A 72,089-nucleotide genomic window follows, 5' to 3' on the forward strand; every position below is an offset into this window, starting at 1 on the left:
AGCAGATCGTCTGCATACAGCAGGTGTTTGATCTGTGAGGTGTGTAGGGAGATCGCTCCAGACTGCTCGTCAGTTCATTGATGTAAATGTTAAATAATGTTGGGCTTAAGCAGTAGCCCTGTCTCACGCCACGCTCCTGGGAAAGATACCTCGTACGTTTGGTGCTGATTTTTATGCCACATTTACTTTCAGTGTACATTGATTTGATAAGGTCATAGGTTTTACCTCCTATGCCGCTTTCAATAAGATCTCTCAATTCAATTCAATACGTGCTTTATTGGCTTGAAAATTGTTACAATGTATTGTCAAAGCATAGTGTTTACATTGAATCTAGAACAGATATTTATGCAACAAAAACATGCATGTATATACATTTAAAAAGTATAACAAATAACATTTTTAGAATTCTATGAACAATTTATAATTCAATGTGATGTGTGTGTGTGTGTTTGTGGGCGCATCACTGATTTGTTGACTCCTCCCTCTTTTGTGACAGTCATCAATGTATCTTGCTGCTAGTAAGAGACAATCTTGTTTTTCACCTAATAAATATTGAAGTTGTGTTTTCTTGTTTAATATTTTGAAGTCAGGGTAAAGTATTTCAAATTTGGGATAAAATTTCTTTCCAATTTCTTTATAGTTAGGGCAGCTGGTGACGAAGTGTTGCTCTGTCTCCACTTTCCCATGACTACAGTAAGGGCAGATGCGGCTCTCTTTGGGCAGTCTCAGTCTCTCTCTCTCTCTCTCTCTCAAACACACACACACACACACACACACACACACACACACACACACTCACACTATTAAAATTTTAAACCCTATTAAACATCGTATAGATTTTAAAATCTTGCTTATTACTTATTACTTATAAAGCCCTGAATGGTTTAGCACCTCAGTATTTGAACGAGCTCTTGTTACATTATAGTCCTCCACGTCCGCTCCGTTCTCAAAACTCTGGCAATTTGATAATACCTAGAATATCAAAGTCAACTGCGGGCGGCAGATCCTTCTCCTATTTAGCACCCGAACTCTGGAATAACCTACCATTGTTCGGGAGGCAGACACACTCTTGCAGTTTAAATCTAGATTAAAGACCCATCTCTTTAACCTGGCTTACACATAACATACTAATACACTTCTAATATCCAAATCCGTCAAAAGATTTTTAGGCTGCATTAATTAGGTAAACCGGAACCGGGAACACTTCCCATAACACCCGATGTACTTGTAACATCGTTAGAAGAATGGCATCTACGCTAATATTAGTCTGTTTCTCTCTTATTCCGAGGTCACCGTATCCACCAGATCCAGTCTGTATCCAGATCAGATGGTGGATCAGCACCTAGAAAGGACCTCTACAGCCCTGAAAGACAGCGGAGACCAGGACTAGAGCCCCAGAGACAGATCCCCTGTAAAGACCTTGTCTCAGACGACCACCGGGACAAGACCACAGGAAACAGATGATTCTTCTGCACAATCTGACTTTGCTGCAGCCTGGAATTGAACTGCTGGTTTCGTCTGGTCAGAGGAGAACTGGCCCCCCGACAGCCTGGTTTCTCCCAGGGTTTTTTCTCCATTCTGTCACCGATGGAGTTTTGGTTCCTTGCCGCTGTCGCCTCTGGCTTGCTTAGTTGGGGACACTTCATTTACAGCGATATCGTTGACTTGATTGCAAATTATTGCACAGATACAATTTAAACTGAACGGAGCTGCATGATGACATCACTGAATTCAATGATGAACTGCTTTAACTGTAAAGTGAGTGTTTACTATTGTCATTTTGCATTATTGACACACTATTTTCCCAATTAATACTGTAAAGTGCTTTGACACAATCTGTATTGTTAAAAGCACTATATAAATAAAGGAGCCACTGTCTCTCTCTCTCTCTCTCTCTCTCTCTTTCTCTCTCTCTCTCACTCACTCACTCACACACAAATTCAACAGCATTTTGTTTTAGTCAAAAAGCTTGCTTGTTTTAATCGTCTTTTACATGTAAAAACCAGGTTATATTTTTGTTGAACAGATAATTTGAGGCTGTGTACAGTGACTGTAAACATAACAAGGCTTAACATAACAAGGGGCAGCTGTGGCCTAATGGTTAGAGAAGTTGACTTGTAACCCGAAGGTTGCAGGTTTGAGTCTCAGTGCTGGCAGGACTTGTAGGTGGGAGGGAGTGAATGAACAGCGCTCTCTTCCACCCTCAATACTCATGACTGAAGTGCCCTTGAGCAAGGCACTGAACCCCAGTTGCTCCCCGGGCGCTGGATATAGCTGCCCACTGCTCCGGGTGTGTGTTCACGGTGTTTTCACTTCTCACTGCTGTGTGTGTGCACTTGGATGGGTTAAACGCAGAGCACCAATTCCAAGTATGGATTACCATACTTGGAAAAAGTCACGACTTTCACTTTCAACATAAATCACAGGTTATTTACTGTACAAAAAAAAAAAAAAAATACAATTGATTGGAAGTTTTATTTAGATTTAAGTGATACCGTTAAACATTATACTGAATGACAAAATATTTTACTGTTATACAAACAGTAAAAAAAAAAAAAAAAAAAAAGTATTAAGGTATCAGAATAAATATAAAACAAGGCCAAAATTTGGACAAAATTAAAAGTTGGTCAAAAAGTATAATCAGAATATTTTAAAATCATATTTATTATTGCTTTTGTTTATGAATGTGTTTTATTTCTCTTGTTTGTTAACTGTGAACTTTTCTGTTGATGCTCTTTAATGTTCTGTTTGAACAATTTAATTTTTGTTCCTTTAAAAAAAAAAAATCTATGAGACGCCTCGTGAAGCCGAACACACGTTTTGTGTTCAGTGTGTTTCTACAGCAGTAATGATGCAGAAACTGAGCTTTCTGAAAAACTCAATCAACAGAACCAGGCTAGTGAAGACCAGTCCTCATAAATCAGAGCTGAATGAATGAATGGAGTGTTTGAAAGCCGGGCTGAATTTGGAGGTCTTTCATTCATCTCACACGGAGGGCCGTGACCTGCTCTGTGGGACGGTCAGAAGTCAGCGGAGGTGTCAGGGCCGCGGTCAGTGAATGAAAGGCCTGGGGCTCCTCAGAGGACAAAGAGACATGGTCAGATATTGAGCTCGACTTGCTTTCCCAGCAGGCTTTGCATACTAAAGCATGAGAGAGGAGCTTCATCGCTTTCCAGATCATGGGACAATTGCCACACCAGCCTTACTGAGGAAAACCTCCTCCATGTCAACATCCATCGTTTAGCTGTCCTGTCCTGTCCTGTCCTGCTGGATTTCATTCACAGAGGAGATGGTCTAGGATCACACGGCTCGCACTTCTTTCATCTCTTAACGACGTTTGTGCAGTTGCTTGTGTTCATAAACCCCCGACGCCTGCCGAGCACAGGACAGACCAGCGGCTCTCAGTCCGGCGTCTGGACGTCTCACTCATGCGGCTCTCTGGATCTCCTCTCAGACTCCTCTGCTCTCTGCTCCTCATGTGGCTCTGGCCCGTCGATGCGGATCATCCGGGAGTCTGTCCGAATCACCTGAACTTGAATCTGTGGGTGGACGCGCAGAGCACCTGTGAGAGGGAATGCCAGACCGACCAGGTGAACAGACCCTCACTCAGTCACTGCCTCTGACAACATTAACCACTAGTACTGGCTGTAATAGAAATAGAGCGCACAGTTACAGTTCTTTTGAAAGACAAGCAGAGTTTCCTTGGACTTTCCTTTTTAGTAGCTAATTAGGATTTCAGTGACCTGTGTCATGTTAAAGTAAATTTTTATCCAATTTCTTTGTTTTTTCTTTCTTTCTTTCTTTCTTTTTTTTTTTGTAGTTTTAATTTTGGGATATGAATATACTGTTAAAAAAAAAATGCAGTAAATGAGATTGAGTCATGTTTGTGAAAGAAGTCTCCTGCTCAGCAAGGCTGCATTTATTTGATCAGAAATATATTATAATATATTATTCCAATGTAAAACAGCTGTTTTCTGTGTGAATCTCTGTTAAAGTGTAATGTATTTCTGTGATGCGCAGCTGTATTTTCAGCATCATTACTCCAGTCTGCAGTGTCACATGATCTTCAGAAATCATTCTAATATGATGATCGTCTGCTCAAGAAACATTTCTGATTATTATCAATGTTGAACACAGTTGAGCTGCTTCATGAAGTGTGGAAACCACAATACAGTGTCTGTTTGTCAGGATTCACAGATGAACAGAGAGTTTGAAGAACAGTATTTATTTCATTTTTTTCATAGCAAGCCCAGTTTTTGCTGAGAGCTGCAGGGGGTTTTGTAGCTGTTCTCCTGAATTCACACCCTGCAGTCTCAACCCTCGAACATGCTGCACTTTTACTTGTAGATTCACACATAGACAGGAAGTCGCTTGCAATTTCGACTCAGTTTAAAATGAGGTTTGCAGTTTGAGACCATATGCTGTGTCTGTGTGCGTTTGTGTTGTTCACAGGCTCGTTATCAGGTGTGTGTGTGTGTGTGTGTGTGTGTGTGTGTGTGTGTGTGTGATCACAGACCAAAATAATATACGTGTGGGTGTGTTGCATTTGAGCAGAGCTAAATCTCTCAGAGGGTTTGAAGCACTGTGAAAGCATGTCTATACTAAAACAGTTGTCAGTGACAAGTACAGAACTCCAGTGCAGTGTTACCTATTGTTTATTAGTGTTATCCTGAAGAATTTAGAACACTCTGACAATTTGAGCTGTTCTGTCACAGTGATCCATCATGGCCACAGTGACTCTTTCTGTCCTCCTCTATTTAATCAAAGCGATAGTTCACCAGTTGATGTCATCAGTTACTCATTTTACTGCAAACCCATGTGACTTTCCTTCCTCTTTAAAATAAGATGTATGATTTTATCTGGGTCATCACTGCGATCAAAAGATGGCATAAGTTTCATTTTCGGGTGAACTAACCCTTCAGTGTCACACACAGACACCAGCTCCACGCTCATTGCTGCTGTATGCAGCTGTAGCTCGGTAACTGCACAGTTTAACATTGTGTAGCTCTCTACAGTATGTGTGTGTGTTTCCATCTACAGTATTTCTTTATTCCACAACCCTTGGATGACTGGCATATAAAAAATGAATTGCACTGCTAAAAGCTAAAGTCTTGGTTTTATTTGTATAGTTCTTTCCACAATATACATTGTTTCAAACCAGCTTTACAGAATATCATGATGTTAATGTTTATAATATCTTCATACATTTACAGATTAGAGCTGGACGATAATATGCGTAGTTTAATATAGTTTACAACCAGATGAGATGCTATATTTTATGCTATAGAGTTGCTACTTAGTATGTATATGGGTAAAGTTGGATAAATATGTACAAATAGTTGTAACACTTTATTTTGATGGTCCACTTTAGACACACTGCTGACTGTAAGTAACTCTGCAACTTAGGTCTGCGTGATTATGACAAAAATTATTATTGGCAATCATTCCATTGAAACTGTAATTGCGATTATTAATTACGATTATCACAATTTACATTGAATGATGTTTTGAATAACTTTATACCATTGTTTGAAGCAACTGCAAGCCATATTTTTATATGAAAATAAACAAACTGAAAACACTCTTCCTGAAAAAATTTATTGCTTTTCTATAGCATTAAGCCTCAAATGTCAACTATACATTGGTTTGGATTCTTCTTTTAAAAAAAAAAAAAAAAAGTAAAAATATGCATGGTATTTTAATGTTATGCTAAAGCTAAAATTAAAACAATGTAGAAAACCCTTAAGATAACCTGTAGAAAGAAAAAAGTAAACACAGAATAATGTAAGTGGACTTTTTGAGAGTATTAATAGACTGTTAATCTCTGCTATCACTTTATTTTGATGGTCTCCCAAGTTCATGTCAACTTATTTTACTAACTCTAACTCTAATATTCTAATGAGAGTTAGTTGACATATAGTTGTAAAGTTACTTATAGTTAGTAGAATGTCTACAGTGGACAATCAAAACAGAGTGCAACCAAAATTGAAACGTGATGCAGGATTGTGGAAAACTAACAGGTTTTTATGTGTGTTTCTACAGGATTGCGCTGCCTTTGAGAAGTGCTGTACTAATGTGTGTGGCCTGCTGAGCTGCGTGGCGTCCCGTATCTCTGACGGCTCCTCCGATGACGGTCAGTCGGGGGCGGGAGTTTCGGCGGGGGGTGTGGCTAGCTGTGATGGGTTTGTGTGCAGCCAGCAGGGGGCGGTGTGTGACGTGTGGGAGGGGCAGCCGGTGTGTAAATGTCAGGACCACTGTGAGAGCGAGCCCATCTTCACCTGCGCCTCCGACGGCCTCACATACTTCAACCGCTGCTACATGGATGCAGAGGCCTGCGTTCAGGGCGTCACGCTCACCGTGGTCACCTGCCGTTATCACCTGTCAGGCCCAAACACCAGCCCTCTGCCGCAGGACACCACGGCTCAACCCACGTCCGCCGTTGACGACTCCGAGCCCTTCCCGCCGACACTCCACTCCAACCCTCAGCAGCAGGTGATTTATCAGGGCGGGACGGTGAGCTTCCACTGCGACGTGACCGGACACCCACAGCCGGACATCACCTGGGAGAAGCAGTCCGAGGGAGGAGAGAGAATCGTCATGCGGCCGGATCAGATGTATGGGAACGTCGTCATAACCAACATCGGTCAGCTGGTGGTGTATAACGCCCAGGTGTGGGACACAGGAATCTACACCTGCATCGCGCGAAACACCGCCGGAGCACTGCAGGCCGATTACCCGCTTTCTGTCGTGAGGCACAACAGCGAAGACTTCTTCGACGACCCAGAGGCGGGTTTGCCGTTGGGACAGCCGTTCTCGCCAGCCGACTGCTTGGCTGCCGTGGAGCGGGGTGAGTGTGGGGAGAAGCGGGTGGACTGGTACTATGATGCGGCCCGGGGCGAGTGCCATGCGTTTGCGCACGGAGGCTGCGAGGGCAGCCGCAACCGCTTCGAGACATACGAGGAGTGCCGGGCGTCATGTCAGCGCGAGGGGCTGGGCGTGTGCTCGCTGCCGGCCGTGCAGGGCCCCTGTAAGCTCTGGGAGGCACGCTGGGCCTACAACAGCCTCATGAAGCAGTGCCTGGCCTTCGTCTACGGCGGCTGCCACGGCAACAAGAACAACTTCCGCACGCGTAAAGAATGCGAAGCCACCTGCCCGCAGCCCAAGCAGCGTCAGTGTAAAAGCTGCCGGCCGAGAGGAAAGATCGTGGCGAGTCTTTGCCGCAGTGACTTTGCCATCGTGGGAAGGCTCACAGAACTAATCGAGGAGCTGGACTCGGGAATTGCGCGATTCCACCTGGAGCAGGTGCTGCGTGATGAGAAGATGGGCCTGCAGCTCTTTGAAACGCAACATCTGGAGGTGCTGCTGGCGCGCATGGACTGGAGCTGCCCATGTCCTAACATCACGCAGCACCACGAGCTCCCCCTGCTTGTGATGGGCGAGGTGCAGGACGGCACGGCCGTGATCCTGCCGGACAGTTACGTCAGACCCATATCTGATCGACGCCTCAAGAAGATCCACGAGGTTCTGGGCAAGAAGACTTGTGAGATGCTGCACAGGTTCCAGGACTGATCTGGCATGGATCTGGTGGTGTGGGCATGACCCATGTATCAACTCTGATACATGTGGTTTGTAAAAACTTTTAAGCTATTTATGGAGAAGCATGACACCCGCTGAGTTGATGAATTTATTGATATGTATAAAAACAATGACAATAGGAAACTTTTTTTTTCAAAATTATATTCAGCTACCCAGTCCACTCAGAAACATTCAACAAATAAGGTTGGGTTAAATGGAGAAAGAATCTGGTCTAGGAATATCAAAGGAAGACAGGCTGAATATTTGTTCCATACAGACTTCTTCTACCAGTCCTGGTCCGTGGAGAGATTTCTGCTGGTAGTCTTATCAGATAGTTTGTATCCCCCGCACTGGTGAAATTGGAAGGGGTCTTTGCTGGAGGAACTGTGTGGGGAACAGCTGGCAGATCATATACAGATTCATGTATTTTGGAGCTGCACAGCCATTCAGTCGTACTGGCTGGAGGTAACAGAAGTAATACATAATTTATCTGCTGATGGAATTGACTGCTCTTTCTCAACAATTTGTAGCTCATTTGATGATGAAAAATAAGTACCTTTTAAAGATATTATTAGCAGCTGGAAAGAAATTGGACATTGAGACCAGTGTCCAAACGTGGAGAGAATGACTGTTTCATTAAATTTACAGATGGACAAATATTTGCAATACTGGGAAACATGGACTGTGTTAATGCCTTTGTCAAGTCAAGTCATCTTTATTTATACAGCGCTTTAAACAAAAAAGATTGCGTCAAAGCAACTGAACAACATTAATTAGGAAAACAGTGTGTCAATAATGCAAAATGACAGTTTTGTGACATGTTTATTGACTAATGTATAATCTGACATATTTCCATCAAGGTGACTAATGTAATGATGCATAGGTAACCAAGCAATTGTTCAGTTCTAATGTTATAGCATTTTTTTCTTCTTCACTTTTTCCCCCAAAAATATGTTTAAAAAATACAGGACTGTTATGATACTTTCATTGTGCTTATATGAGCTTTAGGAGCTTGACGGTCACAGCGAACATTTCTCATCACTCATCCATCTGCATTTGTGTGAGAAATAGAATCATACGGAGAGTAAATGATGACAGAACTTTTTTTTTTTCTTAAATATTGTTCCTGCTGGAGGCATTGCTTTTTATTTATTTGTTTATTTTCTATTTCATATTTCCTGTTAGTAGTTTATTTGATTTCTATAATTAATAATTGTTTATATAATTCTCATTATTCCTAAGAACATAGATCTAGATAACAATATAAAACTCCATAGTCACGGGAAGAAGGAGGCGGGAACCGGCGAACACTCAAATCAAACTTTAATAATAAAATAAACACAAAACAGCGCGACAGCCCCTCACGGGCGACTGCCGCGCACAAACAAAAACCAAACACAAAATAAAGCCCAGGCCTGGTCCTCTCTCGTCCTTCACTGTCGTCGCTCCTCTTTTGTATCCTCCCGATCTCCTCCGTGGGACTCGAGACCGGTGAGTGGAGCAGGTGTCGCTCATTTCCCAATCACTCCACCGGCCTCGCTCCGTTCCCACGGCTCTCGGCCCCGCCCCACTCGTCACAATAGAAAATGTTATTTTACGCAGAAAGTAACAGCCAAAGGAAGGAAAAATGTTTGTGTATTTTCTTCACATGTTTTTTCAATTAAAATGATTAATGTAACCTCATCTTTAATATTTTGGCTTTTTTATGTTACATTGCTTCTGTATTTCCTCACTTTTATGTCAGTTTACACAAAAGCATCTGCTAAACACTTACTGTACGTGATTTACAAAAAATAGGCAGCATCAGCATCACACTGACCGATGATCAGAATACAAGGGGCACAAACATTTTTAAAGTTTCAGAAGGAAATGTGGAGAAAATAAGACCAAAAGCACAGCTCTGTTTCTGGGGGTAAACAGCTCACTCAGCCTTTTCATTGAAAGCATTATTACCACAATGCTTTTGTTCCCTTTTTCTGATGCAGTGTGTGTGTGTGTGTGTGTGTGTTAAGGTTTGTGTGGATCTGTGTTGCACAATACCCAAGTTTGAGACAAGTGAAACTTGCAAAGAAACATCTGTGTGTGTTTTAAATCCACCCTTCCTGTGATGTACACTGATTTTTAGGTCAGATGTGTGCTTCTCAGTGTTCATTACAAACATCATGATCTAATGCATGGACACTGCTGCTGTTAGATCTGTGAGAAACACACATACACACACACACACACACAGCCTGCGAGGGTGAGAAACACCATGTTAAGGAGGAAATGAGTTTGTCATGAAGAAATGAACAGGAAGATGTTTGTCACACAGACGAGCAGCAGCGGGATGGAGACTCATGGCTTGATTCTCTTCATGTGGGGTAAGAGATGCACTCAAACATTCACACGACTCAGAAAGTACTTCATTTTGTTCATCTTCATTGTAGTTTTTGCATTAGTTTGAAATAATTATTACTTTTTTATAAAACAGAAGACTGATGTGTTCATTTAGATCTGTGTGTGTGTGTCTGTGTGTGTGTGTGTGTGTGTGTGTGTGTGAGAGAGAGAGAGAGAGAGAGAGACTTACATTCTAAATTTACAATAATATTTAGGTTAATTTGAGGTGCTGGAGCTCAGTATGATGTGTGTGTGTGTGTGTGTGTGTGTGTGTGTGTGTGGTAGGTTAGTGGTTATATGTGACAGGAACTCGCTCAACACACACACACACACACACACACACACACACACACACACACTGCTCTTTTCTCTTGATGTAGCAGCATGGTGTTGTGATAGTTTCATTAGTTTAATGTCAGCCTGCAGATGAATGATGCTGGTGTCTGTCTGTCTGCCCTTACCAAAAAGTAGTATACTTCAAGTTTATTTTATTAAGTATACTTAAGTATAGTTCAAGTATATTTAGACTTTTTGTAAGTATAAGTCAAGTATACTTAAATGTCATTTTACGTATATTTCTGAGAAGTACATAAAAAGCAAACTAAAAGCATACTTTCCTATTTTTAGTTTAAAAGAAGTATACTAATAGCACACTTGAATAAACTTCTATTTCGTTAGGGTGTGCACATCTAGGTAGAAACACACACACAGTTCGGTTGTTCCAGTACGGCAGGTTGAATCCTGATGGACACCAGTGTCAGACATTTGCTTTAGTTTCAGCATCTTACAAAATGCTGACAAACAGGAAGAGAAACCAGAAAGAATCATTTAGAAAAAAGTCTCACAAAGGTCTCCTGATGTCTCAACAGTCTCTCTCTCACTTCTCCAGCGTCTCTTTCAGAGGCCTTCAACATCGACACTGAACATCCACTGAGATTTAACGGCACGCCAGAAGATTTCTTTGGTTACAGTGTTTATCAGACCGAGTTTGGAAACAGGAAGCAGTGAGTCAGACACACACTGGTTGCTAGGGTGTTCTGTGTGGTTGTTAGGTGTTTCCAGACGGTCTTGAGTGTCTGATTGGTTGTGCGGGTGTGTTTCTCAGAATCATTGTTGGAGCTCCATTAGAAGGAAACTTAGCAGGGGAGATGTACAGCTGCACAGCAGATCTGCAGTCCTGCCAGCGGCTGCAGCGGCCAGGTATCAGCATCACAGACATCTATCAGTGACTGCTGTGGACTTTCACTGCTTTATACTGAGCTGATGACTCTCTCTCTCTCTCTCTCTCTTTCTCTCTCTCTCTCTCTCTCTCTCTGCTGGGGTTTGACAGGTTCAGAGAGCGTCCGCTTCTTCGGCATGTCTGCTGCTGTGTCTTCCGCTGCTCTCACTGTAAGTTCAGAGTCTCTGACAGACAAACCTCCTTCATGAGATGTTAATGTTCACAGAATGCTCAGGTACCATTAAATATGGTATACGGCAAATACAAACACAGGATTGTGAAATATTACAGAGAAACCAGTAGTAAGCTGAGTATGTTAAGGTCATTACTGAACATTATAAAAATGCAAGCTGAACCATAACTAAGAGTATAATTTTTATATTTTTTATACATGTGTGACGCCATTTTCTAGAACTAGTTTCAGCTGATTTTGTGATCTGCTGAGGCTCCTGACGTGTCTCTTTCTCAGAGCTGCAGTCCGTATTTTGCTCATGAGTGTGATGGAAACTCGTATCTGAACGGCGTTTGCTACCAGTTCAACAGCAGCTTACAGGCCGTCTCCAACTTCACCGCTGCTTACCAAGGTCTGATGAGTCTCACACAAACCAAGACTTCAAGCAGTTTAAACATTTTAGACATTTTAAACATTGTTTTATGGTATATTTATATGTGATTGTTTATCGTATGTTATCTCATCCTGCCCAGGGACTACAGATGAAATTTAGCTTGTAGCTAATTCTGGTATGGCTGAGTGCCATACACTGTCCCTGTTAAATAAACAAACAAATAAATAAATAAAACATGTGGTGCTTTATTTAATTTCATTTGGAGGTATTTTTATTGACAAATCAAATCAAATCAAAATCCAAAATATGATACTACGTTATATTTGTGAGTTTTTTGATTTGTTTTTTTGGTTTGATGGATTTATGGAGTAGCAGCAGAGTTTGTGTATGTTGTGGTGTTTCTGCAGAAAGAGAGAAGTCAATCTGGTGTTTCTCTTTGATGGATCCAGCAGTATGAAAGCAGTCGAGTTTGATATGAACAAAAACTTCATTAAAGATGTTATGAAAAAACTTTCAAACTCATCCATAAAGGTAAAACAATCCATCAGCTGTGAATCTGGAAATATCGACATACAATAGCTCATAGGATAAATGTGGTTCTGTAAACCATATCTGGTACTGTACGTGGCGTTTAATGATGATAATGTTGTTGTCTGTTGTTTTTCTGTGTGTCAGTTCGCTGCTGTCCAGTTTTCAACAGATATACGAACTGTGTTTGACTTCAACGATTATCAGAACGGCTCCGCTGAAGAGAAACTCATGAAAGAGAGACACATGAAATCTCTCACAAACACATACAAGGCAATCAACTACGTTCTGTGAGTGATGATTATGATTATGAACATTCACTGAATTTACTCTTTGGTAGTTTTGAGTCTTGAGATGATTAAATGAAAATTAATTATGGTTCATGCTGTAGTTGTGCTCTCTTTTTCTGGATTGTTAAAAACACTGTTGCTGAAGTTGGACTTTTGTCATTCTATAAATTAGGAGTTAAATGATGTTTTATTAATAAAGTTTGGCAGAAGCACATTCAGATAATCAGCTCAGTTAGCACAAAAGTATTTATACAGCCAACCTACCTCAGTCCCACGAGTTTTCCAGCATCCCTCCTCAACCCCAACACCTCACTGCTAACTGTTCCTGTCCCAGCGTGGGATATGAGGGAGTTCTCTGACTGTATTCTGAGCTCAGAGCCTCCCCTCGGACAGATATACACCAAATATACTCACTATTCACTCAGTCACTTATTATATCTGAGTGTGAACTCCTGAAAAACATATTGGCCTAGAAATGACAGAAGCACTTTGACGCTGATTCTGAAAGGTGTTCATGTGTCGTAATTTATGATTTATTATATCATCAGAAAGAATGTGCTGAATAGCGTGTCGTCTGGAGCCGATCCCAACGCTCAGAAAGCTCTAGTGATCATCACAGATGGAGACCCCAGTGATAACGATGATTATAATATCCTCAACATATGTGATGAGCAGAATATCCTCCGCTACATCATCGGGGTGAGTTTGCTTGTCATCTAATGTCTTTTTTCAGCTAGTTCAGTTCACTGGTCAGAGTCACTGTAAGTCAGTCATTGGTGGTGTGACTTGTTAACAGTGAAACGCCTTTCACAACGTTCATCTGTTGGTTTGAGCAGCCGGAGATGTTGACTTCTGACTCAACCAATCACATGAGTTTGGGGAGGGACTATCTGTTTTGTCTGACTGTCTCATGTGTTTGGTGTTTTGAATATATGTTTTCTTTATTTGTGCAATTTTATTTTTGTCACTAGTGATGCAGAAATGACACACTTCAGCTTTAAGTGAGATATACAACATTTTGTTGTTGTATTTTATCACAGATCAGGGGTATGTGTCACGTTTATGTTCTGTTCTGCCGGCACCTCCTGATCCGCCCTGGAGGCCTCCCTGCTCTCTGCCGTGTTCCTGCCCTGCACTAGCCTCCAGGGCGCCTTCCTTGTCTTTCTTGGGGGATTGTGGGTTCCTTGACCTAGTTTTCCTTGATTAGTTCATTCTGTTCACCTGTTTTGGATCATTACTCCACCTGTTTCAGTTCTCCCTGATTACATTCCCTGTTTATAAGCCCTGTGGTTTCCTCAGTTCCCCCGTCTTGTGTTGATGTTATTTGGTGGTAATGCAATCCTGTGTTCTCCAGTGTCTCCTTTTGAATTATTGATTAAAGACCCTATTTTGGATTGTACTCCTTCGCTGTGTGCTTCATCGTAACCGACCCGTGTCAGTATGTTACTAACCAATACTGACAGTATGTCACATAATTGAGTGGAAAACACTTTTTTGATGTCATCAGTTGCACTGAGGAAAATACAGTTTTCAGTTCGTTATTCATTTTAATAAATGTTTTCACATTAAGCTGTGTTTTAATTCACATTTTTGTTACAAGTGCTTTTGCACAGTCAGATGTAATGAGACTTTTGTTTTTCAGGTGGGAAAGGTTGATTTAACCACACTCACTCAGCTGGCATCAGAACCAAAACTAAACAACACCTTCTACATTCAAGAGTACAATGGACTCAAAGGACTTCTTGACAACCTGCAAAAAAAGATCTACAACATTGAAGGTAATATGCAAACATAAAGGAAATTGACACTTACTATGAGTTTACAATAAAAGCAGCTAATGAAGAATCCACAGATGATTGTAAGAGTTTTCCTTCTGTGTTTCAGGGTCAAAGGAAGCTCACGGTAGAGACAGACAGAAAGAGTTATCGCAGAGTGGATTCAGTGTTGTCTACCAGGAGGTGAGAGAAATGTCATATAAAGTAATAAATAATAATTTCTATTAAGGAATAGTTCATGTCATTCCATAAAAGTAGTTCATGCAATTTGTGCGCTACAATCCAAGTCTTCTGAAGTCCTATGAAAATCTTCCCCTTTCAAAATCTCAGAAATTCTCAAATTGTCTATAGGCAACTATGCTCCCTGGTTTTTGTATTTTGCATTATGGTAATGTTTGGGGAGTGAATATCAGTGCACTGGAATGATTTCAATGCTGTGTCAGATGTTGAAAAGGCAGAAGCACTGAACTAGCCAGATGAATCAGGAATGCTCATGGTTTATTATAAATGCAATAAGAATTATGGAAATCTATGAAATATGATAATATAATAAAGTAAACTTGTTAATTTTCCTATTCAGGCTATGTCATGTTAATAATTTAGCATGTTGTTGTGTCTATGAAATTTATGGAAATATAAATGACACATTTAAATGTTTATGGTTTTGGGGAAGTCGTGGCCTAATGGTTAGAGAGTCAGACCCGTAACCCAAAAGGTTGTGGGTTCGAGTCTCGGGCCGGCAGGAATTGTAGGTGGGGGGGAGTGAATGTACAGTGCTCTCTCCTTCAATACCACGACTGAGGTGCCCTTGAGCAAGGCATCGAACCCCCAACTGCTCCCTGGGCACCGCAGCATAAATGATACCCACTGCTCCGGGTGTGTGTTCATGGTGTGTGTGTTTTCCCTGCTGTGTGCACTTTGGAAGGGTTAATGCAGAGCACGAAATCAGAGTATGGGTTACCAATCACGTCACTTTGACTTTTTTCACTTTCACTTTATTGAAGGACATTTTTGTTTATGATACTGTCCAGTAATCAATGCTGTGTCACCACTTGATGTAAAATCTGGGACCTGAAGTAAACCCAGAGCAACACAGATCTGGATTATTTGCTGCTAAAAATCAAAAACTAAAACTCTGAACATCTTTCAAAGATTTAGTGTGACTAACCTCATTAGACTAACCCCAGACGCTGGATATAGCTGCCCACTGCTCCGGGTGTGTGTTCACGGTGTGTTCACTTCTCACTGCTGTGTGTGTGCACTTTGATGGGTTAAATGCAGAGCACCAATTCCGAGTATGGGTTACCATACTTGGCAAATGTCACGACTTTCACTTTCACTTTTCACTTTTAGTTAAGAGATCCAGGGTCTAGGGATGTCCCGAGTCGATCTCAAGGATTGGGATCAGGGCCGTTTTTTTTAACTGATTGGTATGGACTATTTTAAACTCAATCCTTATTTTATGTCAACTGGTGTTGTGCAGTAGGTGGCAGTATGTGCCTTCCTGTAGGTTTGCCAACCACCATTACAAGTGAAAAATTAAACCTCAAATGTGCATGCGTGATGTGTGAGAACTAAAGGGGTCCATTCTACCGCATCACACACACGTTTGAGCTGACGCATTTAACAGATCTGATGCGCACTTTAGTAACAAATCACTGGAAAGTCATTTATTTTCTGTTTTCTTTTATCTGCTGTCAGACCATCTAAGATGTTACTGTCGCCATGTGTTGGGTTGCGTCTTGTTTTGGACTTGAAAGCTTCATGCTTTCTAACTTTATCCTTTATGTTGCAATTATTCTGCTTAATTTCAGTAGTCCCATATTCATAATTGTGATCACACAGTGTGTACAATGTCTACTATTGTAAAATGTTTACATCTACCTATATATATATATATATATATATATATATATATATATATATATATATACACATACACACAGTGTTGGTAACTAGTTACATGCAATGGAATTATGAAAAAGTGTAATTAAAGTAGTTACTGAAACGTTAAAGATTACTGTTGTGGCAATTTTCTATTTCAAAAAAGGTATGAGATAAAAGTCTTTTGAAGATTTATTTTCTTGCAAGAAAAGGTAGGTCAGCAGTCATACAGAATATGACCAAGAGGCAACACCCTGACTCAACATTTATACCTTCATCAAATCCGGATGCTTTGATTTCTTCCAATCATAATGCATATTCAACATATATGTCCATTTAAGGTGCCTAAATATGTGTTTCTAAGAAGACAGGACGTCTAAAAAGCTGACATTATATTTTCTTGTCTCACACTTGTCATGCACTTACAGTCATGGCCAAAAGTTTTGGCAGTGACATAAATTTGTGTTTTGCAAAATTTGCTGCCTCAGCTGTTCTGGTGTTCATTCACATTATTTCTATATTATTGTGTGAGCAGATTCATTTTAAATAATTTAATAACTGCATTTTAAAAGCTCTATTGGCCAAAAATTAACTTTTCAGAAAAAAACTAATTTCACTGTTTTTGATCCTGACACATAATGACCAGCTAACATTAACTGAGTAATCATATCAGCAGCTCATGTGAAAGTGTGAATGATAACTAGTCAGGTGAAATCACTATCATACTAATTAGATTTTAAGAGCTATCTGATTGCTATAAAAGAAGGAAAGAAGCACTTCCAATCATTGTGTTCTTGTTAGCGATGGTTCCTCCAAAGAAACACTTGCAGCCATCATCGCTTTGCATCAAAATGGCCTCACATGCAAGGAAATTGCTTCAAAGAATATTGCACCTGAAAGAACCATTTACAGGACCCTCAAGAACTTCAAGGAGAGAAGTTCGACTGCAGTGAAGAAGTCTTCAGGACATCCCAGAGTGTCCAGCAAGAGCCAGGACATCTCCTCCTGAGAACTCAGCTACAGGACAGGACCATCTCCTCCTGAGGAGTCCACTACAGAACAGGACCATCCTCTCCTGAGGAGTCCACTACAGGACAGGACCATCTCCTCCTGAGGAGTCCACTACAGGACAGGACCATCTCCTCCTGAGGTGTAAGCTAAAGAACAGGACCATCTCCTCCTGAGGTGTAAGCTAAAGAACAGGACTATCTCCTCCTGAGGTGTAAGCTAAAGAACAGGACTATCTCCTCCTGTGGAGTCCGCTACAGCACGGGACCATCTCCTCTTGAGGATTCAGCTCCAGAACAGGACCGTCTCCTCCTGAGGACTCAGCTACATCACTGGACCGTCTCCTCCTGAGGAGTCAGCTACAGCACAGGACCGTCTCCTCCTGAGGAGTCCGCTACAGAACAGGACCGTCTCCTCCCGAGGACTCAGCTAAAGTACAGGACTGTCTCCTCCTGAGGACTCAGCTACAGCACAGGACCGTCTCCTCCTGAGGAGTCAGCTACAGCACAGGACCGTCTCCTCCTGAGGAGTCCGCTACAGCACAGGACCGTCTCCTCCGGGAGGAATCAGCTACAGCACAGGACCGTCTCCTCCTGAGGAATCAGCTACAGCACAGGACCGTCTCCTCCTGAGGAGTCCGCTACAGCACAGGACCGTCTCCTCCTGAGGAATCAGCTACAGAACAGGACCGCCTCCTCCTGAGGAATCAGCTACAGAACAGGACCGCCTCCTCCTGAGGAGTCCGCTACAGCACAGGACCCTCTCCTCCTGAGGAGTCCGCTACAGCACAGGACCGTCTCCTCCTGAGGACTCAGCTACATCACTGGACCGTATCCTCCTGAGGAGTCAGCTACAGAACAGGACCGTCACCTCCTGAGGAGTCAGCTACAGCACAGGACCGTCTCCTCCTGAGGAGTCCGCTACAGCACATGACCGTCTCCTCCTGAGGAATCAGCTACAGCACAGGACCATCTCCTCCTGAGGAGTCCACTACAGAACAGGACCATCCTCTCCTGAGGAGTCCACTACAGGACAGGACCATCTCCTCCTGAGGTGTAAGCTAAAGAACAGGACCATCTCCTCCTGAGGTGTAAGCTAAAGAACAGGACTATCTCCTCCTGAGGTGTAAGCTAAAGAACAGGACTATCTCCTCCTGTGGAGTCCGCTACAGCACGGGACCATCTCCTCTTGAGGATTCAGCTCCAGAACAGGACCGTCTCCTCCTGAGGAGTCAGCTCCAGAACAGGACCGTCTCCTCCTGAGGAGTCCGCTACAGCACAGGACCGTCTCCTCTTGAGGAGTCCGCTACAGCACAGGACCGTCTCCTCCTGAGGAATCAGCTACAGCACAGGACCGTCTCCTCCTGAGGAATCAGCTACAGCACAGGACCGTCTCCTCCTGAGGAATCAGCTACAGCACAGGACCCTCTCCTCCTGAGGAGTCCGCTACAGCACAGGACCGTCTCCTCCGGAGGAATCAGCTACAGCACAGGACCGTCTCCTCCTGAGGAATCAGCTACAGCACAGGACCCTCTCCTCCTGAGGAGTCCGCTACAGCACAGGACCGTCTCCTCCTGAGGAATCAGCTACAGAACAGGACCGCCTCCTCCTGAGGAGTCCGCTACAGAACAGGACCATCTCCTCCTGAGGAGTCCGCTACAGAACAGGACCGTCTCCTCCTGAGGAGTCCGCTACAGCACAGGACCGTCTCCTCCTGAGGAATCAGCTACAGCACAGGACCCTCTCCTCCTGAGGAGTCCGCTACAGCACAGGACCGTCTCCTCCTGAGGAGTCCGCTACAGCACAGGACCGTCTCCTCCTGAGGAGTCCGCTACAGAATTGTGTCTCCAGCAGTGCAGGGCTTGCTCAGGAATGGCAGCAGGTTGGTGTGAGAGCATCTGCACACACAGTGAGGACAAGACTTTTGGACAACGGCCTGGTGTCAATAAGGGCAACAAAAAGGTTACTTCTCTCCAAGATAAACATCAAGGAATTAAATTCTGCAGGAAGTACAAGGATTGGACAGCAAAAGACTGGTGCAAAGTTATTTTCTCTGATGAAGCTCCCTTCCAGTTGTTTGGGACATCTGGAAAATCGATTGTTCAGAGAAGAAAAGGTGAACGCTACCATGAGTCCTGTGTTGTGCCAACAGTGAAGCATCCTGAGATCATCCATGTGTGGGGTTGCTTTTCAACCAAGGGAGTGGGCTCTCTCATAATTCTGCCCAAAAACACTGCCATGAATAAAGAATGGTATCAAAACGTCCTTCTTCCAACAATCCATGAGCAAATTGGTGATGATCTGTGCATTTTCCAGCATGATGGAGCCCCATGTCACAAAGCAAGAGAGATAAAGAAGTGGCTCGAAGATCATTACATTGAAATTTTGCATTCGTTGCCAGGCAACTCCCTGGATCTCAATCCAATAGAGAACCTTTGGTCAGTCCTCAAAAGGCGAGTGGACAAGCAGAAGCCCACAAACTGTGATCAACTCTGAGAACTAATAAGACAAGAATGGATCACCATCAGTCAGGATTTGGCCCAGAAGCTAATATCCAGCATACCAGAGCGAACTGCAGAGGTTATGAAGAACAAGGGTCAACACTGTAAATATTGACTCATATTATTTTGCCAATAAAAGCCTTTAAAACGTGTGGTATGTTTATCATTGTTTTTCAGTAGTCATAGAAACGTGGAAAAATAATCTACAAAAATTGAAGCAGCAAACTTTGCAAAACACAAAATTTGTCACTGCCAAAACTTTTGGCCACGACTATAAATTTCCTGTTATGTCTCATATCTCATGACAAACATAAGCATATTCATTTGACATTCAATAAAGAAAGAACACTCCTTAGTAGAGTAAAGCAAATAAAAATTTGAATAGAAAATTACATTTTCCTCCACAATTACAAAGGGAGTTACATCTGAATATTTTCACACAAAATGTTCTAATTAAATTATTATAATCTTAATTCAAGTGAAGAAGGATTTTGAAAGTCTGACAGTAATCAGTGCTCAGTACTACTGTAAGGTTAACCCTGCCTGCTTTAAATGTTTCAAAATTATTAGCAGTTGAAAACTTTGGTTAGAAATTTAAAAAAGTAATCAAATGTAATTAGTTACATTACTTGAGTTGGACTTGTAACCCAAAGGTTGCAGGGTTCGAGTCTCGGCACCAGCAGGGATTGTCGGTGGGGGGAGTGAATGACCAGCACTCTCTTCCACCCTCAATACCACGACTGAGAAGAGACCCTTGAGCAAGCACTGAACCCCAACTGCTCCCCAGGCGCTGCAGTAAAAATGGCTGCCCACTGCTCTGGGTGTGTGTGCACCTTGATGGGTTATATTATTTTTTTTTACATTTTAACTTTTTTTTTTTTTACATTTTTACATTTACATACCCTATCCCTGAGAAACTCTCTGCACATCCTTGTGTAAAATGGATTGATCTGAATAACTTTGTAACTTTAATGTACTTGAAGTGTGCACCAAGTACTAAGAAATACAAGTATCAGATTTGGACTCGGTATCAGCAGATACTCAATATTTAATGACTCCGATCAGATGAGGGACAAAAAAAAAAACTGATTGGAACATCCTTACTAGTGACTGTTTCTCAGCTGACAGGAAGAGTGGTTTTAGTAATATCCATTATTAAGCATATGTTACTACTGAGACTGAAGCTGAGTCTGCAGTGTTTGTTTCAGGAGTCTGTGATCGTGGGTTCGGTTGGATCGAATGACTGGCGTGGAGCTCTGTATGAGGTGATGGGATCAGGATCTAAATTCAGACAGACAGAGATCATCGATCCAGCTGTAAATAAAGACTCGTACATGGGTATGTAGGACTTTTTGTTTGTTCTTGTGTGTTGTGAAGAGTGTGTGTGTGTTTTAATGAAGCTGATGGTGTTCAGGTTACTCTACTGTGCTGGGAATGAGACACGGTTTCTCTCTTCTGTTCTCTGGGGCACCGCGGGCCGAACACACGGGTCTGGTGACCCTCTTCACCAAGAATGAAAGCACATGGACCGTGATGAGGAACATCAACGGAGAACAAGTCAGTGAAAAACCCTCAGACACAATATTATCTCTCTCCACCGGTGAGACCAGGGGCTCCCAAACCTACAGTCCACCGAGAAGATCAGCAGACCCTTCAAACACACACACTCTCATGAGACTTATTATTTCACCAAAAACAAACAAGCATTCCACTTACAATAGAGACTCTGCAATGCCATATCCAACAGAGAAAAGGAGTAAAACAAGTTCACAAAGATCTCTTCGATTTCTAGCCAGTATTGTGTGACATTGTGTTTGTGAAGCAGAAGAATATGTCATTTTTATATTTTATCTGTGAACACCAGGCTATAAAAGCATGTGCTAAAATGCAGTACCATTCATTTTGATTGATTTCTGGCATCAGATTGGCTCATACTTCGGGGCGTCTCTGAGTCTGTTGGATGTGGACTCTGATGGAGACTCAGATTTCCTGCTGGTCGGAGCTCCATTATTTTACCAGTCTCAGCCGAGGGCTGAAGGGAGGCTGTACGTCTACACTTTATCAGAGCAGGTACGCACAGATTCACTATTATTTCACTACTGTCTTGAGGGTCTTTGACTGGAAGGCTGCTAGTCATCACCATTGTGTTACTCCATTGGGATTGCTGTTGTAATAGGTTCTCATGATGTGAAAGTCATGGAAATTGTTCTGGTGCTCGATGTTCGATTGTTCTGGTGTTCTGGTGCCATTCCTGGTGATGTATCGATGAATAAAGATTCTGTTTTCTTCTCTTTCTCTCTCCATAGTATTCTCAGAAGACACTGCAATCAACCACAGGTAGATTTGCTACATCTTTGGCTTCACTAAAGGACCTGAATGGAGACGGTCTGTCAGATGTGGCGGTCGGGGCGCCGCTGGAGAATGAAGGAGTTGTCTACATCTACCTGGGTGATGGGACGCATGGCATAAACCCTGAACACGCTCCTCAGGTGAGAGTTTGCTGTGCTTCCATCAATACCTAAAGCTTTGTTTGTGCTCACATTTAACCCAGAAACCCAGACAAGCCGAATGTTCACAGATTAACAGACAGACACTGCAGGGTAAATGACAAACCACACAATGATGAACTTTGTTTGGCAGAGTAGATTTCTTTGGCTTTTTTCCACTACCAGTTGTAAATAACCATTAATAACCACCCTGAGGACAAGTGATGATGAGTGTGACTCAGATGTTCAGACTCACCTGTTCATTTAAAGTATAAATTATACTTTAGTTTTGATGTAAATTCTTAGTGCATTCACCATGTCAAGTCACCTTCATTTGTATAAAACTTTATACAATACAGATTGTGTCAAAGCAGCTTGACAGAGAAAAATAGGAAAATAGCAGAATCAGTTATGTAAACTCAGCTTAGTGTATGTTCAGTTCAGATCAATAACAGTGTGAAATTCATTTCAGCTATAAGCAGTTCTACAAAAGGCAGCAATGTCATATTCAGCTTGAGTCAGTGCAGTGTTGATTCAGTTCAGTTTAATACCAGTGTCTATGCTGCAAGATGTGACTCCGCTGTAAAGCAGCTCTACAGAAAACAATGGAGTCATCATCTAGCTTAGTTCAGCTCTAGTTCATATTAATTTTTCAAAAGTTAAGTATCTTTCAGACCCCTACTAAGCAGACCAGAAGGCAGCAGTGGCAAGGAACCCAAACACCAAGTTAATGAAAGGGAAAAAAAAATTGTATGACTGAACATGCAGACTTTCAAAGAAAACTCCATTTAATAGCATGCATGAATGCTGGAAAGTTTCATGTTTGTCCAGTGTCTGCACTATTTCTCTCCAGAAGTTATGAGCAATAAAAACATCTTTGCACTCTTTTGGACTAGAGCTGCGTGAATTTCGGAACTGCCTCACAAAAGTGCTTTTCAGCATGGCTCTGTTGCTGTTGTGTCTCTTCTGTTTCTTTTTCGACTGTGAAATAATGGCATGTGTTAGTGTCACTACCTTGCGGACAAACTATTAGCCCCCCAAAATTCTAGATGCATATGTGAACTAATTGTAAAGAGCACATGTGGTTAAAAAAATAAATAATTAAAAAATAAATAGAAAGAACCTGGACCATGCATGTACTTACACTTATGATGGAATATTTGTCACATGCACTGTATGGATACGTACTTGTAAAAACTAAAGTATACTTTGGGATTAAGCCTGAATGCATTATATATATATATATATGTAATTGTTACGGTTGGTGATGTGAAGGAGACGTTGCAATGGAGATCAAAGAAAAAGTATTTTAATAAGGTAAATCCAACATATACGGGAACACTTGCCAACTAAACATAAACAAGAGCAAACAAAAGGACCTGAAAGGATAATCAAACAGAGGTCAACAGAATGACAATTAGGAGACAAAGTAAAACTAGGTCACAGGGGAACAAGTGAACTGAAAACACAATGAAAACAGGACAAAAACTAAACCTAACCCTGACACACACACACACACACACTCACACTCACACAAAAACATACAGTATATATGTGTGTGTGTGTGTGTGTGTGTGTGTGTGTGTGTGTGTGTGTGTGTGTTTTTGTGACATATCAGGACACAACTTTGTATAATGTCATGGGTATGTCACAGGTATTACAAGGAGAGGGTGACTTATGAGGACATAACCCATGTCCCCATTGTTCAAAATGCTTATAAACCATACAGAATGAGTTTTTTTTTTTGAGAAAGTAAAAATGCACAAAGTTTCCTGTAAGGGGTAGGGTTAGGTGTAGGGTTGGTGTAGGGCGATAGCACATACAGTTTGTAAAGTATAAAAACCATTATGCCAATGGGATATGTCCACAATTCACAAAAACAAATGTGTGTGTGTGTGTGTGTGTGTGTGTTTAGCGGATCCCAGCACGGTCGGTTCTGCCTGGTCTGCAGCAGTTTGGAGTGTCTCTCTCTGGTCAGATGGATATGAATGATGATAATCTGCCAGATATCGTGATTGGAACACAAGGAGGGATCGTCCTGCTCAAGTAGGTCATTCTTTAGTCTGGAGAATAAATTTAATGAGCAAAACCTACAAGGTGCCAAACTGTGAGATTTATCACACTATTAATTAGACCAGGGGCAGGCAAGTTCGGTCTTAGAGAGTCAGAGTCCTGCAGAGTTCAGCTTCAACCCTAATCAAGCACACCTGAACAAGCTCATCCATGTATTCAGGACTACTAAGGCTACAGGCAGGTGAGGTGTTTTTTTTTTTTTTCTTCCAGGGTTGGAGCTAAACTCTGCAGGACTCTGGCTCTCTAGGACCAAACTTTCCTAACCCTGAACTAGACAAAAATGTTTGTCAAGACAAACTTTAGGTTGGCTTGAGAAAGCCTAGCCTGAAAGATTGAAGTAGTTGTAAAAGCTTGAAGTTTGAAACAATTTTAAAGATTGATTTATATAGCACTTTTCCTGAGCTCAAAGCACTTTCCAGTCAATATTATATGACGTAAATACATATAACAAGACAAATACAATAAACAATTACAATATAAAAAGTCAAATACAATAAAGAATACAGTAAACACAACAATCTAAACAAAAAAATCATAAAAGCTGAGGCAAAGGTATAATCAAGAGTGTAAACACACATTTGTCCGAGCCAGCAGTCCAAACAGAATGAGCAGTAGCGTGATATGTAGGGATGCAACGATACCATTTTTTCAGAACCGATCCGATACAGAAAATTCTGAATATCTGTTGATACCGATCCAATCCGATACCGGCACAGTTTTTTTTAATCAATGTAGAATTTCTATACTTCTCTGTGTTGACCTGATCGTCACTCTTTTGTGTGAAACACAATCTACTACATATAGACAACTTCATTTTAATGAAAAATAACAAATGAAAAAACATATAATCATAATCTATGACAAAAATACAATTATAAACTATAATGCAAAAAAAAAAAAAAACTCTAGAAAAATCATGGGTGCACAATAATTTTATAAAATCTAGTGAAATATTTTATTTACAAATAACAGTGAATAAGTCTAAAATCTGGTAAAATGTAACACGCTGCTCTTTGTATTGTTGTAAAATACATTAATGTAAAAACAAGTATATACATTTAAATAGAAATATAAAAGACTTTTCTTTTAAATGTATAGAACAGTAATAAAGGCAGCAACATATGATAGATAGAAGAACAGAACAAGAAAGACTATTAATAATCTTTGATTGTGCAGAAAAGTATTATAATACTAAAGGCGTCAGTATAGAGCGGAGTCCCAGTGCACAGACTGCGCAGCCCTGAGTCTGCATAGACAACACACAAGCTGCTCTGCTCCAGTTCATCTTCAGTTCTCTCCTCACAGCACTTCAGTCAGTGTACTGTGTGAGTAAATGAATTACTCCGGGATATTGGTTTATTTCGACTCAGCCACGTTAAAAAAGTGAATAATTTAAGTAATTTCTGGATTAATGCTTAGGAGATGCGAACCATTTCAAACGATTCAGTCCGATTTGGTGAACTGGTTCAATCGGTTCACTAAAAGGAACTGGTTAAATCAAACTAATTGTTCGCGAACCGGACATCACTAGTACAAAGGGAAGAGATATTGATACGTAGTGTATTAAATCTGTGCGTTAGTTTATTGAGCCTTTTCTTTGAACAGTTTTAAACCTCAGTTACTGTGCGCTCTTGAAGAGAGTTTGATGGTTTTGGCTGTAGTAACTGAACAATACACACAGTTTGATTGCTGAATGGAGGATGATAGACAGCCGCAGCGGAGAGAAGAGTTTATGTGAACTGAATTTAATGAGTTCATTATTAATCTGTACCCTGTTCCATTGAACTATGGAATAGCTTCTGAACACTTGAAATATAGTGCACGAAAACGTTTTGGTGCTTTATAATGGTTTTGTGACTTTTGTGGGGCTCAACAATAACACAGAATAGTAAATGCATAATACTGGATTTGGGCCGGTCTCGTCTGACCGATACCCAAACCACAGAAAATGCCAGTATTGGAGCCTATACCGATCCTAAGTATCGGATCAATGCATCCCTCATGATATGTAAACCAGAGCTGGCCCAATGGTGTAGACATGCCAACAGACCCATATCGAACCACATCTGGAGTCCCACAGAGCCCAAACAAATACAAAACTCCAGGACTCCAAACAGAAAACGGGAACACTCAACGACAGCAGCCACTGCCACTAAATCCTCCCATCAAAGACACAGCCACTCCGGCAGCAAACGCTGTACAGCAGGCAGTCAGGAGTCCGTTTAGGCCGTATGAGGCCCCACAGTAAGTGGCAGAGTGGAACACACCACCTCCACACACCCGCTGGAGTCACAAAACATAGATCATTGTATTTTTTAATGTGTGAGATGATGGTAGTCCATTTTTGAAACCAGGAGAACATACATTTTAACAAAAACAACAAGACAAAACTATACAGCCCCAGTGAATGTGCACAGCATACTCACACCGGAAGTAACCATAGGTAGATAGATGTTGAATGTTTCTAACATGTTTTAACACTTTGTTTCACAGTTTAATGCTTTGCTAGCATGTTTCTAACATGATTTAACACTTAAGAGTAAAAAAAATAATAATAATGTGACATACAGCGAAGTATGGTGACTCATACTCAGAATTGGTGCTCTGCTTTTAACCCATCCAAAGTGCACACACACAGCAGTGAACACACACACACACACACACACACCGTGAACACACACCCGGAGCAGTGGGTATCATTTATGCTGCGTAAATAACGTAAATCATTAATAACATAAATAACATTATTTATCACATTACTAGCATGTTTCTAACGAGAATAATCAATAATCAAGTTGTTAACATGTTTAGTACATGGCTAGCATGAATAATAGATAGATAGATAGATAGATAGATTAAAGAAATATTAGAAATACTACATAGATTGGAAGCTTAAATTAGTCTAGATGACTATCATGTAAACCGTGTCCCAATTGGAAAGCTGCATCCTTTGAATGATGCATTTTGAACACCGTGAAGGTTGGACCTAGCATTGTTAAACGGGACGGTCTCTAGCCTATGAAGGATTGACCTTGTCGCCTAGCAACTGTGACAGCTGCTGTCGATGAGTGGAGGTGACCTTGATACTAGACTTTTTTTTAAAGTGATCATCAAACTAAACAGGGTTCACAACCTGTCTAAATATGTTCAACTTCTACACCATCTATAAAATCACATCTTGGTAAGATGTCAACATTTAAACCAGTTTTTTTTCACAGAGTTTTTTTCACATTTGTACATTTATATTGTTAGATATTTGAGAAAGCCGAAACCCAATACTTACATTTAAAAGCATAATCTGGCAGTCTCTCAAAAAATCCTGTTGTCATTAGCACGTGATGAATTTGGGATAGCCTGGGCCTTGAAGGATCCATTAGTTCTATCTTTCATTGTCCAGAAAACAAAGGGTGCATTTTGAGAGCACATTTGAAGGAGCCATCGAATTAGGACAGCCTTCGTTGCGCTGGCCTCAAATGCAGCCTTCGAAGGATGCAGCTAATGAAGGGAAGGCTGAATGCGTCTCAAGGGATTCTGGGAGTTTAGATTTGAATTTTGACACTTGCAGTTTGAATATTCTTTGCTCATTTGAACATTCCCTTAATGTAAGCCTATGAGATTGTTCTCAAGCCAACCTATTAATAATAATGATAAGAAGCATTTTAGTAGGTTTGCTTTCTCAGGCCAGCATAATAAACAAACTATTTTCTCTTTTCTCTCTCTTCTCAGGGCTCGGCCTGTGATGTCTGTATCTGCGCAGCTCAGTTTCAATCCAAAGGAAATCAGTCTGAACTACTTTGAATGTCCGGGTAGCAACGCATTTAATGCATTTAATCTCACGTCATGTTTCACGGTGACCGAGAGGACCAGCAGCACAGGTAACATCAGTGAATTTCCAGAGAGCCTCTCTGTCACATGAAGAATATGTCTCAGCTCCTCATGTCTCTCAGGATCTCTGGAGAAGAAGCTGAATGTTTCTCTGAATCTGAATTTGGATGTGGTACGAGGAATGAGTCGAGGATTCTTCGATCCGATGGATTCGTCGTCCAGGACTCTGCAGCAGTCCGTCCTGCTGGATTCTGGGTCCTCCTGTTCTAACTTCTCCATCTTCATGCTGGTACGTGTGGTCTCTCACAGCTTCAGCCAATCACAGCAGCTTCGGTCTGACGGTGAACGTTGTGTTTGTTTCAGCGCTGTGTTGCAGACACAGTATCTCCTCTGAAGATACGAATGAATTTCTCACAAACTCAGATGTTGTCTGGAAACTCCTTGGCTGTTCTTGACATCCAGAGCAGGACAGAGGAGTATGTCGAGGTGAGTCTACAAATCACATTTTATTCTGATATTCAGTGTCAGTCAACTCTTAAGTATCTAAGATTCTTCAGCTTTATTCAATAAAAATTCTATGACATTCAAAAGCTCAGTAAAAGTTTGTCTTTTTCATGCAACCAGGTGCTGTTTCAAAGGAACTGTAATTCAAATAGCTGTGTGGCTGATCTGAAGCTGAACTTCAGTTTTACGTGAGAAACATTAGATAAATAAATCAGACCTATTATTAATGTGAGATATGATTGTAAATGCTTATTGCCATTAAATATTGCCATTCTTCAGGTTTTGGTTTTCTGTTGAAATGACGGTTTGTTCTGCAGGAATGACACGTTAGTGGTGGAGAATCAAGCTCATTTCACGGTCCTCGTATCGCTGGCAAACCCAGGCGACGACTCCTACAACACCAGCATAGTGCTGCATTACCCAGAAGGCCTCTCGCTCTCTAAATTTGATGCTATTAAGGTACTGCTGTCTGCCTGTCAAACTAAAGACTGTTAAAAACTTCATGAAACCTCCTCAAAATGATTTTAGCTAAACATCCATCAGATGACAATTGACCAGATTTCATTCTGCTACTTTAATAATAACTCTGTTCATTTTTTAATAGATGTACATGTGACCTGTATCTACTACAAAATAAGGTTTTTTAATTTATTTCCAGTAAAACACTGCTCTTAAATGGAGCATTCAGAATTTGACATGAGAATACCTTTTAAATTCCAGTTCTCTTCCTGAATTTGAGTTTTGGTATCAAACAGGAGATTTGCACAAATGAAGAATTCCAATTTCACTGTAAGGAAGTAAAATTAAAGCTAACTAGAAAAGTTAATGTTGGATTGAATGTTTTGTTTGAAAGTTCTTTAAGTTTATAATACAAACCCGATTCCAAAAAAGTTGGGACACTGTACAAATTGTAAATAAAAACAGAATGCAATGATGTGGAAGTTTCAAATTTCAATATTTTATTCAGAATACAACATAGATGACATATCAAATGTTTAAACTGAGAAAATGTAACATTTTAAGGGAAAAAAGTTGATTTTAAATTTCATGGCATCAACACATCTCAAAAAAGTTGGGACAAGGCCATGTTTACCACTGTGTGGCATCTCCTCTTCTTTTTATAACAGTCTGCAAACGTCTGGGGACTGAGGAGACAAGTTGCTCAAGTTTAGGAATAGGAATGTTGTCCCATTCTTGTCTAATACAGGCTTCTAGTTGCTCAACTGTCTTAGGTCTTCTTTGTCACATCTTCCTCTTTATGATGCGCCAAATGTTTTCTATGGTGAAAGATCTGGACTGCAGTCTGGCCATTTCAGGACCCGGATCCTTCTTCTACGCAGCCATGATGTTGTAATTGATGCAGTATGTGGTCTGGCATTGTCATGTTGGAAAATGCAAGGTCTTCCCTGAAAGAGACGACGTCTGGATGGGAGCATATGTTGTTCTAGAACTTGGATATACCTTTCAGCATTGATGGTGCCTTTCCAGATGTGTAAGCTGCCCATGCCACACGCACTCATGCAACTCCATACCATCAGAGATGCAGGCTTCTGAACTGAGCACTGATAACAACTTGGGTTGTCCTTGTCCTCTTTAGTCCCGGATTGACATGGCGTCCCAGTTTTCCAAAAAGAACTTCAAATTTTGATTCGTCTGACCACAGAACAGTTTTCCACTTTGCCACAGTCCATTTTAAATGAGCCTTGGCCCAGAGAAAACGCCTGCGCTTCTGGATCATGTTTAGATATGGCTTCTTTTTGGCCTATAGAGTTTTAGCTGGCAACGGTGAATGGCACGGTGGATTGTGTTCACCGACAATGTTTTCTGGAAGTATTCCTGAGCCCATGTTGTGATTTCCATTACAGTAGCATTCCTGTATGTGATGCAGTGCCGTCTAAGGGCCCGAAGATCACGGGCATCCAGTATGGTTTTCCGGCCTTGACCCTTACGCACAGAGATTGTTCCAGATTCTCTGAATCTCTGGATGATTTTATTATGCACTGTAGATGATGATAACTTCAAACTCTTTGCAATTTTTCTCAGAGAAACTCCTTTCTGATATTGCTCCACTATTTTTCGCTGCAGCATTGGGGGAATTGGTGATCCTCTGCCCATCTTGACTTCTGAGAGACACTGCCACTCTGAGACACTCTTTTTATACCCAATCATGTTGCCAATTGACCTAATAAGTTGCAAATTGGTCCTCCAGCTGTTCCTTATATGTACATTTAACTTTTCCAGCCTCTTATTGCTACCTGTCCCAACTTTTTTGGACTGTGTAGCTCTCATGAAATCCAAAATGAGACAATATTTGGCATGACATTTCAAAATGTCTCACTTTCAACATTTGATATATTATCTATATTCTATTGTGAATAAAATATAAGTTCATGAGATCTGTAAATTATTCCATTCCTTTTTTACTCACAATTTGTACAGTGTCCCAACTTTTTTGGAATTGGGTTTGTAGATGGATGGATAGGTTCACTTCGAATGCCACCTATAGAAAATTGTGTTTAGTTATACATTTCATCATATTTAAGAAATTAACTTTTGTGGACCAGGGTAGAATAAATCATTTTCCAGAATGATATCAATATTGAATTTTTTTCATTAAAATTCCTATTCCTGTCATTCTGATTCAACTTCCTGTGGGTGTGGCTTTGAACTGAAAGGGAGCCAATTCTTCAGTTCTAAATTTTGCCCTACTCTGCTATATTACAGATTTATAGACTACTTTCTCTGAATGTCTGTTACGATTTACAATATTTAAAGAAATAAAAGATCAAATAAATTTATTCTCTGCTGTGATAAATGTGTGTGCATGTTTTGAACAAACAGCCGAGTCGGACTCGAAGCAGCTGTGGTGATCGAGACAGCGGTGCTACAAACAGAACAACCTGCAGTATCAATCTACCGGTGTACCGCAGCGGCACCACAGTAAGACAGAATCACACACACACACACACACACACACACACACACACACACTCTCTCTTACACACACACAAACAGAGAGACAGACAGACACAAACAAACACACACTCTCTCACACTCACAAACAGAGACACACACACACACACACACACACACACACACACACTTGTGTTAAAAGAGAAACTACTTTGTTTGGTCTTCCAAAAGAGGATGATATCCGCTTCGTCATGCCTGGAGCTGATCCGTGCTGGTCGCTGAGGAAATACATCAACTTTGCACTGTGGATTTTATTTGACTGTTCAATATCACATTAGCAATCGTGCTGATATTCAGGAAATCTTCCACATGTGATGTTATATGTTATAAATCTAAAACACAAGAACTCATGAGGACTCACAAGAACTTTTCATCTGTTTAAAATGAAGAAATGTATCTTTAAATTACATGAATATGTGTGTAAATTACCTGTGAATGGGTAGATCCTGGCCTGATGCGTGCAGAGAATTATCTCACAACAAGAACTTCATATTCGCAGCTGTTTCATGGGAGCGCACCCACTCTTCGGTCTGCTCGCGCATCTTGAAGAAACAACCTCCTTTGTATAATATACTTGTGTCAAACTCACCACCACTAACATTCAAACCTACACAACTCTACTATAGCAGGCAGCTACAACTGAACAGAATTGAGATGTTATTTCTATTAGCTTTGTTTCTTCATTTTTTAGTTATATTTTATCAAGGGATCAACTGTACTCTTATTTGAACAGTTGATATACAGGCTTTTCACATGACCTAAAGCCATGAACAATTCTGTTCTTCAGACAGTGACACTAAACAGCCACAGACAGTTTTTGAGCATTTGCATTCAGCAGACACAAAGTCAGGTTTTTCATTTTGAATTTGAGTTTTTCATTCTGTCAGTTCAATCATTCCCTCTGCATTGCTGCCAACATCTTTCTACTGTTTATATTTTCTACGGTCTCTACTGTTTTCTAGACTCAATTTCTGGGGACTTTCCGCGTGACGAAATGGGATTATGACTGGTCCGACAGGATGGAGATGACAATAACTGCCAACAGGTGAGGCTGAAAGAGCGACAGATTCGGTTGTTTTCATTTTAGCATAGACAATAACAATAATCGGAGATCTGGGCTTACGATCAGCGCTTAATTTGTAAATTGTGAGGTCCCGGAACAAAGCGGGGTAACGAACCCGGCATGTGATTACAGAAGGGTAACGGAGCATTCACGCAATCCCATTGGTGGACCAGTTTAAGTGATTGAAGGGATGCTCCATCCCAAAATGAGAATTTTGTCAATGTTCACTTGTCCCCATGATGTTCGTTGCTTTTAGTGTCTGTAAGGTCATGAATAACGTGGAAATTCCATGCAATTTTAAAACATCAATTACCAGCCCTAAAAAAAAGTTGTGGAATTTTATTTTACAAATCTCTGTATAATAGAGTTATATTTAATCAGGTCCTAAATTTCAGTGGGGGACTGTGTGTAGCTTTAGCGCATGGTTTTAATAATTCTCGCAGCTTTCAGGTTCATAATGAGGGAATTCCTGCATTTATTCAACATAGCATGTAGGTTTGAATAATAAAATAAATTCACACAAACTATAAGATTAAATCAGTCCTTTGAAACCAGGCTTCGAATCCATAAACTCTCTCAGAGCGCGCTTCACATCAGTGCTTCTTATCTGCACTACAGCGACCTGCTGCACACTGCGATACAAGACTTAAGTCAATAATTAAACAACACTGCGTTGTCAGTATCAGACACTTGCACTCAACATTAGGCTATATGAAAAACAAGCTCAAATGCAGTTAACAAGGTTTTTGCCGGCGAATGAGGAGATCTGTGTTTTGTCTGTCAATAGAACGGCCGCATCTGAGGCAAGTGCATCGCATTATACTCTTTCATCAACTTTTACAGGTTATTTAACGTTTATTGTTGCTATATGGGCGCTTAGTTTTTCTAGTTGTTTAATTCATTGGCCAAAATCTCATGATATAAACGATTAAGCACTTATGCACAGGATTTATAACGTACCAAAGTATATTGGCTAGATGGCAAAAAACCTACTTCTCCGGTCTTCAAACACACAAAAACATTAGCCTTTACAGACATAGTGTTTGAGTAAAGAAATGTTGTACTATTCAAACAGTTATTTGTCTGCCCTTAAGCGGAGATCTGTCTCCTCCAGGCTGTGCGCGGCACGTCAATCTGAATGGAGGTGGGTTGATGTTATGAGGTTTCGCTGAGAGCTTGAGGATCCAATGGCGTTATGTGTTGTTTAAACCAGCACGGCAACCTTTTTTTTTTTTATCACTAATTGATGGATGGATGTCTAAAATATTAAAATAAGGAAAAGCCTAAAACAGGCCCGACCCGCGTCTGAACTATGAAGCCGGCCCGAGGGGCGTAAACAAGTCAGGGCCCATCAGGCCGGGCTGAAATACAGGGCTCTACTCTGCCATACGGAAACGCTGCCCCTGAAGGAGGGGGATCCGCAAAAATTTTGACCCCCTGCCAAGTTATTACCCCCCTCGTTCAAATCCCTACCTGATTGTCTAATCCTAACCCCCTACTCCAAACCTACTCCTAAACCTACCAATACTAGGGGGGTAATAATCTAGCAGGGGGTCAGAATTGGGCACAACACCGGATCAGATTTCGGAGGTGCCTGATCTGGATCCGGCTTGTTCCTGCACAAATTAAGCCCTGCTTACGATCCATGTTATCAAGTTTAAGATGAATGACTTTACTGCATTTTAAAACACAATGAGTGACATGTTTATCCGTGAGTAAATTCTCTATGTTTGTTCACAGTGATAATAACGGAAACATGAGCGATATGTCGGTGAGGAGGAGCATCCCGGTGCAGTTCGCCGTTGAACTGGCGATCAGTCTGTGAGTCACATTTATTGAACTCTTCTGTTTATCTGTTTCAGTTTGATCTGCTCTTCAGCTCTGAATGTTTCAAATAAAATCTAACACATGTCTAGAAAACAACATTGCTTTGGTTTCATCAGCAGTTTCAGCTACAGTATGATCAAAGGCAGTAATATATATATATATATATATATATATATATATATATATATATATATATATATATATATACACACATATACATGCATACATATCTAAAACAATAATACAACTATGACTAAACAAAATGTTACTGTTTGTCAGAGTGGCTGAAGACTCTGTGACGTATCTGAACTTCTCTCTGGAGGACAGAGGTCCAAAACCTCTCAACATCATCTACAAGGTCAGGGAGTCAAACAAACATGTTCAGTTAACCTCAAGTACAGCATTTATTTCATGTTACATTACAATTATTTTTCTGAGAAGTAAAGTACAGATGTGACACAAGGTGAATCAGATTACTGTGTATCACTGTATCTGTGTGTGTGTTTGCAGGTGGTGAATCTGGGTCTTAAAGGTCTGCCGGTGTCGGTCACGCTCAGCCTGCCCTGTCAAACTACACATGTGACTTTAACACCTCACAACTTCAGCATGCAGGAGGTGCATCACTCGTTCATCAGCTCATACCACCAAATCATCATGTGTTTGTTGAATAAACATCTTTTCTTCTCTCCAGAACTCAGAGCTGTGCAAACCAGAACCACGGGTAAGAGATCATAGACCACTTTTACAACTGGTATTCGTTCAAAGAAAAATTATTTTTCAGTCATAATTTGTCTCACCCTCATGCTGTTACAAACCACTGACTAACAAACACTGAAAAATTTCGTAAAATATCTTTTGTAATGTGAAGATATTTTCTAAAGAAAGAAACTCATACAAGGTTTTGAACGACATGAGGATGAATAAATGATGACAGAATTATCAATTTTAGGTGAATATTCCTATTAAGATCAGATCGCATGATATTTTCTCTGGTTTATTGCTCTCAGTGTCTCAGTATTTTCTTGATGTTTCAGGACGGTCACTGTGGGTTTGTGTGTCATCAATTTCCACTGGAGAAATTTTCAGAAGTTCAGTTTAATTTGATGGCAGAAGCAGTTCTCCAAAACGTGAAGGAATACGAGAGTGTGAGTGATGAACACACACCTGAACTACAGCACTGCACAATCACAAACAGACACACAAATTATTTTATTCAGCCAACAGTAACTGTCCCAAATGTAAAGTATTTAATATGAACTTCATTGTTAACTTTAAAAACATTTCTTCTGCTGTAGAAATATTCCTTCTATGAGTTCAGAAGAGATCATGTGTTCAACATCAGCGCTGAGCTCAACTTCAACACAAGCCGCTACAACCAGTCAACCGGACTAAAGGTGAATCCACATTAGACATGAACCAATAATTAGTAGCTGTTTTATGTTAAAGGGGTGGTTCATTGCGAATTCACTTCTTTAACGTTAGTTATTGTGTAATGTTGCTGTTTGAGCATAAACAAAGTTCAGTGCAAACGGAGATATCGTCTTTTAAAATTCTGGCAGTTTAATGCCTTCAAAAATGGCTGGTAAGGGACTACAATGAGTTACTTCCCGGCAGATAAACCCCGCCCTCGGCAAAAGGCAGCAAAGGGGGCGGGGCCATGCTGCACTACTTTAGAGAAGAGGAAGAGAAAACAAGAGGTGCAAGTAAAAATCTGTTCATATATGAACCGCGATTCTGTTGATGAATGATTCTAATGGATTCACAAGTTTCAAAATCAATGTTCTAAACCAGTGGTTCTTAATACTGTTCCTCATGTCCCCCTGCTCTGCATATCTCTCTCTCTCACTCACTGACTCTCTCTCTCTCTCTCTCATTCAGCTCAGCTCCAGCAATGAACTGTTCTAATTATACACTTATTTTCACATAGCTATGTGAAGAGTTAAAAATGGACGCGTGTGCGGTTGCCGTATTGTATTAAAGCTTTAATCAGGATAAAACCGTATATTAAAAGCTAACATGAGCAGTAGCATTTACAAATAACAGCGTATCTAAAAGTATGAGACAACAACAAACAAAAAACATAGGCCTACCATTAAAAGTTGTGCGTGCACAGGTTCTGCACGATCCTCTTCAATAATATCCTCTGCTTCTCAACTGGGCTCAAATTGATAAGCGATATTAACGAGCACATGCCACTGAGGTGAGGGGTGGGACATTTAAAGGCGGTTTAGCCAAACACAACATACTGGGCTAGCTAACCAATCAGAGCCCATCGCCTATTTCTGAGGGAGGGGCTTCATAAATAAGGAAATGATCAGCGTGTTTCTCAGAGAAGGGACAGAGCAGTGTGGAATAAAGGTAAATTATGTGAAAAATAATGTATTTTTTAAAAAACGAAGCATTAACACATCTTAGACTGCACCCCACAAACAAAAAAAAAAACACTGAACCACCCCTTTAAGACAAATCTGAGCTCTACAGGCAGGGTAGTCCACCGTTCTGTATAATGCGGGTTTGTCCTGTATTTAAGGAATCAAAGAAGCATTCCTTATAGCTTTCATACGGAACGCTTCTTTGATTCCTGTTTTGTCCCATATTCGCTTACACCAAATGATCATCTAGATCACACAAATATCAAATTAACCATTCATTTTGCACAAATCATTGTGAGAATTGTGTACATAGCCACTCAAGTAAGGCTTTAAGACCTTGCAGAATCCTCTGCCGCCTGGTCACTCGCCCTAAAGGCAATTCCCTTTACCATCTGTGTTTCGATTTCGCCAATTCAGTATGGGTGAATGCAAATAACGTGATTGTTGATCTTAAGTACAACATCCAGCTTGGCAAGAAAATGGGTAGATTGCATAACCCAATGCAATCTACCTGAGGGAAGACGTCTTTCAGTATTGTAAGTTAATGTTGTTAAATAGATAAACAAAATTACACATTTTTTAAAAAATTGTAACTTCTAGCATATTCCTAAACCTGGACCTCATTTATATTGAATTATTAATAATATAACAAACTGAAGCACCAAAAGCAGCATGCAAACTCCATGTTATCTTTATTTGAAAAAAAAATATGAATTTTAATGAATTCATGGGCTACATAGTTGCAATAACATTTTAGTTCAAAATTTTAAATGTCATTGTTTAAAAAAAAAAATTATTGGTTGAAGTTTCATAGTTCAGTTGTTATACTTTCAAATGTTATGTCATATTGTATGTAATTTCATAATATATTCACCTCCTAAATTACTACACCACGTGAGCAGTCACAATTCTATAGTGGTAAAATTTACTCAGGCCGATGCTTTGTGTATAAATTGTGTGACATTTTTTGTATGACATTAAGCTTTATTTTTAGAATAATTGTACATAGGTTAAGCAAAACAAATGTGATTCTTCCTGAGAACCTTTTATACACATACTTAATATATTTTACTTAAATATTTTATTTATTCTGTCCCTTATTTTCCTATAAAGAATCACAGTTGTCCCTTATTTTCATTTTCTGAAGTTGGCAACTCTATCTACAGGTGTACAACACATTCAGTCCATTTCACACTTTCCGATACTTTAAAAAGAATCAGACACCGGTGAAGCTTCTACTATAACATAATGAAATCTTTAGCATTGGGGAAGATGATTTTTGCAGCTATGATTGATGTTGTGCTTGCTGCCCTCTACAGACGAGCAGCTGCAGCACAGACTGTGTGTGATTATCAGTGTGAGTCTGAACTCACAGCACACACCTGCAGCTCATGAGCTCGTCTGACTGTATTAGAGAGGCAGACTGTTCTATCACATATTTTAACTAGAAAATATTGCTTCTTCTTTCTGCAGTACAATCCCCACAGATCTCAGGTACCCACCATCTCATTTCTTCAGTAATTAATTAATTCATTCCTTCATTCATTTAAAGACGATCAACATCTTCAGTGTAAATTTGAACCGTTATATCTCTGTACTAGTAGAGGTGTTCTGATAAATGAAAATGTGATTTTGTTTTTTTCTACTTAACATTTAAATAATATATTTCTATCACTGTTTCTATACATTTTATTTATACACTCTATGTATTTTATGTGTTTATGTATTTAAAGTATAAAAACCTTACTAGTCTCAGTGGTTGTGATGATTTTTCTCAGACTGAGGTGAAGGTGGAGTTTGTCATTCCTCCCAGTCGAATGCTGATTGTCTGCACTGGTGCAGTGGGCGGGTTCTTCTTCCTCATTATCATATTGATCCTTCTGCTGAAGGTAAGAACCAATCAAGTCACCTTACAGTTGATCCATCATTCACCTCTTAAATTCTTATCTGTGTTTGTGTGTGTGTGTGTGTTTAGTGTGGGTTTTTTAAGCGAAATCGCCCTGATGAGTTTTTTCCAGAGGATGAAAATGTAACTGTGGTTGAAGACTCTCCTCTCGTGAACATGAATGCTAAAGAAAACCAAATCAGCGAGAGCAACAGCACGGAGAAAGAGAAAGGATCGAGAGAGATGAGCACCAGTCTTGAGCCTCCAAAGACAGAAGAATAAAATCTCACTTTATTCCAACACAACAAAAGTGTTTTTACTAAAATTTTTACTAAGTAGTCTATTATTAATGAACACCAGTGTTATTGATACTGACAGCTGTATTAAATGCATTTTCCCTCAATTTCAGCCATTAAATATGCATTCAACATTACAGTGTAATTGAAAGCTATTATTTTTAACATTTTATAGTCTCTGAAAAATATAACAGCTTTTAAATCAAGCGAACTTAAAACAATCTTTACATAAACTATAAACTGTATATGCATAATCTATGTAGATGAATCTTTATTCGAGTTACAAAAGTGAATCGGCGAGCAGAGCAGTGAGTGATTCCTCTTTTTCTTCTGTTCTGTGATTTCCATCATTGACACATTCTGCAGCAGGTTTCACTTTAAAAGCAGCACTGTCTCTTTAAATCCTGATGCACATGACACGGATCGACACAAATCCAGTTTTCTCCCAACTCTTTACAATCATTTAGGACTTTTGAACTCATTTCAGATTGTGTTTAGAGGTCCACAACTGTGCATTTTGACATGATTGTGTGTGTTTTTGTCGGCTGAAGCACTACTGGCACTCTGTCTGAAGCAGCTCAGAGTCTGCCGAACACGCAGACTTTCAAACTACACTCCATTTGATAATCATAAGTAATGATCTCACAACCCCTCACACAAGCGCTCATCAGCGCTGCCGTCTGTTGTGATGTTGTGATGTTGTGGCCTCCGGTAGATTGTTGTTGAGTCTCTTCCTTTTCTTTTTCAGCTATGAAACAACGGCCCGGGCCAGTGTTGCCAGATAATCCATGTATCATTCGTTCAATCGTTATTTGATTTAATACTGAAAGTAGAAAAATTAGTTTTTTTTTCCATAAAACAGAAAACAAGAATTCAGCTTAATTTTTAGTTTTTCATTCAGGAGTAGAAAAATTTATAAACAGCTCGAATATTCGATTTCTACATGTGGGCAGGAATGAAACGCCCCTTTCTGATGATTGGTCAACTGAAGATCAAACCAGAGCCCGTCTACGGAGAGCCTTCCCACTCTTTATTAAGTCCTATTGTACCGAATTTTGGTTGCAGTTCCACCAGAGTTCCACTGGGGGTGATCGCCATGAATGCAAAATGAATGGGAGTCTATGGGGCTAAACGGCTAAATTTGTCCCTTTCACCCGATTGCCGTTGAGAAATCTCAGATCTGATTGTAGGTTTTGCAAGTTCAACATGGGTTATATATCGAAAGTTGAATGAACGAGTACTTATGTCCTTTCGATTTCTTACAGGTTGAGTTGTTGTTGCCCATAACACGCTAGCATTCTGCTAATGAACGCATAACGTATGACGTCATTGACATTTTAAAAGACTTTTTAAAGCAAATAAGTGACTCTAAAAAATCTAACACCCAGCAATGTGTAATTTCTTTGCATCTCCTTTCGAATACAACATTCAAATTATTAGACAAAAAATTATATCCTGAGAAAAGTGGATTTTGAGGGGGTATACCGCCATTGACCTCCATTCATTCTGCACTCGTCCTGTGAGCGCCCTCATATGGAATCAGAGTGGAACTGCAACCAGTTCAGAAGCCAGAAGTGTAGTGAGAGTGAAACTTCTCGCCATATTAGACATTCTCTGATCAAACCGTGCCATCATCAGTTCTTCCTCAGTTCCACGCAGCAGAATAAAAGTCCTCTGTTTTGGCAATTATATGGATTCTTAACGCATTTATTGCAACTAAATTTTATCCTCTTGTCATCAAACAACCAGACTAAAGAATAGCTTGACACAATCTGTACCGGTGCAGAGCCTAGACAGGGCTTTCTTCTGTGTAGACTAGAGGTTCTCAAAGTGCAAGTGGGGTCTGTGAAATAATTTGCTATAGCCCACCATATTTTCCATACTGTAAAGTCACGTTTTCTTTTTTTTACATGCTGTGATTTTTTTCAATGTGACATATATAATGCATTTAATATCAAATAATCTAAATGTAGACTTTTAAAAGTAGGCACATCAAGTATTCACTGCATTGCTTCATGTTTGTGGCGCCAGAAAGATGTTCAAGGAGACCAAGATGCACTAAAGCAGCGCATTCTGATGTTTTATTTATTTTTCAAAGGCATGACATTTTGTAGTCGTTTTGAATATATATATATATATATATATATATATATATATATATATATATATATATATATATATATATATATATACACACTCTCCTAAAGGATTATTAGGAACACCATACTAATACTGTGTTTGACCCCCTTTCGCCTTCAGAACTGCCTTAATTCTACGTGGCATTGATTCAACAAGGTGCTGAAAGCATTCTTTAGAAATGTTGGCCCATATTGATAGGATAGCTTCTTGCAGTTGATGGAGATTTGTGGGATGCACATCCAGGGCACGAAGCTCCCGTTCCACCACATCCCAAAGATGCTCTATTGGGTTGAGATCTGGTGACTGTGGGGGCCATTTTAGTACAGTGAACTCGTTGTCATGTTCAAGAAACCAGTTTGAAATGATTCGAGCTTTGTGACATGGTGCATTATCCTGCTGGAAGTAGCCATCAGAGGATGGGTACATGGTGGTCATAAAGGGATGGACATGGTCAGAAACAATGCTCAGGTAGGCCGTGGCATTTAAATGATGCCCAATTGGCACTAAGGGGCCTAAAGTGTGCCAAGAAAACATCCCCCACACCATTACACCACCACCAGCAGCCTGCACAGTGGTAACAAGGCATGATGGATCCATGTTCTCATTCTGTTTACGCCAAATTCTGACTCTACCATCTGAATGTCTCAACAGAAATCGAGACTCATCAGACCAGGCAACATTTTTCCAGTCTTCAACTGTCCAATTTTGGTGAGCTCGTGCAAATTGTAGCCTCTTTGTCCTATTTGTAGTGGAGATGAGTGGTACCCGGTGGGGTCTTCTGCTGTTGTAGCCCATCCGCCTCAAGGTTGTGCGTGTTGTGGCTTCACAAATGCTTTGCTGCATACCTCGGTTGTAATGAGGGGTTATTTCAGTCAAAGTTGACCTCTAGCATCAACAAGGCATTTTCTCCCACAGGACTGCCGCATACTGGATGTTTTTCCCTTTTCACACCATTCTTTGTAAACCCTAGAAATGGTTGTGCGTGAAAATCCCAGTAACTGAGCAGATTGTGAAATACTCAGACCGGCCCGTCTGGAACCAACAACCATGCCACGCTCAAAATTGCTTAAATCACCTTTCTTTCCCATTCTGACATTCAGTTTGGAGTTCAGGAGATTGTCTTGACCAGGACCACATCCCTAAATGCATTGAAGCAACTGCCATGTGATTGGTTGATTAGATAATTGCATTAATGAGAAATTGAACAGGTGTTCCTAATAATCCTTTAGGTGTGTGTGTGTGTGTGTGTATATATATATATATATATATATATATATATATATATATATATCATATGACTATAAATTACATAATATTATTTCATTATTTATTATTTCCCCTGCTGAGGAAAAAATCCAAGTGAACATTAATTAATACTCAAAATTACTCAAATGAATAAACTCAGCAAAAACAAAGTTATGATCGCTGCTTATTTTCTTTACACTGCAATACTGTTCTGCGCTTGACTATTGTCCCATCTGTCTGCTTATTTATTTTACTGAGTTAATTTAACCGATTGCAATAAATTGGAACTGTGTGAACTAGGGTGACTATTCCCCTTGAAGTTCTAAAGGCTTACCATCTTTTTTCAACACACACACACACACACAAACAAACAAACAAACAGAGACTCACACTCTCACACATAATCACACAAACAGACTCACACAAAGACACACACTCAGACTCACAGAGACACACACACACTCACATTACACATAATTTATTTAGGCTAATAATAAAATCCAAAAAAAACTAACAAAACAAAAACAAAAAGCGAAGGAATTGTATGATCAGCATATTAAAATAAATAAAAATCTTTTCAAAGCAAACTTTGATAAATATGTCCCAGCCATGTTCGTCACTTTGCGGTTCCCTTAAATATTTCCGATGTAGTCTGTGCCTCTATTTGCAGCACATTTCTCTTTTTGCAGCATGTTTCTTTATTTTGTTTGTATTGTGCGTATTTGCAGTGTGTTTCTTTATTTGCTTGTGTTGTGAGTATTTGCAGCGTGTTTTTGTTTTTGCATTGCGTTTCTTTATTTGCTTGTGTTGTGAGCATTTGCAGTGTGTGTTTCAAATTGAGATGTTTTCTTAATTTGCAGATGTTTTTTTTCTATTTGCATGTGCTTTTTTCATTTGCAGCGTGTTGACCTCTTTCGGCCCATGAAGCACGTCCTGTTGGGGTATGGGCTGTTTGCGTTGGTGCTATCAAATATCAACATCGTTTGGCAAAAAATGCTTAATGCACCTTTAATTATTGCCGCGACTACTTCAGAATCGGGTCAGGGCTGACGCACAATAATAATCTACCGGTCACCATTACTTTGTACCCACGTTCTCACTACACACTGTTCTGTTGTCAGTTAACAAACATGATGATGGTGCTGCCACCGATGTTTACAAATTGGTATATTTCAACAGGCCGTGAAGAAATATAGAGCTGATCATCATCAGCATAACAGTGAAAGCTAACACTGTGTTTCCTGATGATATCTCCCAAGGGTAACATATAAAGTGTGAAGAGTAAAGGCGCTAGTACTGAGCCTTGAGGTACTCCATACTGCACTTGTGATCGATATGATACCTCTTTATTCACTGCTATGAACTGATTGCGGTCATTCAAGATTTTTTTTTTCAAGATTCAAGATTTTATTTGTCACGTACAAGTTATATGGCATACAACAAGCAGTGAAAAGTATATACTTATATACTTTTCACTGCTTGTTGTATGATTTAAACCATGCTAATGCACTTCCATTAATGCCAAAAAAGTTTTCTAGTCTATGCAAAAGAATGGTGTGGTCAATAGTGTCGAACGCAGCACTAAGATCCAATAGCACTAATAGAGACATACAACCACGATCAGATGATAAGAGCAGGTCATTTGTAACTCTAAGGAGAGCAGTCTCAGTACTATGATACGGTCTAAATCCTGACTGGAAATGCTCACAGATGCCATTTTTCTCTAAGAAGGAATATAATTGTGAGGATACTACATTTTCTAGTATCTTGGACAGAAAAGGGAGATTCGAGATCGGTCTATAATTAACTAGTTCTTTGGGGTCAAGTTGTGTTTTTTTTGATGAGATGCTTAATAACAGCCAGTTTGAAGGTTTTGGGGACATATCCTAATGACAATGAGAAATTAATAATAGTCAGAAGAGGATCTATGACTTCTGGAAGCACCTCTTTTAAGAGCTTAGATGGAATAGCGTCTAACATACTGTACATGTTGTTGGTTTAGATGATTTAACAAGTTTATACAATTCTTCCTCTCCTATAGTAGAGAATGAGTGGAACTGTTCCTCAGGGGATCTATAGTGCACTGTCTGATGTGATACTGTAGCTGACGGCTGCATGGTTACAATTTTATCTCTAATAGTATCGGTCTTAGAAGTAAAGTAGTTCATAAAGTCATTACTGCTGTGCTGGGAAATATCAACACTTGTTGATGTTTTATTTTTCGTTAATTTAGCCACTGTATTGAATAAATACCTGGGGTTATGTTTGTTTTCTTCTAAAAGAGACAAAAAGTAAGCAGATCTAGCGGTTTTTAATGCTTTTCTGTAGGATAGGTTACTTTCCCTCCAAGCAATACGAAATACCTCTAGTTTTGTTTTCCTCCAGCTGCGCTCCATTTCTCCAGTTTCAAGTAAAACTAGCAATGAGATGCAGCCTTGGTCTGATGCAAGCAAGTCACTTGTAATTTTAACAAGTGCAGTTTCTGTGCTATGGTGGGGTTTGAAACCTGACTGAAATTTTTTATAGAGATCATTTTTTGTTTGTTTGTTTGTTTGTTTGTTTTTTTGCAGGAAGGGGCACAATTGAGCAGACACAACTTTTTCTAAAATTTTAGACATAAAGGGAAGATTTGAAATGGGTCTGTAATTTGCCAGTTCACTAGGATCTAGTTGTGGTTTCTTAATAAGAGGCTTAATAACCGCCAGCTTGAATGGTTTTGGGACGTGACCTAAAGATAACGACGAGTTAATAATATTGAGAAGGCGGTTTTCTGCTACAGGTAACAACTCTTTCAGTAATTTAGTGGGTACAGGATCTAATAAACATGTTGTTGGTTTAGATGCAGTGATAAGTTTATTTAGCTCTTACTGTCCTATAGTTGTAAAGCACTGCAGTTTATCTTTGGGTGCGATGGATAAAACTAAAGTATTAGACGCTGTAGAATCTACATTTGTTATTGTATTTCTGATGTTATCTATTTTATCAGTGAAGAAATTCATAAATTCATTACTATTTAACTGTGAGGGAATATTTAGATCGGGTGTCGTCTGGTTATTTGTTAATCTAGCCACTGTGCTAAATAAAAACCATGGATTGTTTTGGTTGTTTTCTATGAGTTTGTGGATATGCTCGGCCCTGGCAGTTTTTTGGTTATTTGTTTATCTGGACATTGTGCTTTTTAAAAGCAATTGTTTGATTCTAAAAAATATTACTTTTTAATCTTCATCTGTCTTTATCTTTACTCTCAAAGAAGTCACCTTCATAGTGTTAGGGATGGGTGATATACCATTTTTCAACTGGTAGAAATTGTAGGATTATCATCTTTATCACAGTTACGCTCATGTGATATTGCATTGCTGTCATGAAGTTTTGTCATTTGCAGGCCTTTTTAAACCTTGACAGAATTTTTTTTTTTTTTTTTTTTTTTTGTGGCTTATTGCACTTATTGCACAAAATATGCCATAATGGCAGTATTTACATAAACACAGTCAGTTATGTCTAAAGTGAACTAAACATGGATTTGTTACTAGAACTAGACACGATTAACTGGTAAAAATTTGTTAACCGGTAGAGAATTTGGGCTATCATCTCTATCGCGGTTACACACCCAGGTGACGTTGCTGTGCTACATGGTCATGAAACTTAACGTTAAGCATCGCGGTTTTTGAAAACAAGTTATTTGAAGTCACTGAAATGCAATCAGCAGTGAAAGAGAACTCGTTTGTGCGTGCTGTCTGAGACTGTTTCTGAGCGCTGTCAGAGAGGAACGCGCACATGCAGACGGTGCTCTTAGAGCACACGAGTATTTTGAGTAATTTTTCCACTTTATAGGTCTTGAGCGGTTAAATACACACACTTATATGAACACTTATATAAACAACAAAAGAACAGGAGAAAAGCACTCACTGCTCTTTACTGAATAACTTTTTGGCTTTAATAATGATTCTGAATTTAATTCATACAGTGAATATTTAATTTGTACATTGCATTAGTGTGTTCAGTTTCTGTTGTATTTCTTTTGTTTGATAATATTGTTTATTTCATTTGTATATTTGTTCTGTTGCATTTTTAGCCCTGTTGCTTGTAATTAGTCTATATAATGTGAAACTGTTTTCACAAAGCTTAAGATCTTCTTCTTTTCTTTTTCTTTTTTTTACTTAATCAGCATTCTCTCTCTCTCTTTATATATATATATATATATATATATATATATATACATATACATATACATATACACACACACACACACACACACACACACACACATACACACACACACACACACACACACAGTGGTGGCCAAAATGATTAGAACACTAGTATTTTCACCAGCTAAAAAAAAATAAAATGGGTTTAAGTCAGTTATTTCTATCTTTTGCTGTAGTGTGTCAGTAGGAAATATCAGTTTACATTTCCAAATGAATTAATGTTGATATGATATTTCCTACTGACACACTACAACAAAAGATAGAAATAACTGACTTAAAACCATTTTTTAGCTGCTGAAAATACAAGTGTTCTAATAAGTTTGGCCTCCATTGTATGTACATGTATATAAAATTTATGATATTATATTTATTTGTATTATGGGATTATGCCTCTGAAGTTTGGGGAGCTCTGCTCTAGTTGTATGATAATGTTTTCTTAAAATTCAGCATGTTTTCAGTTTATCTGGTACAATGATATGCAGCATCATTAAAAATATGCTGCATATATTTTATAGCACAATCACAAAACAAATATGAGAAATTAACAAAATGCTCTATATTTATTCAAACTAATTACATATCCTCACTAAAAATATTACATTGACAAAAATACATGGATGACAACGTATTAAGTTGATCAACAGAGAATACGAAACATAAAATGTACAAATATAAATAAAACGGAAGATATAACAGCATTATGGTATGTGTTTCATCCTAATGCCACATTCTACAGATCATTTTCAGATGTGATTATAGTTCACATCAGTCACCTTCAGAATGATGAACCGCACATCCGTAAGTTTGGTTTTATTGGTCTACTGAGCGGTTGAGAGATTAGCTGTTTGCTACCGTCGTGTCGTCGTCGCAGTTCTCTGATTCCGTCTTCACTCTGAGCAGTGACGTCGCAGCAGATCTGCTTCCTGTCGCTGGCACCGCCGTCGCCGAGTGAGTCTCTTCGGCCGGTTGGCATGGAGACTCGTGCACACGCATGTGTTTGGCCAGATGGTCAGCGCGCAGGAAGACCCGCGGGCACGAGCTGCAGCCGAAACGTTTGGCGCCAGTGTGCGTCTGCAGGTGGCGCTGCAGTTCATCCGAGCGCGTGAAGCGTTTGCCGCAGAACAGCCAGTTGCAGACGAAGGGCCGGTCGCCGCTGTGCCAGCGCAGGTGCGCTTTGAGGTGCGACGTCTTCACGTACGCCTTCCCACAGCCAGGGATGTGGCAGTTGTGCAGGTGTTTGCGTTTGCCGCTGTCGCCGGTGCTTCCCAGAGACTCTGCGCTCAGGCAGTTGGGACAGCGGCAGGAGGCCTGACCGGGAGCACGACTCCCAGTGCGACGCTGTGATTTCGGTCGAGTGGAAGCGCCCGCGGTGTCCTGTTGCTCTGAGGAGTAGGAAGGGGAGGCCTGCGGGAGCGGCAGCAGATCCTGCACCAGCGGCTCCATCTTAAAGCCCTCAGGCGGGTAGTGCAGTCCAGAGTGGGCGGAGCCGGAGGGCGGCAGGCAGCACATCTGTGAATCAGCTGTGTAGGAGCTCATGGAACCGCCCTGTACTGGCCCCGCCCCCAGCCCCGCCCCCTGCAGGTCCATCCAACCTGCTGCTGCTCCAGAGTGCACGTCCCACCAGCCAGATACGCTCACCTCCTCCTGCGGTGGTCCCGCACGCAACCAAGGGTCGTATGGGTGGGCCATGATGAGTGTGAGCGAGTGAGGGACTGTCTGTGTGTGTGTGTGTGTGTGTGTGTGTGTGTGTGTGTGAGAGAGAGAGAGAAAGAGAGACTGTATCACCACATGACTGTGGATGGGAATCTGAAAGCACTGTCTGAACCTGTGAAAACACAAATACAGCACAGTCAGAAAGCTACAAAGAGAACAGTTTGAATGATTCGTGAAATGATTTCATACATTGTTTTCTTTGATGGCAATTTCAATGCTGCTCTTTGGGCATTTGTCATATGACAATTAATTTTTAGTAAAATGCATTGATTTAGCTGTACATGGCCCTTTTGCATGAGGTCACCTAATAACTGAAGTGAATTCACATTTTTGACATAAGAACATGTGCAGCCATTTGTAATGTTTATAGCTTCTGGTATCATTCACAACACCATTATTTTAGCCAAACAAAGACAGTCCATTATGCTGCTAGTTATTTTCCTATAAGTATAACACACAAACACACACAGATATTTAAAGTATGTACTTTACCATCTATCTTGAATCAAATTTTTCACTCAGCGTGTTGCAATGCATCATAGGCAGTGTTGGGGAAAGTTACTTTTAAAAGTATTGCATTACAATATTGCCTTACTCCCTAAAAAATTTACTAACTACGGTACTTAGTTACTTTTTATGGAAAGTAATGTGTTTTTTAATATGAGCAGGGCTTGATTGTTCTTAATATAAGAAGTTCTGTTTATAGCAAATTTAAAAGCCCTTTTACAGCAAAAAGTGTAATGAATAAACCTCAGGCTGAAGGAAAAGTAAATTCACATCTGTACAGTAGAACAGTAGAAGAAGGTTCAACACTTCAGCAATAAAAAACAATGAAGCACAATTGTTAGTTTATCTAAAGTTATTTTTGATTATTAGTATGGTTGAACTGGATCATCAAAGGTCAGAAGCAAAGACACTGGTTAATAAAATGGGATTAGATATATTTTTGTTATTTAAAATATTTAATTATTACAGGTTTGCATCATATTCTGAGTTTGCATTTCACTGTTTTAATTAATTTGGATGAATACTGAATCTGTTTTTTTTTTGCGAGTGGGATGAATTAATGCACATTCACATTTAGCCTAGAACTACTGTAACATCATGTTCACACAGCGCACACAACGCCTCTGTACTCTGATTTCTGTCAATATGGGAACAGGAGGCTTGTCAGTCAATAAATGGGAAAACAAAGTAACTGGTGTTACTTTTTTGAAAAAGTAACTCAGATATTTTCTTGTAAAGTAAAAAGTAATGCATTACTTTACTAGTTACTTGAAAAAAGTAATCTGATTACGTAACTCGCATTACTTGTAATGCATTACCCCCAGCACTGGTCATAGGATTGCCTTCTTCACAGAGGAGACATGTGACACTGTTGTAGAATTTGCCAAAAAGATTTTGTTAACTAATTTTACTGCAGATAACTTTTACGGTCTTAAAGTTGCATTTTTCATATTTGTGTCATTATATTTTTGATATATTTTTTCCTGTCTAAATTCTCAAATCTGTGCAGATTTTAGGCTTTAATATTTATAGTTTAGGACCGGCTGTTCCCACTTTATTTCTGCAACTAAAGTTTTGAAGGTGCAGCGTCATTGTCTAGCTTTTGGAACGGTCTTCACGACGTACTAGAGAAGCAGCGTCTTTAGTGCTGATGAACTGAGCCGTGGTTTGACTGTCAGCGTCTCCAAAGCCACATTAACACACAAACCTCTAATACACATTAAAGCTTCGCTGACGTCATGGGAGGGAGTTGGCGCGGCCGTTAGATAATGACTCCACTAGTCTAACGACAAAATCTAGAGTTGAAATGAATGATTTCCATCAGTCTCGACAGTGACCACTGAGATTTTCAGACTCAAGAACTGACAAGCTTCTGTCCTGCTCAGATCCAAACCTTTCTGCTCAAATCACTAACGCAGACCGTCATCCATGGTGTCTGTTTCAAATAGTTGACTCATTCATTGAACAGTCTGTTGTTGTATGTAATGTCTACAGCAAACACACATTCACTGTGTAAAGTTACTCTGAGAATCTCATCCTGATTGAGTTCGGTATGGCAGTTCATGTTCACACGGCATTCACACGAGCTACATTTACATGCACCCAAATAATGCCAGTAATCAGACGGACAAGCCTTCATGCAAACATCTCGATCGATCTGAATGAAATCTCCATCGGATTGAAGGCGTGAGGTGGACCTAACTAATCCAATCAATACATAGAAACAAAACGTGTGAACACTTGAATAAAACTATGAAGCACATGTTTACCAGAACCCTTTAGAATGAGATCTCTGTTTTATACACACATTTGTAAAATATAAAGTGTATGTTTATTTATGTCTTATGAACTGGAGGCGACTGAATATTTACAAAATATCTGCTAAAAAAAGCTTTGCTGACATACATGCCAGCTTTCCTTTCAGATATGTCATCAAAGCAAAAACCACAGTTACACTCCAAATCAAACCGAAGATGAAATCAAAAAGTATTTACTCAAAAATTAGTGCATTTAAACATACCTATTCTGAATCGGACCTCCTACTGGAAAGGCCGAGATTTCAGCAAAAAGTGATGGCAGGTGAGACTCACCGACCACAATTAAGTTGTTTTGAGTCGACTAGTTAGACGCCACCTTAATGCATCCGTGATCTCAAAAAACACACACCTCAGCACTAACCATACACACAAACACACACACTCACACTCAGTTTCACTTTATTAGTGAGCATGTCTCAGACGCAGTGGTATAAATCCCAATCTCTAACACACTAAACCTGCTAAAATGAGACTGAGGAGTCTTTCAGTGAAGAGCTTTTCAGATGTCCTCACGAGTCCCTTCTTTTTTTTAACACATTTGTGAGGACATTTGAAAATATTTGGACCTTGCAAATATCACACACACACACACACACACACACACACACACACACACACACACACACACACACACACACACACACACACACACCACTGCTGATAACAGCCTCTCGCTCCCTCACACCTGGATGGACCAGCCCTGACACACACACACATAAACCGTAAACATGTCCAGACTTGACACATCACATAGACACATCCGAGTTTCAGAAGTACTTCAAACAGAGAGAGATATGTGTCAGATATTATATATTCAATATGTGTACATACATAGTGCTTGTGTGTTTAGCTATAATTTTGGGACAAAACTGTTTCAAGGAGTGACTTAAACTTGACACAACTTCTTCAAAGATATAAACTATCAATTCAGTATCAAGATTCAGAATTCAATATCATTTTTCAGTTTACTTATAGAATTTAGTGTGATGTCATTATAGTGGACTTCATATAAATCAATAGAAGACTTTGATATGCGTTCAGTGTGTGTGTGTGTGTGTGTGTGTGTGTGTGTTTATACGTACAGGAAGGCTCAGGATTGCAGCTGTAAAGATCTGTTGACAGCTGGAGTGTGTGTGTGTGTGTGTGTGTGTGTGTCTGTGTGTGTGTCTGTGTGTCTGTGTGTGTGTGTGTGTGTGTGTGTGTGTGTGTGTGTGTGTGCGGTGAAAACAGGTTTAACTGTCTGCCAGAACTTCTCTGAAAACAGACAAACACATGCAGTCTGGCAAAAATCCACAACTTCCCACAATCTCACACACACACACACACACACACACACACACATGTCTCATAGACTCAATGGTTTTCATACTAAGATAATATTGACTAACTGTACTGAATGTAACACTCACACAAACCTGTTGACGGCAGGAGATTTCAGCAGAACATATTTGGTCTGTTTCCGAGTCTTTCAAATAGTGAAGAGCTCTTTTAATGTCTTCACAAGATGCTTTACAACATGTAGCCCCGTCTGTACACACACAGAGAGACTTCAGCATGTGATTCTGTGAGAATATCTGCTGTCATCGACTGCACTAACATCATATCAGCTCATGATGATGACGGTGAACTCGTGCATCAGTATCGAGAGTTTTACTGTTTAATTCTTATCACATTAACAATGTAGAAAAGACTTGAATCTTGAACTGAAATCAAAGCTTAAGTTGGTACACACACTCACACATAAACACCATTATAATAACATTCATGCAATATAATAATGAAATGACTGATGAGAGTTTTACCTGCTCAGTGTCTCCTGATGAATGTGACGCCACTCTGAAGGCTGCACGAGTTTATGACAGTGAGAGCCACACCTCTCTCTCTCTCTCTCTCTCTCTCTCACACACACACACACACACACACACACACAAACACAGTTCATTCATGCACACTTTCATTGATTCAGCACTGTCTCTGCCGCACACACACACACACACACACACACACACACTCTCACAGACAAACAGTCAGAGCGGCTGGTCGCATGCGTCTCAACATGTCAGTGCGAGACCTCAAACTACCTGAAAGACAGACAGGAAATCACCCCCCTCCCCCCCAAAAACAAATATTTTCCCACCGCAGAGAGTGTAAGTCTTCCTTCAGTGTATTTTTATTTTATGCTTGATTTATTGTTTTGTTTTATTATTTTAGTCTTGTACAGTTCAGAATTTATAAAGTTTAATTCACGTATTATATTCTAACCTGTCCAGCACTTTTAATGCACAAAAGTTGCTATACATTTACATTTAATCATTTAGCAGACACTTTTATCTAAAGTGACTTACAAATGAGGAGAACGATAGAAGCAATCAGGCCAACGAGAGAGATAAAGTGTATTAGTGTTGTGGAGAGTGTTGGTTGGTATGGGGGAGTAGAGATAGTGTTGGTGTCGTTTTTATGTAAATTTGAAAAAAAAAAAAAAACGAATAGAATAGAATAGAATAGAATAGAATAGAATAGAATAGAATAGAATAGAATAGGTAAGTGCCAGTATTAATTGCTCAGGTGCTGACAAAAAATACGTCTTTAGACATTTTTTGAAAATGGCTAAAGACTCAGCAGCTCAGATTGAGATCGGCAGGTCGTTCCCCAACTGGGCACAGGTGCCTCTTTGGGATGACAGCATGAGGTGTCGTTCACTGGTAGAACACTGGTCTGAACTAGTGAGTTTAGGTATATTGTGCAGCACCAGTGGTTGTCTTGTAGGCAAACATCAGTAGCATGAATGTAATGTGAGCGGCTACTGGCAGCCAGTGCAAACTGGTGACGAGAGGTGTATTGTGTGCTTTCTTCGGCTCGTTGAAGACAACTCTCGCTGCTGCAATCTGGATCAGTTGCAGAGGCTTGATAGTACATGCAGGAAGGCCTGCCAAGAGAACATTACAATAGTCCAGTCTGGAGAGAACAAGAGCTTGTACAAAAAGTCATGTGGCCTGCTCTGATAGAAAGGGTCTAATCTTCCTAATGTTGTATAAGGCAAATCTGCAGGACCAGGCCATTGTAGCAATATGGTCTGTGAAGCTTAAAGAGGTCATATGATCCTTTTTTAAAGGTCATTATTTTATGTATTTGGAGTAACAGAATATGTTGACATGCTTTAATGTTCAAAAAAAAGATTGTCGTAGTAAAGTCAGAATGACCTCCTCTCCTCGGTTCACGAAACGGTTGTCCATAAAATGCGTTGCTGTTCTGTTGTAAATAATCTTAAAGATTCCTAAATGCCAAATAAAGTGCTTTTGCTTTCTCCTAGATACACACAGTATCTCCCTGACATGCTGCTTCAACACTAACTGTGCTACTGAAACCACTCCTTCTCTCTATGTGTGAACATTTGGGCGGCAAATATTTCCACACAGTGACATAGAGATGTGGGGGCGTGTTTGAATGAGACATTTTAGGGTGGTGTGGCAGAGTTTTAACTTCTATAAAGAATATCTCTTTGGATTTGAGACTTTAGTCTTTGCAACTTAACAGATCTTCTTTATGCACCAAGAGCTTGTAACACTCCAAGGAGAAAGGAAAAACTGAAATCGCATCATATGACCCCTTTAATTGATCATCAATAACAACTCCAAGGCTCCTGGCTGTCCTGGAAGGAGTTATTGTTGACAAACTTGGCTGTTTAGAGAAGTTGTGATGAATTGCTGGTTTGGTTGAGACCACGAGCTGTTCTGGTCAGTCCCTCCAGGATTTCGCAGAAATTTTTACTGATTTTTGTGGCCTAAAATGACTGATTTTGCTGCGGGTTTTCTCAAAATTTGTGGTAATATTTGCGGCATTTCTTATTGTTTTGCAGTGAAAATATACCACACACAACATTCTTCTAACACTGTTATGACTCTTCTGACTTTATAAAACCACTGTAGGTCTCCAGACTAACGTTTGAGGACACCAGCACCAGTGCCATTAAGTTCTACAGAAGGTGGCTCCAGCACCTGACAGTAAAGCACTCTAATCGCACAGGTACATCTTGGAGATGTCTATTTGATGTCTGCATTTACATGTGCAAGATGTATTAAGAGTGCTTGTTCATCTACAGTACATCTCATGTTTCCTATCAGATGTCAAATAGACATTTATTACAATGCATGTAAAACTGTTTCTGAGTCGTTTATCAGAGTACACAGTAGATTCTTTGATCTTTAGCTTTTATTCCCAGATCTTTAGCAGACGTCTTACAGATGTAATAAATATATTACATCTGATAAAATGTACTTTTATTACTGTCATTCATAATGTCTAAATATATTTTAATGAATACAAATTATAATATATATATTAGGGACTGTAAATGGCCTATAAGTACTTCTCTGCAGCCATTTACTAGTTGTTTATTTAATATCTTTTTTATTTTTAAATAATTGTTTGCTTTCCTACATTATGAAACTTTTAGTTTTATACATGGGGGCAAACTATGAAGGATGAACAAATATCGTCACGTTAAAAATAACTTTCAAATTCGGTAATACTTAAAGCTTTGAAGTGCTGGGAAAAGTTGTGTGAAGCATTTAAAAACACTCAAAAACATTAGACCATTTCTGCCACAAGTTGTTCCTGTAGTTTTACTATGTTAAATCCATGGTGAATGGGGGTGATTTGTGTTTATTGAACAATGTTTTTCCTGGTTTCCACATCAGTGGCGTTTGTTCTGATATCAGCTTTAACAGAATTCTGCCCTGAATTTGAATGCTTCTCACAAGATTTCAAAAATTTGAGGCAATTACGAAAATTTGCGAGCTTTTGAGAAAATTGCAGGGTTTGCTTGATTTTGCGATAAATTCAGCAATCACAAAATTCTGGAGGGACTGTGTTCTGTTTTAGCAAGTTGAAGATGATCTTCCTTCATCCAGCCAGAAATGTCTGTCAGACAAGCTGCAATGCAAGCATCTACCGTCAGATAATCTAGTTGGAATGAGAAGTAGAGTTGAGTGTCATCAACATAGCAGTGATAGGAAAAGCCATGCTTCTGAATTACAAATCCTAATGACATCATGCAGATGGAGAAGAGAAGCGGTCCAAGTACTGAGCCTTGAGGAAACCCAGTAGCAAGAAGTTGTGACCTAGAAACCTCACCCCTCCAAGACACCCTGAAGAACCTACCTGAGAGGTAAGACCTGAACCACTAAAGTGCGGTTCCTGAGATGCCCATCTTCATGAGGGTGAACAGGAGGATTTGGTGGTTAACATGTCAAAAGCAGCAGACAGATCCAGCAAGATGAGTACTGAGGATTTGGAAGCTGCTCTTGCCAGTCTCAGGGCTTCAGTGACTGAGAGCAGTGCATTCTCAGTTTAGTGGCCACTTTTGAAGCCAGATTGGTTGTTGTCCAGGGGGTTGTTCTGCTATTCAAATAAAATGTGGTTTTATTATTAAAAAAATAAAATAAAATGAGTATATAATTAGTAGTAATAATAGTAGCAACTTTTATCATTTATATATTCCCATTTACATTTAATCATTTATCAGATGCTTTTATCCAAAGCAACTTACAAATGAGGGCAATAGAAGCAATCAAACCAACAAAAGAGCAATAATATTTAAGTGTTGTGACAAGTCCTGGTTAGTCTAACACAGTACATGAAGCAAGGCTTATTTATATAAAATATTAAAAGTAGATAGAAAAGGAATAGAATACATAGAGCTAGTGTTCGAGTGTCAATTTATTGTTATCTTTTATGATAATTAAAAGTAGACAGAATGGAAAAATAACTAGTGTTAGAGGGTCAAATATAAATGGAAGAGATATGTCTTTAGCTGTGTCTTGAAGATGGCCAAGGACTAAACTGCTCGGATTAAGTTGGGCAGGTCATTCCACCAGCAGGGAACAGTTAAGGTGAAAGTCAGTAAAAGTCATTTTGTGCCTCTTTGTGATGACACTACAATGCGCAGTCCACTTGCAGAACACAAGTTTCAATCGGGGGGAACAAAAGCTTGAATTAGTGAATTTAGGTAAAGAGGTGCAGAGCCAGTGGTTGTTTTATATAGGCAAGCATCAATTCCTTGAATTTTATGTAAGCAGCTATTGATAGCCAGTGCAAACTGATGAACAGAGGCATGACATGTTCTCTTTTCTGCTCGCTAGAGATTAATCTTGAAGCTGTATTCTGTATTAGTTGCAGAGGTTTGATAGAAATAGCTGGAAGACCTGTTTAGAGAGCATTGCAATAGACCTGCCTGGACATATATATATATATTATATATATATATATATATATATATATATATATATATATATATATATATATATATATATATATATATATATATATACAATATAAAGTTTTTAACATGCTATAGTACAAACTGTTGAAAAAGCATCATCTTGATCAGCATGTCATGAATAATTACAGACCCAGTTTTAAACCTTTTATCTTAAGTCTTGAAAAAGTTGTCTACTCTCAGATTTCATCTTACTTAAGCATAACATTTTTTGGTGTTTTTGATTATTTTTAGTCTGGTCTCCAGGAACGATCTGGGCCTACACTGGTTACTGTCTGGGCTCTTACCTTAAGGAGGGTACTTTTCTGTTAATGTAGAGGAATGCTTCTCATCTTGTGCACAAATCTCTTATAATGTTCCACAGGGTTCCATTTTGGGTCCTCTTCTTTTTGTGTTATATGTGCTTACGCTAGGTGATATTATTTAGAGACAACTTATCTTATAATTTCTATGCCGACCACACTCAGCTTTATCTTCCCATTAAACAGCTGTTATGTGTTCAGTTTGTTTGATTGTCTGCATGACATAAAATGCTGGATGCTATGAATTTTTTACAGTAAATAATGTCAAAACTGAAACAATCATCTTTGGCCCTTTCGGTTTGACCTCTGACACTGGTCCCCTCTCTTATAATGTACGTGACCGTGTCAAACACTTCGTGTTATTGTTTATCCAACTCTGTGTTTTAATAAACAGATTAGCACTGATGTGAAAAGCCATTTTTTTTTATTTTTTTTTTTAGTTAAGATCTATTGCAAGACTTGAGATGATGCTTCCTAAGAAGGATCTTGAAACCGTTATTCATTTACATTTATGCATTTAGCAGTGCATTCAGGCTATACATTTTTTTTTTTTCCTAATTGAACCCACAACCTTTTGTGCTGCTAACACAATGCACTACCACTGAGCCACAGGAACACCACAGGATCACATGCTTTCATAACATCAAGTCTGGATTGCTGTTATTCACTTTATCTGGGTTTGCCTAAATCAGCTTTAGATCACTTGCAGATGGTTCAAAATGCGGCAGACAGATTACTGACCGGGAATAGAAAACATGAGCACATGCACATGGGAAGTCCTGGCCTAGTGGTTAGAGAGTTTGACTCCTAACCCTAAGGTTGTGGGTTCGAGTCTCGGGCCGGTAACAACACCACGACTGAGGTGTCCTTGAACAAGATACCGAACCCCCAACTGCTCCCCGGGCGCCACAGCATAAATGATACCCACTGCTCCGGGTGTGTGTTCACGGTGTGTGTGTGTGCACCTTGGATGGATTAAATGCAGAGCACCAGTTCTGAGTATGGCTGTATGTCACATCACTTTTTTTACACCGGTTATGTTCTGTGTTGATCTTAACATTTTGCCGTTTTTACTGCTCCTCAATATATGTGTGATCTTCTCACCCTGTATACTGCATCAAGACTCGAAGATCATAGTCAATTTCTATTCTCAGTTCCTCACTCTCTCTAGTTTTAAGTCTAAAGGCGATAAGGCTTTCTCAGTGGCTGCTCCTTGGCTCTGGAATCGTATTCCTCTCTATATTACATTTACTCATTTGGCAGATGCTTTTATCCAAAGCAAGTTACAAATGAGGACAATAGAAGCAATCAAAAACTAACAAAAGAGCAACAATATGTAAGTGCAAATGACAAGTCTCGGTTAGCCTAATGCAGTACACGTAGCAAGGTTTTTATATACACACACAAAGAAAACAAGTAGATAGAATAGAAAAAATAGAAAGCTAATTTTTAATTAAAAAAGATAAATAGATAAAGAAGAATTAAAATAGAATAGAAAGTGCTAGAGTTAGAAGGTCAGATAAAGATGGAACAGATATCTAATATTAATATTATACAGATAATCTATTAGATCTAATCCTTCTATTTCTATGTTCAAATCCTCTATTAAGACCTATTTTCATTTTTTATATTTTACTTCTTCCTGAGGGTGTACATTTTCACTGTATATTGTCTAGTCTTTTATTTAGTTTTAATTCTGTTGTATATTTCCTGTGCAGCACTTTGGTTTCAACATCTCTTGTTTTTAAATTTGCTTTATTAAAAGGGTAAGTTGATATGATTATTTAGGGTCTTAATGAAAAGTCTATAACATACTTTGGTTAAAATTTCTTAATGGTAGTGTAAAACAACACCTTTTTTTACCCTTTCAAAATCTGCTCTGTTTTCAGCACGCGGTTCTAGTCCATGTTGCTTTAAATGCTAATGAGCTCTGCTGACCCCGCCCCTCTCTTCTGTGGGGTGACGAGCAGACTGTAAAATTCAGCCGTGAATCTGGCTAACTAGCATCGGTAGATTAGGAAAGGCGATTTGCAAAGATTCTTGAAAAAAATTAATCCTTATAGTGGCTCAGATGTCTCATTGCTTAATCAGAGACATTCTTGTCATTTCCCTACACCGGAGGCGACACAATGGTGGGACAGATGAAGCTGAATCACTCTGACAGGAATCTCAGAACAGAATGATTTTGGAATTTAAAAAAGGGAACCTAACAAGATTTTTAACATTATAGGATGGATGTTTACACACTCCTAACACACATTTGTGTTCAAACAACAACAAAAGTGAATTTTGCATCCAATGACCCCTTTAATCAATAAACTAAACTTAACCAAATTAAACAAATGTACTCTGATCTGCATACATTTCCAGCAATAAATCTGAACACTGGATAAATTCAGTTTGAAAAATATTACATTGTATATATTATATATTTTTATCACTCCATAAATCAGAAAATTCTGTCAAGAGACATTTTCACCAAGTTTTCTAGGATTACAATGTGAATGATAAATGAACAAACCTTCAGAGTATATATAGGAATAAGTGCTGCTGAAGTGGAGAAAATGATCACTGCCTTAAAAGAAACTGGAACTGAAATCTATAGACTTTTGTTGTTTTCTTGTCACTAGAAAAAAAGAAAAAAAAAACACTTCATGAAAACCAATCCCAAAAATCTCAAAATTGACCAATGCATGAAAAAACGATTTTGAATGTGTCTTTCCTTCCATATGACGCCCTCAAACATAGAAACTGTTCATAAGGATTCTCAGTTTTCTAATAGAGTTAGTGTTAGTCTGGCTCATTATAATGGACTTGATAAAGAATATGATATGTGTTCATTTCAGTGAGGACACATAAGAGCAGACGGCTGGACTGGATGAAGTCTTAGGGAATCTCAGACAGGGTTTGGTTACTGCAGGTTAAGTGAGCGCATAAGGCTAATTTCATAGATTTTTTTGTTTGTGTTGGCTGAAGGGTACTTCCTCCTCCTAAGATCATATTTACACGCTGCAGTAGCTTCCGAATAACAGATTTCCAGCAGCATGTTTGTCAATGGAAATCCAGGAAATCCTACGGGCCGACAAGATACGTGTAGCAGTCACACACACACACACACACACACTCAGACGAGCCTCCCCCTCTGCGGTGCCGTGTGTTTAGTGTTCAGAGAACAGCCTTTGATTGTCAAGCACACCTGTATTTTCAGCTAGAGACTTCCTCCCTGCACACGCCCCTTTGCTTTGATTGTTAAAGAGCCCTGGCGCCAACAAGCACACTCACACACACGCAAACACACACACACACACACACACACGCAAACACACATTCTCAAACACTAAACAACTATTCATATCTAGGTGAGCAGCTTTCCAGGTTCCCACAGACACACAGATGTGCGTTTTCTCTCACACTCATACACAGACAGACAAAGAAAGAGAACATGACACAGATTGTGTGTAGATGTGTATGTATCTATATCATGTTTGTTTAGTAATGTAAAGCTTTACTTTAAGCTGGAAGACAATAAAGCTCCTTACATCTTGAGACAGACAGAGGAAGGCTAGCAGTGGGACACAATCACCGAAGAATGAATCACATAGCCATAAAACATTTGTGTGAAGAGCTTTTCATTTTCCATTTTAATTTAACAGTTTGATTTAATTTAAGTCCAGATATTTTAAACTAAATTACAGCCATGTTATTATCAGGTTCAGCTATTTGTGTGGATGGATGGTACTTCTAGCACAAATTCATAGTATGCGAACGGTCCCACTTTATATTAAATTTAAATTTAATCATTTAGCAGACGGTTTTATCCAAAGTAACAATAGAAGCAATCAAACCAAAAAAAAAAAAGAAACCTATGTGTTGTGACAAGTCCCAGTTAGTCTAACACACTACAAGTAGCAATGTTTTTTTGTTTGTCTGTATTTCTGTTGTTTTTTAAATTTTATTATAAATTTTTCTGTTGTTTTTTAAATTTTATTATAAATTCATAATAAATTTATTATGAATGTCATGTGTAGATGGAAGAGATTCTTGAAGATGACTAAAGACTCAGCTGCTCGGATCAAGTTGGTGAGATATTAGGTGGCTTTAACTACTGTTCACAATAAGTGCATTGCATCGAATTATTAATTTGAGTAATGTAAGTACTTAATACACTGAAAAGAATCTGGTGTAGGATTTACTTTAAAACCATTTTCATTTAGATGTCGCAAGTAAATTTCACAAATAATTACAAAGAAATGGCAAGCAACATATTGAATTAAATATTATGAAGCAGAAAGGCTGAATTAGTATTTTTATTGTAAAACACTCCAATAATGTATCAAAATAGATACATTTAAATGACGTATATAAAGTGGGTCCTGCAAGAGTGCTCTCTACTCACTATTGATTAAATGTTGTTGCACAAATTTACATTAACTGGAAGGTTTTTGACAGTATTTTTCTATAATGCCTCTAATGCTCTAGCATTGTAAAACTTTAGTATGCCAATAAAATTGCATTAATACCGGAATGACAACTACACTATATATACACACAAAGCAGGAATGTTGTAACAAGGAGTCAAAGGTGAGCAGATCCATTTGCAGCTTTTATTAATCACGGTCAGAAACAGACAAGATCACCAGCATCAGGGATAACAAAATCCAGAGACAGACGTATTCCAGGCAGAGGTCGGGGCAGGCAGCAATCAGCATAAACAGAGTTGAAAAACAAGAGCAGTGGTCAAAGGGGCTTTCAGACGCTCCTAACTGAGAACAGACCAAAGTTCAGGTGGGAGGTGGAGCAGAGGCAGAACAGGGGGAGGGATGGAGGGCCAGGTCCATGTGGAAGTGGATGGACGGGGAGGGAGGCAGAGCAGGGTGCCAAGGCGGGGCCGAAGAGCTCCAGTGAGGAGCAGGCAAAGCAGAGAGCCAGGTTGAGACTGGCGAGGCAGGAGCCCACCAGGGTGGAGCAGAGGACCACCACAGTGGAGTCGATGGCACAGGAGAGCAAGTCTGGTCAGGTAGGACTGTAACAGAACATAAACAGATTAATGGCGGCCTCCGTGGCCATAAGACGGGTAGAAAGTTCACAGATGGCCTCCATAGCCATGACAGGACAGGCAGTGAGTTTGTGGATTATCTCCGTGGCCGTAACAAGACAGGCAGTGAGTTCAAAGACGGCCACCATAGCTATGACAGGACAGGACGAGGATTCGTAAGTGGATAGTACAGACACCTCCGAAGGTTCTGCAGCAGTTGCCGCCACCTCTGGAGGTTCCACAGCAGTAACAGTCTCTTTGACAGCAACACAACAGGCTGAGAGAACATTGCTGGGCGCCACCACCATACAAGGAGCTGAAGCAAGCACCTCCATTTCGTAAGGTTCTGCAGCATGTGCCGCCACCTCTGGAGAAACTGCAGCGAGTGCCATCGCTTCAGAGAAGACAGCAGCGAGTGTCATTACCCCAAGAGGTTCTGTAGCATCAGCCACCACCTCTGGAGACATTACAATGGACGTCCCCACCTCAGGCAGTTCTGTGGTGTTATACGCAGCCCAAACGCAACAAAGCAATCCCCCACATGGGAAATGCTGCAGGCAAGGGAATGAGTTCCTGAACAGGAGGGACTGAGCGCACTAGTTTAGGGATACCAGCTGCTCTTACTGACAGCAGCGGTGGATCCTCCATGCTGGATGCCAGTCTGGGATACTGAAGAGCTGACCTCCAGGCTCTGGGTGCAACAGACAAGATGCCATGAGCCTCTGGAAGATCAGCTGTGAAGTGATGTGACCCTGGATGATCTGTTGTGACGTGACGAGACTCTGGAAGTTCAGCAGTGGCTTGACTTGTGAAGGTCAGCTGTGGCTGCCATTTCTGGAGGAAGTGCCATGACCCAAACTCCCTCTAGAGGGTGCATGCGAGGAGCAGGCTCTGGAGGGTGCTCACAAGGAGCGAGCTCAGGATTGGTGGCCATCTTGTGCAGTGGCTCTGGTGGTTCAAGCTCTGCTGCTATCGGCGCTTGACAATGTTGCCCCCCCCCCCCAAAAGAAAAAAAAAAATTGGGGTTTCAACACCGTCCTCTGCCTCACCCACAGTGAACGGAGAGCCACACAACAAAAGAGCATAGTCCATGATGTCCCGCAACCTGCCATTAAATTCCCCTCCAGGTAACTGCGATTTAATGGGTTCATCAAGTCCAAAATGGAACAAGTCCTTAAACAAAATCTCATCGTACAGTGGTACTTAAGACAACTCACAGAACTGCTGTATGTAATCCTCAATAGACCAATCTTCTTGCCGCAGTAGCTGGTCGACTGGATCTATGGTTGAGCTGGATAGGTGATACGCTGACACAGAGGTGGGAACAGGTATCTCGGTTGACGAGAGAGTACCGGGCTGCTGGATCCTGGTAGGGCGAAGTCTTCTGTAACAAGGAGTCAAAGGTGAGCGGATCCATTTGCAGCTTTTATTAATCACGGTCAGAAACAGACAAGATCAATCACCAGCATCAGGGATAACACAGATAATCCAGAGACAGACGTATTCCAGGCAGAGGTCGGGGCAGGCAGCAATCAGCATAAACAGAGTCAAAAAACAAGAGCAGTGGTCAAAGGGGCAGGCAGCAGAGAATCACAGGCAGTACAAACAATCCGAGATAAAACACGACAGGAACAAATACAAGGAAAATGCTTGGAAATGTCAGATTGGGCTAAACAAGACTTCACCATCACTGAGAGTCCAAACACATTATATATAGAGGAGTGGTAATGGGGAACACCTGGTGGTGATTAGCCATAAGCACAGGATTATGGGAAATGGAGTTCAGACACCAAATGCAAGAGTCCTGAGTGGAGTGCCCTCTACTGGAGATTATGGGCATTCCAGCTGACAATCGTGAGAAATGTAATGTGTAGGGCAGCACTATTTGATTTTAAAAATCTTCAGGAGAACAGAGACTAAACAGTCAGTGAAAATTGGTGCGAACAGCTTGTTGATCACAACTAGAGTTTTTCGGTTCACTTTCTTGTGAATTTCTCCAACATTTGAGTTTGAAAGTACACTGTTAAGGTTCTTTTCTTTTTCATTTATAGTTTATTTGAGTTTGAAAGTATACTGTTAAGGTGTTGGAAAACACACTCAGTCAGTTCATGGATCTCTCTAATAAGCTGAGATCTGAATCAGGTGTGCGATAAATAAGGGAGACAAACAAAATGTGCAGAGCATCCCGAGGACTGGGAGTTGAGAACACTGCTGTTTTGTTGATTTACCCCATACAGTATACTGTTAAGGTGTTGATTTACCCATGTTTTTGGATGGGAAAATTATTGTATAATTTCCTACAATCTATTCATATGTAAGTACATTCATGCAACCCGTATATTGAAAAATGTGTCATCGCACACTTTCGTGTTATTAAGTGTCAGATTTGAGAAATACTTTTTTTTTTTTAATGGATAGTTTACCTTTCAAACATCAAGTTCTCACAGTGTGGGGAAAGAACAAGGGTTCAGCTGGAGAGTGTTTGCGGTGAGATTAAAACTCAAGTTCTGAAGAACATTTTGAAGAAGCCAGAGGCAAATGCCTGTTGAGAGCAGCTGTGAAGAAGATACGAACCTAGAAACACGACCAGCTGCCGTCTGCTGCCGTCTGCTGGAAACACACCTTCATTCATCTGCGAAGAGGTTTGACACGATCCACCCTGCTGAAAAAAGAAAACTATAGAAACCATTACGGAATTTAACTGGTTCTAATGGAAATTGTATTGGTTTTAATGGAAACTGTAATGGGCCCTGTTGGTCTCTACAGGTAATTTGTCACCTTTTATTTGTGACTTGTTAAAACCACTAAATCCTTATGGAATATGTCTCAAAACACTACAGGAGACCATTTTTTAAATGGTTTCAAATGTTAATAGTTGATGGTTTGTAATGTTTTATTAGTATTTGTAGTGGAAACCCATAAAATGTAATGGTTTCTATTGTTTTTGTTATGACACAAATAATACTTTCATTTTTCACATAAGTTCAGACTGACTGAATGATCATTTGTGATCAATAGTGCATACAATCTAAACTTCAGTTAGTTTGTACTTTTGACACGCAATTTAATCTGAACACACAAATGACCTCACACACCTATAAATCTACAATATTTACAAATGACAACATGCAGTAAAAAAGTCATAAACATCAAATGCGTTATGAGTCACACCCTACCTCCATTTAGTTTAATTTTGTTCCCCATATTTAATGTAGTCTTATTCTTAGTCCTGGTGTCAAATGTACTTTTTAGTTATCATATTTAATAAACATTGTCCTGTTTTTGCTCTGTCATGTTTTATTTGACTAAATGTCTGAGCATTTGAGTCTAGTTTTAGTCAATGAAAACGGTTAGTCACATTCTCATCATGTTGTAAACTGGTTTAAAAAAATTATAATCGAAAAGATTGTTGTCATTAGAGAAATGCATTTTAGTTATTACACTTTCACCAATAAGCAAAAATCAACAGAAAGTGGACTCATACATGTGGTTTATTTGACCTCATCTAGTGTACTGATTTATTTCAGGCTAGATATGCACTCTCGTCTACATTATGAAAACCGGCAAAAAAACAAACAAAACTTATTTTAACAGTAAAATTCCTGATAGTTATTCCAATAGTTCCAAATGGCAATATTGCTTCTCTATTAAAACAACAGCGGTTGAGTAAGTGCGTTTATTCAGCAAACACAATCACACAAAACAGTCAAGATTTAGTGAATTAAAGGACACTTTAATTAAAGCTCAGCACACAGAGATCGCTCACCTTCAGCGCGTTTGGCCCTGTCCCAAGTGACACACTTAATGTGCACTTGGGGTCTTGCAGACTTACATTGGCCACCACGTGCTCGTGTCCATTTAAGTGCACGAGACTGTAGGGTGTCCTGTTCATCATTTTAGCTTTCAGAAGTGTGCTCGCGAGTGCCCCCTTTGCAGCCGCTATGTGCCCTCGATGCACTATGAGGTGTGATTTATGCATTTACTTTGCTAATTAAGTGATCAGTCGTGTCGATTGTCGCGTACTTTGACGTGTGTTAAGAAACGTGACACTTTCGTCGCCCCCCTTCTCGCATTAGAAGCTACGTGACGCCTGTGCCATGTTGTCTGAGTTACGTTTTGCGATGTTGTGTGTGTTATTTTTTGAAATTTGTTTTTGTGATTTTCTCAAATGTCTTAAGTGCTATATGTTACTGAGAAAAAGAAGAAAAAACCTGTATGTTATAACATTTTAGCACCTCCAAATCCCAGAATATTTCATAATCTTCAGAATGTTGATGAAAATATGACGGGTAAAATTAAAATTACACTGCAATATAGCTAATCAATGAACATACAATATTATTTAGAAGTGCCTATTTTACAGCTATTTTATGTTCTCATTCATAAACAACAAACATATCAAATAATTAACTCTAGTGTCACAGTGTGAACTCAAATAACACAATTATCCATAAGCAAGCATTCAGTAGCAAAACTGATGACACACCAGTCAGAATCTCAGGATAGTATAAAAAGGAGCACAGGTGACTGCTTTAAAAATGCATCCTAGCACTGGAGAGACAGCTGAAAGAACCACACAGTGTAGTACAGTATAGTAACTATAGTAACAGTTTCACTCTTCATTCTCCAGTATGAGATGTTGTACACACTCAAACTTGTGACGGTCAAATGTATTTTTTTTTTTTTTTTTTTTTTACCAGTGTTTTTGCAGAACTGAGTCTGAAAGACAACTGCCTAAGGGAGGTAAAGAAAGTGTTTTGACCGATGACCAAGAAATTTCTTTTTGTACTAATACTACTGTAATGAAATGTGTCCAATTTATTTATGTACAGTAATCAACAGTATACTGTATTATGTTACATTCCTGTTTGATATGTAGTTCTTTTGTTTTTTTAACCTTACTTCTCTTATATGTTCATCTACTGTAAGATCACTTAGTGTAATGAAAATTGATGTTTCATAAAGCTTATTGTTGTATTTTATTCTTTCTGCATTTTTCATTTATGTTGTATACTAAAACATTGAGCTGCCAAATAATTCCTGAATCCCAATAAGAGCTTTTTGTTACAGTGTTCTGAAATGATCTCACTAGTGTTCACTGGGCAGGGAAGTTGTCTGCACTGTAAATTCTAATTAGTAAACCTTACTTAAAAAAAAAACATGTAAACCAATTGTCTTGAAAAAAACAAGTAAAGTGAAATAAAAATAGTAATTTGTATTAACAAAGGTTTATTTAGTGTTGGTAACTCAGAATCACTATTTTCAACAACTAAATGTTTAAGTACAATATACTACAGTATGTGTGTGTTTCAAACAACTCATTTAAGTTGAGATAACTCGAGTAACATTTCCTGCAACTTGGAATTTCTAAGTTGTATTTACTTGAACAGCAATCTAGTTTTAACCGATTGCCTTAAAAAAAAAAAAAAAAAAAAAAAAAAAAAAAAAAAAAAAACAACAACAACAACAACAACAACAAAAAAGTTACCGTTACTCCAGTAACTTAAATGCTTCAAACATCCATTACAAATTCATGACAACAATGTACTATTCTTCACACACATAATTACCCATAAATCAAAGGTAGTGTCAGTTCAAAGTTAAAGATAATATATTTTTTAATGCACTTTTAACTTGTATTACAAACATTTTGAAACAAAGCAAAAACAGTCTGCTTTTGTTTATGCTAAACAGCAGAGGTAGCAGTATGATGAGATTAAGAATGGCAATGAGTTGGCCACACAAGTTGCCAATGTTTTTTTTTTCTGTCCCAAGTCAAGCATCATATTGTAAGTGTTCTTCACAGTATCAGGGTAATCCACATGTACCAGTAATCCAAACGTAGCACATGGCGGTCCGGAAGCAGATGTTGGAGGTAGACCCTGGAGACTGTTCTTTGCAGTACTACACTGAACAATGATGGCAGAAGACATGGGGTCAAGGCAGAGAAGATTTGGAAAAGTACTTCATCTTCAGTGATAGTCAGCAAGCCAGCAGATACTAGTGCCCAGACCGCATCAACATCAGACACCTGTATAAAACCAAATAAACACAATATTAGCAGGGAAATGAGGATGATCAGTTTTCAGTGTTATCTGTCCTGCCTAAAGTTCACCCAAACTTGAAATTCATGTCATCATTTACTCACCCATGTCTTCTGTTTATTTTCAGAACACAAATAAAGACATTTTCAGTGAAATCTGAGAAATTTCTGTCCTTTAACTGAAGGTCTATTTACCCAAAACTTTATACAGTTGATCATATAGCAATCATGTCTCTTTTGAAGACTTGAGCCGCTTTTCCACTGTCAGGCCAAACCATTCTTAATTCTCAATGCTTAACCATTCCATGCTGTGACAATACGGATGTAGTTTAATTTTTCACTGTTGGGATGTTAACAGAGGTCTTTTGAATGCAACAAACTTGTCATTGCCTTATTAATGAAATAGTTAAGATATTGTACCTGATGTAAATAGCACCCATGTTATGAAAGATTAAATATTACTTTTAATTTTACTATTAAGTTGTTTACTTCACTCAGATAGCATGTTGGCCAGCTACAGAGAAACTGGTGGCTAGGCAAAAGACAAACGACCAACCCTGAGCAGCGACGTCACTCCAGGTGTTCTACAGCACGGTTCAGTGTTCAGCTAAGAGTTCTGGATCAAGAACAGTTCATCAGACCGTGCCTAACAGAGTTCAAGTGGAAATATAACTGAAACTGCTACTTACAATTCACTGAACAGTTTGGCTCAAAATGTAGATTAATCGGCTCCATTCATATAGACTGATTTGATGGTTTCTTGGGTGTCAGAGATTTGGGTTATAAATCTTCATTCGTGTCATGAAGATGCACAATTTTTATGGAATAGAATGACAGGAGGGAGATTAAATGGCACATTTTTCATTTTTGTTTGAACTAGGTATGTAATCAACATTAATCTTTATAAAGGTATCTCAGTAATATACTAGCAAATACACAGGTATTTTTTCTAAAATGATGTGCTTCTTTAAGGTGTAACTATGAGAACTTACATAGCGGGTTAATTGTAGAAGTATCTGGGGTGATCATGAAGTAAAACAGGTAGGCCTCAGATGGGTGTGTAGTTCTGTCGAATCTGGGTTCTAGAAGTAAAAAAATAAGTTAACATTTAAGTTAGCAACATACATTTTTAGGTGTTGTAGAATGTGAAGTGTCCTCTTAGATTTGTGAAAAGAAAGGAAGAAAATAAATAGTTACAAACACGGAAATACGGTCACAGGTATACTGGAACTGCAAGAAATTATTTGAAATTGCAAATAAGCGTAGCACATGATTGAGTCAAAAACTGCTCTACTACTGTAAAACTGTTTAAGGATGAAATACCTTACCTTTATTGTACTGAGGCTGGTGTTCACAAGACCGCTATTCAGAGAAAACAGTTGCCACAAGCTTTTTTCATAAATATGACCAATAATTCTTCAGATAAAGGCAAGTTCCACTACTGTTGTGAATTGTAGAACAAAGACACATTCATTTCTTGATATTTAGGTTTTTTCATGATTTTTTCATATATTTGTTCAGTTAAAGGCAAGTTCAGTTTTGGGGGGCGTGGCTAGTACACATCTACTTGAAGACCTCTTTTGTTTGAGACCAATTCCTTTGCGATTTCTTCTTTACAGTACCAAATTTTTCAACACAGCAAAGTTTAGTCCACTGAAGGCGAGCAAGTGACAACCAAGTGCTCATTCAGATTTAAACCTTAAATGTGCATAATCACGTAATGACTATGACTTGTATTAAAATGTTGACAGACTACAGAAATTGACTAGACTCACCAAAATGACTCACAGTGTTATAAATTATAGAGTGACAATTTGCAAAGATTATGGTTACTTATTACAGACAATGATGGTACATAAACATGACATTTTAAAACCTTCTGGGGAACAAGGCACTTGGCGACTTTTGGCATGTTTCCTGAATTGTACCTCTGAATTTTGACATGCTTTAATTTTTAAAGGGATCACAATGAACTTTTTAAAATCATGATTTTGTGTATTTGGAGTCAAACTAAAGAAATGTTGACATGCTTTAATGTTCAAAAAACACATTATTTTTCAATTAACAGTACTTACATTTTCCCATTACTGTACATTATTGTAGGTCCTCTATGCCATTCTTCTATTTAACTAGTTGTTTTATGAGAAGTCTGTTCTTATTGGAAGAGGGACGTATTTTCTGTTTTGATTGGGTGAACAGTGCATGCACTCGTCAGAAATATAACACCCCTTTCCATAATCGTGAGCTTCCTCTTTCAAAATAAATGAAAAAAGTTAATGGAGTCCTTAGAGGGCCACAGTTCTGGCAGAGTCCCGCGTGACAGACACAGTGATGAAGCTCATGGCGGCAGCAGGCCTAGCAGGACGGACGGTTAAGACAGAGCTGACTCCAAGTGTGGAGCTCACTCATGGACAGAAAACTCCGCATGTTGCAAAGTCATAGCAGGGACTTTTTGAATAACAAAACATCCGTGGCCGTGACAGGATCAGAAGCACCAGAGTGTCGTAGAAATCTCCTTGTGCTCTTCTCCTCGGTTCACGAAACGGTTCTCCAGCAAAAGGTGTGCTGTTCTGAGGTAAGTAATGGAAAGCGCCGCCTCTGCATATACTTTCGGAAGGCCAAATAAATTGTTTGGCCTAGATAGCACATAGCATCTCCCTGAAATGACTGCTTCAACAGGACTGCAGTTACTGCAAACCACTCCTCAAAATGGCGAACATTTGGGCAGCATTACGGAAATATTTCCACATAGTGACAGGAGAGATGTGGTGGCATGTTAGAACAGGGTTTTAGTGGGGCTTGGCAGAGTCTTAACTTTTATAAAGCCATCTATTTTGATTTGGGGACTTAGTCTTTGCGACTTTACATCTTTGTGCACAAGAGTGAGTAACACTCTGTAGGATGTTGACCACTAAAGGCGAGATAGTGAGCAACCCTGGGGTGCAGTTTATTTACAAGATGTAATCCACAAAACATCCATCCACTCATCCAAACAAAGAAACGAAGTTTGTAGAGACAGGGGACAATGGCAAATGTGGTGGCTATTATAACAGACATTTGAGTGGACACATGACATGAACAAAACCAATGGGGAAAGCACAGTCTAAAACTCATTTTGAGTAAACAAAACATCTAAAGACAAGATCAATAAACCAATCTGAACTTAACACACTGAATAAAAGGGCTTACCTTTTCTTTTTTCTTGTCTAGCATAAATCAAAAAAAAAAAAAAACCCTGGCATGAAAACAATGAACAAGAAACAAAACCCAAAACAGACCTTACTGTTTTGTTCTCTCCTGAATCTGAAACAAACTAAACCCAAGAAATTCAGGAGGGTGGTGGGAGCTGAGGATTAAATGTGAATGAGGGATGGAGGGTTAGGCCCGTGAAAAGGAACAGGACCTGGAGGGTGGAGCAATGGTGGATCCGGATCAGGAGGCAATGACAGACAATGGAGTAGAGGGCGACCTGGGCAGAGGAGCAGATCCAGAGCAGTATGGAGCCATGGTGGAGCAGGCCTAGCAGGACGGAGTGGCACTGGCAGAGCAGGAAGCCAAGGTGGAGCAGAGACATGGACAGACCACTTGTCTGTGGCAAAACATGCAGGGTTTTTTTACAAGGTGCCCTCCAAAACATCCGTGACATAATCCAGACAAGAGTTCAAAGGTGGGTGCTACCACCTTGGGAGGTTCTGCAGCTTGAACCGTCTCCTCTGAGGTTCTGCACGACACCGCCGCCTGACATCTGGGGCCACTGGACTAGAATCACCACGGT

At 39.6% G+C, this 72,089-nt stretch overlaps 3 protein-coding genes across 5 annotated transcripts; 2 read left to right on the forward strand and 1 right to left on the reverse strand.

The window, feature by feature from the left end:
* Nucleotides 1-2,255: 2,255 nt before the first annotated feature.
* On the forward strand, nt 2,256-8,947 carry LOC109106980 (WAP, Kazal, immunoglobulin, Kunitz and NTR domain-containing protein). Its single transcript, XM_019120247.2, has 2 exons — nt 2,256-3,590; nt 6,043-8,947. The coding sequence occupies exons 1-2, from the start codon at nt 3,429-3,431 to the stop codon at nt 7,567-7,569; spliced, it is 1,689 nt and encodes a 562-aa protein (XP_018975792.2). The 5' UTR covers nt 2,256-3,428; the 3' UTR covers nt 7,570-8,947.
* A 718-nt stretch (nt 8,948-9,665) lies between these two features.
* Nucleotides 9,666-39,165, forward strand: LOC109107520 (integrin alpha-L-like). Its single transcript, XM_042765969.1, has 31 exons — nt 9,666-9,938; nt 10,844-10,958; nt 11,060-11,154; nt 11,285-11,343; nt 11,643-11,757; nt 12,140-12,270; nt 12,415-12,557; nt 13,106-13,256; nt 14,200-14,335; nt 14,442-14,515; nt 20,933-21,062; nt 21,139-21,281; nt 21,648-21,794; nt 22,031-22,213; nt 24,126-24,256; nt 28,010-28,158; nt 28,231-28,397; nt 28,472-28,594; nt 28,733-28,800; nt 28,930-29,071; nt 31,454-31,552; nt 32,548-32,630; nt 34,389-34,469; nt 34,755-34,833; nt 34,986-35,090; nt 35,167-35,196; nt 35,510-35,620; nt 35,771-35,869; nt 38,321-38,341; nt 38,626-38,736; nt 38,823-39,165. The coding sequence occupies exons 1-31, from the start codon at nt 9,863-9,865 to the stop codon at nt 39,012-39,014; spliced, it is 3,489 nt and encodes a 1,162-aa protein (XP_042621903.1). The 5' UTR covers nt 9,666-9,862; the 3' UTR covers nt 39,015-39,165.
* Nucleotides 39,166-46,900: 7,735 nt separating this feature from the next.
* On the reverse strand, nt 46,901-52,476 carry LOC109072262 (transcription factor Sp6-like). Of its 3 annotated transcripts, none has more exons than XM_042766002.1 (3): nt 52,460-52,476; nt 52,067-52,185; nt 46,901-48,445 (listed from the first exon to the last, which is right to left on the reverse strand). In XM_042766002.1, the coding sequence occupies exon 3, from the start codon at nt 48,307-48,309 to the stop codon at nt 47,458-47,460; it is 852 nt and encodes a 283-aa protein (XP_042621936.1). In that variant the 5' UTR covers nt 48,310-48,445; nt 52,067-52,185; nt 52,460-52,476; the 3' UTR covers nt 46,901-47,457. The 3 variants fall into 3 exon arrangements, with proteins under 3 accessions (XP_042621936.1, XP_042621927.1, XP_042621917.1); XM_042765993.1 differs by having other exon boundaries at nt 52,073-52,185; nt 52,460-52,474; XM_042765983.1 differs by lacking the exon at nt 52,460-52,476 and having other exon boundaries at nt 52,073-52,310.
* Nucleotides 52,477-72,089: the final 19,613 nt, after the last annotated feature.

Source organism: Cyprinus carpio, chromosome A1, assembly GCF_018340385.1.
Source record: "Cyprinus carpio isolate SPL01 chromosome A1, ASM1834038v1, whole genome shotgun sequence".
In the NCBI taxonomy this organism is placed as follows: Eukaryota; Metazoa; Chordata; class Actinopteri; order Cypriniformes; family Cyprinidae; genus Cyprinus; species Cyprinus carpio.

What these genes read in the sequence shown, in the direction of transcription:
- LOC109106980 (XM_019120247.2), top strand. Translation starts at nt 3,429, where the DNA reads ATGCGGCTCTCTGGATCTCCTCTCAGACTCCTCTGCTCTCTGCTCCTC. An exon ending in GGGAATGCCAGACCGACCAG is followed by an intron (nt 3,591 to 6,042) that starts GTGAACAGACCC and finishes GTGTTTCTACAG; the next exon opens with GATTGCGCTGCCTTTGAGAA.
- LOC109107520 (XM_042765969.1), top strand. Translation starts at nt 9,863, where the DNA reads ATGAACAGGAAGATGTTTGTCACACAGACGAGCAGCAGCGGGATGGAG. An exon ending in ACCCTGAACACGCTCCTCAG is followed by an intron (nt 22,214 to 24,125) that starts GTGAGAGTTTGC and finishes GTGTGTGTTTAG; the next exon opens with CGGATCCCAGCACGGTCGGT. An exon ending in ACAACTTCAGCATGCAGGAG is followed by an intron (nt 35,091 to 35,166) that starts GTGCATCACTCG and finishes TCTTCTCTCCAG; the next exon opens with AACTCAGAGCTGTGCAAACC.
- LOC109072262 (XM_042766002.1), bottom strand. Translation starts at nt 48,309, where the DNA reads ATGGCCCACCCATACGACCCTTGGTTGCGTGCGGGACCACCGCAGGAG.